General features: G+C 36.9%; 1 protein-coding gene across 3 annotated transcripts; it reads right to left on the bottom strand.

Moving 5' to 3' along the window:
- Nucleotides 1–2094: 2094 nt before the first annotated feature.
- CALB1 (calbindin 1) lies at nt 2095–27597 on the bottom strand. Of its 3 annotated transcripts, none has more exons than XM_058178589.1 (11): nt 27425–27597; nt 26729–26805; nt 16015–16089; nt 11987–12070; nt 11834–11890; nt 8932–9009; nt 7425–7480; nt 6372–6411; nt 6229–6282; nt 6024–6095; nt 2095–4283 (listed from the first exon to the last, which is right to left on the bottom strand). In XM_058178589.1, exons 1-11 carry the CDS (start codon nt 27504–27506, stop codon nt 4170–4172), a joined length of 789 nt encoding a protein of 262 aa, XP_058034572.1. In that variant the 5' UTR covers nt 27507–27597; the 3' UTR covers nt 2095–4169. The 3 variants fall into 3 exon arrangements, with proteins under 3 accessions (XP_058034572.1, XP_058034574.1, XP_058034575.1); XM_058178591.1 differs by lacking the exon at nt 27425–27597 and adding an exon at nt 27258–27315; XM_058178592.1 differs by lacking the exon at nt 27425–27597 and adding an exon at nt 26899–26922.
- Between the last annotated feature and the right edge of the window lie 33555 nt (nt 27598–61152).

Raw genomic sequence — 61152 nt, 5'->3', positions numbered from 1 at the left:
TAAAGGAATTGAAGAAGAGGCAGAAATTAAATCAGAATGCTTCTACATTTAGTATAGAAATTGAAACTTCTAACCATATTTTGATCTTATGTTGACAATATTGGAAGGAGCAGCGTCCACCAGAGGGAACCATAACACAATATTCTAGTTATAGAAACCTGACAATATTTGACAGTTTGTATCACATACTCCTTCATTTGAAAATACCAGCAGATATCACTGATGCAATGAATGAAATTCACATGCCAACTTGAGTTGATACTGTTCCAATTTTTTGATGCTGGCAATTATTGGAATGCATCCTTGAACTGAAATTTTTTTTGCAACTGTTGGCAGAAGCATTTAATACGATCACCTTTTGGAAGTTACAGGAATGACAGTCCCTTCATTCCAACTTGGCATTTAGGACATTGGGGATAAACTGGATGGCCCCGAAATCTGATATGTTTGTTGGCGTCTGCTTAATGCACAACTGCTAAATTCTAATTTTGTCACAGACTTCTAAGAACAATGCAGTTAGGTGGGATAAAATTCAGTTCTCAATAATTAACACCACATTGTATACAGTAAATCAAATAATCCGTAAAAGAAATCTGAAACTATTATACACTATACTGAATTTGGACCACATTCTTAAGGTCAGTTGGAGGTGGCATTTTCACATTCTCTTTAATTTTATTCGGATTGCTATAGTTCAGGGGTCTGCAAACTTGGCTGTTTTAAGACTTGTGGACTTCAACTCCCAGAGTTCCTCAGCCAGCAAAGCTGTGAGGTAAAGTCCACAAGTCTTAAAAGAGCCAAGTTTGCAGATCCCTGCTATAGTTTATTAATTTGTGCTAATCCACTTGATTGGGAGGGGGTGTAATTTAATAAACCTGTACTGCATAAAGCCAGAAATACATTAATTCTGTAATCCAAATAAAATATGTGAAAATCCATCCTCAGAGTAGACATGTTTTGTCTAGCTTGGCACTGTCTAAATAAGGGAGAAACATACGGCCTTTCTTGTGTTGTCATATGGCAGTTTCCGTCACTTGTAATCACCATGGCCAGAAATGGAGATAAACATGTTTAAAGACCACCAATGTATCCCCTTTATTATAAAAAGGTCTCCAGGATTCAGTCAGGAATCTCTCAGCCCTATCTGCTAGATCTTGAAAAATTGCCTGAAAATGATTTCTATCACTAAGCTGTAGTGTTTTCCTTGGATGACGTCGACATAAAGGAAAACTAATGGTGCTAGGATCATTCTTGAGAACATAATTTATTTTGTTTTATGAATATGATAATGTGTTCCTTTGACACTGAAGAAAAGCAGTGAAGTTGAAAAAGTCTAGAGAGATGATGATATCAAAGCTCATGGTATACAATGTATCACTGTTACCTTTACATTTTCAACTCCACTTTGAGATAATCACATTCATAGAATAAAGATTTCTTTCATGTAAAGAGTCGGGAGGGAACATCCAGCAAGATATAACATGCACTCTTGTGCTTTAATTTATTATAAAATATACTAATATGAATTGGTAATTAATATGAATTGGCCTAATTTCTGAAGATTCACAGCAGCTGCTCTTATTAAATGCCAGTGGGCTTTGTAGCTACACAGTATTAACAAAAATTAGGGCATGTATATTTAGATGCTTAATTATAGGTTCATCTTGAGTAATATTTGAGTCACTCAAGATTGATATTTTGATCAATAGGAATATTGATCCTGAGTGAATAAATATCTACCATGGTAAATAAAAGGTATATCCTGTAAGACTAGCTTTTTCAAAAGCCATAATTATATATCAAGTGACTTACTGATGTATGATATAATTTCCAGTTAGCTAAATGATTTCACTGTAACTTTATCTCTTTACAGTATTCCTAAATGCTAATAGTTAAAACAGTCCCATAACCATATGAAGCTGCCTACTGCTGAAATAGTATGCACGTCCTTTGAACATGCAACAGCCCATACAAGTTACCATTGTTTAAATGGTTAATGCTTGAAGTAGAATTAAGACACGAGCCTTCTGACCCAATTAAGCAGTAACCTTGATGCAGTAACTTTTCTGATGAAGAAACACTCATAATGGTAGTACAAATTAAAAAATATATATACAAGCACTTGCTAATTGGATCTCATTTGTATCAGTGAAATGTACATTCTAGTCATATGGTAGGAAAAATTGCAACCTTATATTAAGTAACTCTTTGAAAATATAAAGGAATAGATTGATCAAGAAAGTATACAGTAATAAAATAGATGCATCACAAGTTAAATCAACATTAATACAGACTTGGGAATATTATCACGTTTGTTTGGAAGTGGAAGCAGTGAATAAATTTTAGACCAATGAAATAGTTTCCCCAAATCAATTAAAATAAATGAATGTATGAAGATTTGATAAACAATATTTTTAATGTTTTATATAATGCCATTTAAATTGATATGATTGAGAGTCAGCCTCTATAGCTTCCTTTTGCGGTAAACAGGTAGTACAGTGTATTTTTATTGGATTGTTTTATTGGATTGTTACAACTAAACGACAAAATTCTACCCAAAATAATTAAATGGAATTTGTGATGTAGGTATGAGTCAGACACATGGTTTTCTGTGCTCCTTCATTTCTAGGTTAGGTACAGTACATGGATGATAAAGCAATTTTATTTGCTTTGAATATGTCTCAACCACTTATAAAAATTAGGAGATAAATTGACTATTTCTTGTGGTAATTGGAGGATTTGCTAAAGTTGGAAAATTAGCTGGGTTGTCAATTGATCTGTGTGATTGTGTATCCTTTATTATTATCTGATAAAACAGAATATCAAACAAATTGTGTACTAGTATATTAGCATATTAAATTTAATTATAGATTACACAGAATGATGTAAAAACAGCAGTTTGCAAGAGTTATATTATGCAAAATATGGAAATAGTTTTAGAAAAATGGACTGACATTCTCTGACATAACAGCATTTACAAATGCTAACGATTGAAAGTAAAATATGAGGCAAATTTGTTTATTGATTTTTAACTGATAAGAAATATGCCATTTGTCCAGTAAAAATACAATGTTGTTCTTGCCAGGCAACAAGGAAACTTAAAAACTCAGGAAGTTCAGCACCTTCACATCCAGAGCCTCTGTTGACCTTGGTAGTGAATTTAAGGAAGCTGGAGAGCAAGACATTTATAACATATTGGAAGTTGACGTGATCATAGTAAACTAATGCACTGCTGATGTGTCTATGCCCAAATCCTTTCTCGACTGAAACTGGTTTGCTAATAATGAACTTCTTAAAACATTTCATAGTGTTTTCAGATATATTTAGATATGGGATATCTCCAGTGGTGGGATTCACGTTATTTAACAATCGGTTTCTGCCCTGATGATTTCTTCCAACAATCTGTTTGCCAAACTGCTCAGAAAGTTAACAGCCGGTTCTCCCGAAGTGGTGCGAACTGGCTGAATCCCACCACTGGATATCTCCTAGAACAGGGGTGTCAAACTAGCAGTCTATGGTCTGGATGTCACACACAGGCTATGCCCACCCCAGCTCCGCAAAGGAGAAAAAAGTCATGTGATTGCAATGAGTTTGATACCCATGAAAGAGGTGACTAGTCTTTTTGGACTGATTGACTTATAGTACACTTGACAAAAATCACTTTCTAGAAGATGATGCCACCACACGATTCTGGTGGATCCCAACAGCCTCCCTCTTACCCATGTACTACATTCCTTTAGAAGAAAAGGAAGGAAAAAGAAAAAGAAGAAATCCACCCTCATCCTAAACTGATTTTGAATGTGTGTTTCTTTCTGACATTGCCGAAAATCTATTTGCTTAATGGTGACCTAGCCGATACCAATCTCAGTTAAAATCTTCTCCCATGTCTCACAGAAACAAAGCTGTGTTTATTGGTAAATGCATTGACAGACTGGCCCAGGGTAAATTAAGACAACCTCTTTAGTTACAAAAGCTGTACATTACGAACATAGTAGAAACAAGCTGAAAAGAATGTGCCACATAACCTGGCTAATTATCTATATGCGATTTTAAATTTACAAAGTATAAAAGAAATAAAGCCTACTCTCTTATAATGCACAGTTAATTTTGTTTTTGTTTTTTTAAGATACAATATATTACTAGTTGGAGTGGAAATGAGAGATGGACTCTTAATTTTCACCAGCGCAGAGGATGAGAGCAAGTTCTGTTCTGTAAAGTTTTCCTCCATCAGACAAGGCCATAATGTTCTTCTTGTAGGTTGCAAGGTTATTGATATCTAGTTCCTGTTTTTAAAAAAAGAAAAGGTATTTTAAAGCCACTAGATACTATTCCTCTCAACACTACATCCTCCAGTAGTGTTGAATTGCATTTCTCACATTTACACTGATGTGGTAGGGAAGAGACGCAGTTGTTAATTCCAAGCCGTTTGAAAGGAGTTGGTTTAGAAATGTTTGCGAGTGTGAGAAGCATTATGTATTTCTGGGATGGTGTGTATGTGTTGTGCTAAAGTAAACTACTGTTTGTTTTCTTTATAGTTATAATGAATTCAACTATTGCAGATTATAACGCCTGCTTTAGTGCAATATGCAGATAGTCCTCAATTTACAAATGAAACAAAATATTAAAAAGTTATATTTATGTAATTAATTTACCAAACACATCTAAATTATACTAAAGTAACCAAAATATCTTTACTGTTCCCAAGGCATGTCACAACTTTTGAGCACTCCTAATGTTTGAAAGTTGAAAAAATTGACACACCCTATCAGTTTGTTTAGTGACTGTGTGAAGTTACAGCACTGAAAAAAGTGACATGACCATTTTCACACCATTGTAGCATTCCCATGGTCGTGATTTACATTTGGATGCTTGACAACTGAATCACATTTATGACGGTTGCAGTGTCCCGGAGTCATGTGATCCCCTTTTGCGACCTTCTGACAAGCAAAGTCAACGGGAAAGCCAAATTCACCTAACAACAGTATTACTAATTTAAGGCAAAACTCACTTAACAACATAAATTTTGGGCTCAATTGTGGTTGTAAGTTGAGGACTACCAGTATTACGCAGTCAACTGTAGGTTATAAAAAACAAGTCAATAGCTAAAAAGCCCTACTGCATAGCATAATAGTCCTTTGGCAGGTGAGGATTATTTATGTATTTGTTTACTTCTTATTTGTCTCTTAAGGGTCACAGTGGGCACAGCCAGTGATGTGGTGCCATTGCATGGAAGGGTTGAGTTTCTGGGCTGGGACAATCAAAACATTTGTGTTAAACCTAATAAGGCTTCATGCACACATTTTCAAATTTATTTTTGCAAAATGTGCAGGAAGTAATACATTTGGGGAGGGCAAAGAGCAAAAAAAAAAAAAAGCAAACCCACATTATTATACTACAGAATTTTGGTTTGGGAAGTCACACATAGCCTATTGACTATGGGATGCTACCCCTCACCTAAGCAACCTACTTGAACCCTGCCCCAGGAGTGACACTGTACCATACCAACAACTGTGTTTCCATTCTTTCGTCACTAAGTGCATGTTCCCAACCATATTACTATGAATTAACTATCAGGGGTGTTGCTAGATATGGACTTCTTGTTTGAAATTTATGATCCTCTAAGGGAATGTGGTTAATTGCTGCTCCCTGAGAGCTGCTTGAAAGAAAACAGTGGAAAGGGGTTTGAGAAAAGCAGCTATTTTTGTCTTCATTAAGATAGAGCATTGTGTGGTCCTTTTTAAATTTATTGTTAATAGGTATTCAGTTCAAAGAAGGAAGACACCTACTATACTTTCAGCCTGGGGATACATCTAAGAGAAGTGGTGGCTGTTTTACTAAAGCAGTGATGCGAATAGATTAATGTAGGAGTAAACTCTGCTGCCTGCTATTACATATATAATTTCATTCCTTTTGTATCCAGATTTCTAAATATAGAGCATTTCAGAAGAACTTCTTGAACTGGCTAGACTTGGGAAGAGAAAAAGGCCCATTAAGTACAACTTAAATGGAAATCTTAGAATTACCTTTTTATTCTTTTCACAGAGATCTTTTAGCAAAGCATCTAATTCCTGTTCATCTATGTAGCCATTCCCATCCTAAAAAGGAAAAAAAAAACACTTGAGTTTTTCTATTATTACTTCCGGCTGCTTTCATTGACTTGTTGCAGCTTAGAAAATACATTGAAAATTTTGATTCACAGACTTTATTATTTTAAAAAATTCTACTTACTGAATCAAATGTATCGAAAACTTTATTAAATTCCTTTCCACACATCTTAATACCCTAATATTCAAAAGAAGGACAAATATTAGAAGAGAAACAAATCAAGATTTCAGTATATGAATATATAGAACACTTTTACACAGGCATACCTGAAATTTAAGGAGAAAGTTTTCCTGTACTGGCAATAACCTTGGGAGAAAACAGGAGGAATTTAGAACAATTCCATTGTAAATAAAGAAACAGTGAACAGAGAGGAAGCAAATCATTTCAATTTTGGAATGCTTTGAGCTTGAAGCAACCCATATCCAGTTGTTAGAGTTATTTCAAGTTGAAAACGTTAATGTTTCATTGCAGGTGTTTTCCACTGGAAATTATTTCCAGCTCACACCACTTCTTCAGTGAACAGCTGGTTGAACCTCAAAACTTAGCATTTCAAATTGAAACTGTTTCTAGGTCAAAATACTTTGGCTTCAAAACACTTTGCATGCATACATTTCACTCCCTTTAAAGATTAACAGAAAGTCAAATGAGCTGAAACTTCCTGTATTTTGTAGACAAACTCTTTGAGAAGATAGTTTTTTAAAATGTGTATTTATTTAAAGCCGGGGTCTCCAACCTTGGTCCCTTTAAGACTTGTGGACTTCAACTCCCAGAGTCCCTCAGCCAGCAAAGCTTGAGAGTTGAAGTCCACAAGTCTTAAAGGACCAAGGTTGGAGACCCCTGATTTAAAGCATGGACTTAGGTAAGTGGGTGACCTTGGGCCAAACATTCTCTCCACCCAACTCAACTACCAGGGTTGTTGCAGGGATAATAGAAGGAGGAAAATGTGTTGGATATGTTCACTGCCTTAATTTATTTTTAATAATAATAAAGGCATATAGATAAACAAATTGTTGAGAGTAGAGGAGGATATTGCTAGGTGGGCCTAGAAGTGCTGTCGTTTCTTGGAAGCTTTCAATTCCTTCTTCTCAATGTCAAAAACTAGCGCATGTCCACATTTGGACAATTGCTTGCTTGGGTTGACCTTTTCCTCCCAAGGATGGGTGGAAGGTTCAGTTTAACCTTGGAGGAACCACTCCAGCACATCCTACAGCACTGGCTTTTCACTAAGTACCAGCATTCCTTTTGCCCACCCGCATTGTGTCATGTTCCACAACCAATCGATGAAATTTTCTACTTTTTTTTTTTCTAAATATTCTTACCGGGCCATTTCTGTCAGTTCCAACTTTCCGTCATTGTTTTCATCAAACATCTTGAGCTGAAAAGATTAAGTTATAGTCTATAATAAGTTTATTTTTTAAAAAAAATCAACCAGAAGGAGAAAAGTTTGACTGAAATCCCAATCCTCACATGTCTGGGAAATATGCTTAACTCGATGAAACCCAGTAGCCTCCCATGAAGTCATTGTCACCTCTTCAAATGTATGGGCTTTTATTGATGTGTATGTTATTACATCATATTCTTCAGCAGCTTTTATATGTGCTTTTACATTTTGTTTTAATCAGGTTGGCTTCCCAAATCCTGGCATTGAGTTCAGCAATTAGGATTCATTGCTGAAAGCTTAGGAGATCGCCAAGAAACTGTAGAAAGTTATGCAGGGAGAATTGCTACTTGTCATGTTCTCCTCTAAAAGCCATCAGATCCAAAATCATTCTTTACATAAAAGAACCACCTGACAATGCAATCTTTTAGACTGGTTTTCTAAGACGTTTTTAGTACTGATTAAGCATTCTAAGTCAGTTTAAGTGTAGGTTCACAAAGGAAAATTGGATCAAAATTAATATAAATGCTTTACAAATGTTAGACTTAAAATGGTGGAAACTAAATTTATTATCTATCCTGCCCCACCTCTCCAAATCTTCTTTCTAAGGCTGATTATGCCAAAAAATTTTCCCAAGGCAATGGCAGTTCACTACAACATTAATGTAGATGAAACTATTGTGTTTCCCCGAAAAAAAGACCCTGTCTTTTATTTTTTGAACCCCGAAATAAGCGCTTGGCCTCATTTTTGAGGAGGTCTTATTATTTTGGGGTAGGTGGAACAAGACGGAGCTCCTCTTGCAATCTTAACTGATTTCCAGCTCTTTCTCCCTAACCCTAACCAGAGGAAATGGCGGGGCCCGGATGTTTAATATTTAAAATATGTTTAAATATTTTCAGGGAGGGCTTATTTTTGAGGAGGGCTTATTTGGGGGGGGGGTATTTTAGTGCATGCGCTCAAAAGCCCGATTGGGCTTATTATCCGGAGAGGGCTTATTTTCGGGGAAACAGGGTATGTTATGTATATGCAGTACATAACATTTCTAAAACTTTCTTGAGTTTCAATTGATTATCTGCAAAAGATTTTGAGAGCAGACTTTTCTAACATGATGTCCTCAACTCCCAGATTTCTCCGCTGGGATGGTCATTGTAGACAATTCTATAAATGAAATCCATGCAACACAAATGCACAAGATGATAGCAGACTGTTCTTGTACACGCAAAATGGACCTGCGTTATAGATGAGCCTGCTGGATTTCTTCAGTTGTAATTTCAGACTTTTTTTAAATTGCCGATTGTTTATGAAGCCTATGGAGCCAACTAAATTGTAACTCAGAGGGTGACGTAACAGAGTCTAAATAGAGTTATGAGATATTATTTTAGGTTCTGTGTGGGTCCCTTAAAATGGGATAGGGCAATTAATTCCAATAAAGAAATAGCAGTTCTTACCATAATATCTGTGTATTCTGATAGTTTTGAATCATCAATCTGTTTGTTTGCTTTCTGCAGTAAATCTTTCAAAAAGTTCTGAAATGAAATTAATATATCAAAAAACAATATTTTGTCTGATCTACTTGCAGAATGAAATCTTTTTCTTCTAGTTAATTATGGATAAAGAAATAACGTTTTCCCTCACTTTTCTATTAAAATATAAAGGCTATAATCCTAATTCATACTGTACATGCTTGAGGGCAAAATCTGAGCATGCGCAAAAGGTAAAAAACACATTACTTCCTGGTTAAAACCAGGAAGTAATGACAACCAGGCAGGTGGGCAGAGCTTTGCTCTGCCATTGCTACTGGATCATCGAACCACCAGCCATGATTGCTACCGGATTGCCAGATCTGGTCAGAACCCGGAGCATTTCACCCCTGCTTGAGGGTAAGAATCTTTGACCTTAATAGATCTTCTTTTTAAATAATCATGGATTGCCCTATGAAATACCAAGGACAGAAGTATAGTGAGTAGCACTTGTACCAATTGGAAACTTAATCTCCTATATTCCAGGTGCCTAGTCCTCTCAATGGGGATGATCAATAAATTAGCCTGCATTATGCCATAATGTGAATTTAATTAATAGCGCTATATTACGGAACAATTGTCCAACCAGCTAGCAGGCATAAGGAAAGCTTTTATTCCAATTTATGTTATAAGTGTCACATAGCTGGGAGCTGCAACTCATTGCTCTCACCAACTGGTAGGCCTGTTGATTACTTCATGAATGTTAGTTGTTTCGTGATTTGGGGTACTTGAGGATGGTTGGAGGTAAGATTACAATAGCTTGCCTTGGTTTGTTTTTTTTTATAAAGACAGAACTCAAACATTAGGGAAAGGGGATACATGACCCATGTGACTAAATAGTACTGCTTTAGCACTTCTCCATCAACTAGTCTTCAACTTGAAGTTAGAATTTTGTTTCCTAAACACAGTGCTGCTTTGAGTTGTAAATGTCATCATTTGAATGAGTTTCATATGCTGCACAGAGCTTTATGTAAGAACAAGACTCCCTTTGGGTAGCTGTATGCTGGGCATGCCTGAGAAAAGCAGTAGGTGAGGTCAGAACTAATTTGGATAAGGTCATTTCTCATCAAACACTCCTGATTTTCTCTGATACTGGCTTCTTCCAAGCAACAGGCTATGGGAAAGGGATATCAAGCCCTTAAGAAAACCCTTGGCCCTTTCAAAAGTAATTTCAAATTAGATCACAGACTATGCGTGACCCTAAGGCTACAGGCTTGCCATTCCTGATCAGTCAGTTCTGGCAGTGCCTGTTCTTTTAAATGCAGGTTCCATAATTAGTTAGCTGTTCCAAAGTTGCTTTCCTGACCTTGCAAGAAAACTTTGTTTCCCAGATGGGCAGCCAGTTGCCCTACTTTTGTGACATGATAAAATTCTTTATTAAGCTAGAAGTTTTGAGAGCTGGGGAATTATGAATGCCCATCACAAAAAAAAACCCCACATATGTTTGTTCTAAATTTCTTTCTTGGTATTAATCTTGGTATTATTTTTGCTTTTAATAGGAATGGGCACAAGTGAGAAAATGGGTAGGAAATTCAGCTGGGGTATTCTAGGTTGCTCATATTCTAACTAAGCAGAAGCCCAGAATATTTTGGTTATTCTATCTGATAAAACTATAAAAATTCTTAAAATCAGATAGGGCATATAATCTGTAAGTGTTTCCTGAGATCGTCTCTGATAGTGTTTCAAAACATAATTGTCCACTTCTGCAAGCTGCTGTCAATGGCCTATTTATTTATTTATTCATCAAATTTATATGGCTGCCCATCTCACAAAAAAGTGAGTTGGAGTGGCATATAATAAAAGTATATATATAAAAAAATATCCAGGAAAAAAATGCAATTAAATTGAGGGCAGCAGATGTTAGCTACAATGGAACTTCCTCAGTACCTCACTCATCCCCTGGGATATCCTGGCCTGATAGTATAACCTGGTTTTGAGGGATTTCCATAAATCAGCTGGGATGGAGCTGGCTTCACTGGGTTTTGCCAAGTGCAGCTCCCTAGCAGATGGGATCCATAATATATACCATTTTTTGATCTGATGGGATCTGATGATGCTTGTGGGTCTATGCTCAGAAAAACGATTTTGCGGTAGGCCTTCTTAGTACAATAGTCATCCATTATTGAAGATGTTTATGCCAGTTGACACATTAAAAACGTATCTATATCTCTTGGCATTATCTGGCTTAGGACATTAAGAAGTTTTATGCTGCATGTAGTTATATCTGGTTTTATTTGTTAATTTTATATCTTTCTCTATCAGTATTTTAGTATACATTTGTTGTTTTAAATTTGGCTGAAGGGCAAAATACCTTTAGCAAAAATAAATCAATTCCTAGCCTGCACTGCTTCATGCTCTTGGAAGATGTAAATATATAGATGAATACCTTACCTTCACAGAGAAAGAAGTATTTTTTAAGAAATTTAAGCTAGGGCCTCTCTACCTGGTGTTTAGCTTTCTTTTTTCCCATACAGTGTTTATTCCTGCAATCCTGTCAGAACAATGATACAATCCAGAAACAATAGTCTGTAGGCATTCATGTATTGCAAAGCTGGTTTCAGAGAGGTTATACTAGCATACATTCAGCACTAAAGCAATTGATACTTGCATTCAGTAGGTTTTCCTCTTTGAAATTACAATTTTTAAATATTGTTGGTATCATATACTTAGGACAGAAATAGTACAGTAAAATAAACTCTTAGATTGGTACAGCTGTGTTGTACTGCCTGTACTTTTAAAGACTAGTTTTGTTTTCACAACTTCTTTCTGCAAATACCTTTGATGTAGAATGCCCCAAATATTTAAGAAATTATTATAGAGATTCCATTACCTTAAGCTCTTCAGCATCAATATATCCACTATGGTCACTATCATACTTTCGCCACGTCTGGAATTAAAAAAATAGCAAGTTGCATACACCCATATACAAAGTTTTACACCTTGCCAATGCAAATTTTCACAAGACTAAATTTATGTGGATTACCTGCATGAAATCTTCACTAGACTTCAGCTGCTGGCATCTAAAGAATAATAGGAAGTTTTCTTCTGTTGGCAGTATCTGAGCAAGCTGGAGAAAAAAATTAACTTTGATTTAGAATTATTCTTCTAAGTAGAATAAAGTATAAATTACTGCACTATGTTTCCAGAAGGCAATAGAAACATTTTCATACAACTGTTTAGTACTTCGTAAATACCAGGTACAATCGATGAATAATTTGTTCTGTATTCAATAAACTGAACTATCACATCACTAAACCGGAAGTATAAAATGATAGGAGTCCTAATGTGATTGATTTTGTTTTAGCTTGGTGCAATATGTGTATTTAGCTTTTACATTTTATAAGTGGCTAGCAGTGATATGTAAGCTAGCCAAGAGTCTTCAGCTCGTTGATCCAACCTGCACATTTCTATAAGACATTTAAATCAGTAATTTGCCTTACTAAATTTCTCCAATTTTCAAATGGCTGAATATCACATGCTAATGAAATCTTAATGTTGTAAAGATGTGTCATTATTAAGAGAAGCAAAATAACTTTCAATATGGATTTGGAGATGAGAAAAGGATCTTCCAACTACCCAGATAATTTTTGTTTTTAAAACTTGGGGTCTTTTCTACTAATATTTTCAAATTTCAATAAACTTCAGATAAAGAAGGAAGGAAGAATGATAGGTTCTACATTGTATTCTACAATTTCCTTTTAATTATACCGTTATACCATTAAGGTGAAGTACAGTTTCATGAAAAAACAGTGGGAGGAAAAAACAAGAAATTGACTTTTTAACAGTGGAAAAATGAGAAAAGGATGCATGAAATGAACAACATCTAGAAAAATCAGTAAGAGAAGTCTGAGAAGAAAGAAGTAGTGCATTCAAGATCTTTTCAGAGGTGTATTTGCTTTTGGCTTATTTTCTTGTAGTGCCACCCAAGGAATGTTCTACTTTCAAAATGATGTATCAATTATTTCAATTCAATATAGAAAACAAAATGAAATTTGAAGAGTCATGAATGTTTTGAGCTTTTCTCCATATTGGAGTTATTAAGCCACTGACCTCAGTGGACAAAATGGTAGCCCTACCTGGTAAAAAAATTATACTAACATAAGATATAACGAGAAGAAAGGTAAGCAACAGGATGAATGAACATTCTTCTAATAGAGCCGACGTGGCGCAGTGGTTAGAGTGCAGTACTGCAGGCTACTTCAGATGACTGCTAGCCACAGTTCAGCAATTCAAGTCTCACCGGCTCAAGGTTGACTCAGCCTTCCATCCATCTGAGGTGGGTAAAATCGGGACCCAGATTGTTGGGGGTAATATGCTGACTCTGTAAATCACTTAGAGAGGACTGCAAAAGCACTATGAAGCGGTATATAATTCTAAGTGCTATTGCTATTGAGCATCTTGGAATCTTAAAAGTCCTTGGTCATCTCCAGGACTCAGCAGGATATCACCAATCTTTTGATATTTTATGGTTTAGGTCAACTGCTAGGCTAGACCTGGTAGAAGACTCAGAGTCAGTGTGGCTAGAGAAATAGTGGATTGCAGACTATCACGAAGCTGTACAAAACAGTTGATTTATAGCAGTAAGAATGTGCAAATGACTCTTTTACACACTGTGGCTTCAATTCATTTCTTCCTCCTGCACTTCCCATGAATTAACAGATTCTTGACAAGATGCTTAGTGGCCTTGAAATCAAGCAGTTATAATCCCTGTCCTGAGAACTGCTGGCTTCAGGTCTAGATCAAATCATCCAGTGACGCTATTTTAATATTGTGAATATTTTCTGTAACAAATGTCTTTTTTGAGAGTGACTGGAAAACGCCTCCCATAGTGAATCTGGATTTTTTTTCCAGAAGTTTATTTCCAGAAATGTCAAGGAATATTTGGTCAGTCCTTGGTCACTATTGTATGGCAGGGCCCAGAAACTTATTTTTTAATTCAGATGTTTTTAGACTCCAATTCCCATCAGTCTAATTACTATGCCAACAGTTTCTGTGGTGCAACAGCTGCTCAAGGACTGTAGATCCCTTACTTTGTCATGCAGCAATGACCAAAAGGTGAAACTGCACCATGTGAAACAGATCCCCAAGAAGGGGATTATATGAACTTTGTAAGATGGTCTGTTTCGAACCATCTTGTGGTCTTGAGGATATCATAAGTCATGATCATTGCTGCAACCTGGATACATATCTAGCAAAAAATGGCTTTGCATCTTTCCATGGTTTATCAGAAAATAATTCTAATCCTCTTAAATATTCTCCTCTGGATTTCTTTAAAGGACACACTTTTCTATTTTTGCTTGAACAAACCAAATCCCAAACCAAGCAGTTATCCTCGATTGGGGAGCACAGATTTAAATTTAGGCTGATCAAGATATGATAAAAGCTTCAGTTGCCCTAATATTCTGAATGTATCTATCCTCTTTTAGTTTATGATGAAATATTAGTAATGTCCTTGCTAAGAGGCATGAATGGCAAGTAGAGATAGCACAACTAAGAGTTCACAGTTTGCTCAGAGGTATTGACTGAATATATATCAGGGCAAATTCAGTCTACCGCCACCCCACTACTATTTTATAAATCATCTCAAGATGACATGCAAAAAACAAATGAGTTCACTTCAGAATGAGAACATCCACATAAGAGGAAAATAGATGATATAAATGGTTCCCCTTCCATTCCTCAGACTAGAGAATTATAATCTGACTGGGCCACAAGACAAAAGATGGCTGAATAATCTTGTACCTTAGTATTAGTAACCACTGTAAAATATGTATTACAGTATATGCATGTCACATATAACCCCCTTACTCCGTGAACTGCCCTGGGTACCAATTTGTTTCCATGTCCAATTCGAGGTGTTGGTTATTGCCTATATAGCCCTACATGGCACAAGACCAGGTTACCTCCCGAACCAGCTTTGCCCAATCTCAGCAGCCAGTCTCACTTGATCAGGCAGGGAAGATATGCTACAGACCGCATCAGTCAAAGAATTTTGACTGGTGGGGTCTAGGAAGAGAGACTTCTTTGCTGCTGCCCCCTGCTTTGTAAAACATCTTGTTCCCAGAGGTGAGGAAAATCCCCCAATCTCTTGGCCTTCCACAACCATGGCACTGGCTAATCCTTTGAGAGCTCCTTCCTGCCTGTAATAATCCAACATTAAGTGGCCATTTTAGGATTCCCCCATTTTGATGTTTAATTGTATTTATTCTATACTTTTGAAAAATTTAACCTAATTTAAATTTTAATTTCTAATGTTAATTTTTATACATTATTTATTGGTTATATTATATTGTATAGTACCACCGTCTTTGAGGGAGATGGGTGGTTTAGAAATATGAAATATAAATAAGCATCGTATTTTGTGTTTCTGCACAGCTATGACCAGGCCTGAGGAGAGGAGGGTTCAGCCAATACATTTTTCGGGGCCCATGGAGCTCAAAGGAGGCCCATGAAAGGGAATTTTAAATTTTTTTTTACAAAACCAAATTTTTAAAAAGAAAAACAATTTTGGATATATACTACATACTCTGTACTTTGTGTGTATAACAAAACTGCCTTGCAGCCTTGTTTGACATAATCTTTATTAATCTGAAACTCAGTGAACAGTTTTTTATGTAATTTATTTAATTTTAATTTCATTACTTATTTATTTAAGTTTGCAAGTTTAGTTTCATTTTGTTTATGAATATATTTTATATTTCATTTCAGTTTATGAATGGTTATGAAATGTCATCTCAAAAATCTGGTGCTCAAAAACTCAAGGAAAAAAAGAAACGTGGTGAGATTAATAAAAAGGGGCAACAAACGCTTTTTGCAATGTGAAACATCTTTATTTTCACCATGTGGATTTAATTTGTGTGGAAATGGTCTTCAGGTCTCTGCCGTGCATGCGTGGGGTGGGGCACATGGGGGGGGCATATTAGTCTTGTTCCAGCACTTAATAATCCTCTCAGCGGCCCTGGCTATGACTGCACAGCATATAAATTAATGCAGAATAAGAAGCAATCTTACCTCTACAATTCCTATTTTTCCATCAGAACTCTTTGAAAAATGGTCCACAAAAGTTTTCATTTCTGGGGTTAAGCCCTGTAAATATAAAGCATGTTGATTATTATTTTTTTTAGGCAAAGACAAAAAAGGAAGCAAGATCACCATCCCGGAAAGTTTGCCCAAATTCCAAAGCAATGAATTATTGCACCGCAGAATAGACGGAGGCTGACCTCTAGATAGAGGCCGACCTCGTTAAAAAATAAAAGGTGCAACCTAATTCATTAAGATATTAACATTAACATTAAGAGGCACCTTGTTTAAAAAAAAAGAATTAAGTTCATGGATGGCTGAAAAATGAATTTATAAAGTGAAAATTTTCTGTTCAATTTTGATTAAATTTCAGATTAAGATCTAAATATTTAAAGAAATCTATGACATAATAATAATAATAATAATAATAATAATAATAATAATAATAATAAAATAAAATACAAAAGAAACAATACATACAATACTAAAAAACAACCCTTAAAAAAAACAAAGTGAGAATTCTTGTTCTATCTACCTATAATGAATATTAGTCACTACTCTGTATTCTTGCCATTTTCACATTTCCAGGGTGTTCCCTTTACAGGGTCTATTTTTGCCTCCTGATAAAGTATATGAAAAGATTTACTCTTTACATCAAGTGTTCAAGAAAAGGTGATGATCTACTCCTTCAGTCATATGTACTCAACCAGGAGTATGCAGAAGTTGGGTGATAATATCTATTCCGATGTACTTCTAAATGCACACAGTAATCCAGGGAGAGTGGGTTCTTGCCAAATAACTCTCATTTTTTACATAAACTAATCATGCATATTTCTAAAGACTGGCACAAGAAAACCATGAAACCATCAGCACAGCAGAACATAATCAGAAGTGATTGCCCAGTTTCTTGGGAAAACATTTATTTCCTTTCTGTTCAGAATGGGGTCAGTGGGAAGGTTTAATCTGCACTCAGTTTGGCTGGTACACTGTAAAAGCTCATTTTCTGCCTGGGGGTGAATCTGTATTAAACTATGCTACATTAAGCTAGTTAGTGTTCCCTATGATTTTTAGTGGGTTTGCTCTAGGCGTAAACTATGTTTGGATCTGACATGTAATTACGGTATACATTATTACCAGTGAGCGCCATATGTTGCATGTGAATGCTGACAATTCTCAGACAAAGAGAATTCAGTTACACAGTACTGGAATACTGGGATATATGAATGCAGATAACCAGATGTTGTTGCATGATGGCATTAAGAGTATCACTTTACAATGAAATCTGTTCCAAATAAAGCTGCCTTTTGCAATTGACTGATGGTAATTTGTCAATGCTGATAATGTTCAAGTGGTGCTCCAGAAGTTTTGGGAGTGCATCTAAGGTGCCTACTGCTATTGGTACTATCTTTGCTTTCTTTTCCATAGCTGTTCTATTTCTATTCCATAGCCATTGCCATGTTTTGTTATCTGCTTTGCCTGCTAGGGTTGGTTTTTTTTTTAATGTTCAGGCCACCCAATACTTTGCTTTGTCATATCTCTCTTTGATTCTTCATTTGGTTTTTCTTGTAGGACAGTTTGGTTTCTCTGTTATTCATTAAGCCTTCATGGTGTACCAGCTTCAGTTTATCTTATTCACTGTCCTTCAGATATTCTTCTTTAACTTTCACTTGCAACATTCATGCCTTCCTATGCTTGTTGGTAAATAGAGTCTGTTAAGATTGATGCTTGGATTATAGACATGATTCATTATCATTATCTTTCTGGACTTCCTATCCAGAAGCTTTTAGTTTTGCTTGAGGCCAACCCCTTATTCCGGATCTGTATCTAATGACTGAAACTGCACAGGTGTTAATTGCCTTGATAATATTGTTTGGGCTTCATGATTTTTTTCACTCAAAAGATGCCTTCACTTATAACATTATTATTATCATACTTGATCTCACAATCAGATGTTTATTCTAGATTTGTCCATCTATGGACCTGGGACAGACCAATGAAGTTTAATGGTATTGTCACAGGATGTAAGCTCTTTCAAACAGCTACCTTTTGCAATTGACTGATGAGGCTTTTGTCAGTACCATGGTGTCAAGTGGTGCTCCAGTTTTTTGGGTATCATACCCAACAAGGCACCTATTATGATTGGTACAATCTTTGCTGTCTTTTACCATAGTTAGTTTACTCCTAGCTGCATATCTTTTATTTTGTGGTTTTCTCTAGTTTATTCTCTTCTATTCTGCTGTGTTCAGATTCTTCAATGTCCTATATCCAGACTTTTTTTGTTTTGTTTTTCTCATCAACAATTGTTAAATCTGTTATTATTATTTTATGCTGTTTGGTGTATGTTACTGTATTATGTCACTGTTTTTATTGTGCTTCTTATTTGTAAACTATTTATAGTCCTATGCAGAAACACACAAGGCAGAAAAATAAATAAAAATAATACAATTATTAAGTTTTCAATCAAAAATCCATATTCATTACAACTAAAGCATCATGGTTTCAATGTGAAATGCAGAATAATGACACAGAATTCTCATAGACCCTGAAGAGAAACTCTTGGAAGGTATAAAAATAGTATAATCACCTATAATTATTTATCAATGCAATGGTGAGCACTTGGAGTTATCAGTGACTTGGCTTTTTTGTAAACCTTGTATTGGAAAGTCAAACAAAAAGAAGGAGAGGTGAAGGGAGATTTTTCCATTCTCCCTATAGTTAAAGGAAATCTGAAATGGGACAAAGGCATCCAGAATTTAAGGCAATTAACTGTGGCATGAATGAAATTGACTCTGCAACTAAATCTGGCTGTGCAACTAGCTAATGATTAAATGTTAGTACCAAGCTACATCCATGCTGTGATAATTTTACTGGGCATTAGATATAAACTTCATCAGGAAGCAAATTCTCAATAAGCCACCTTCCTTAAACTAACAATAGTTAACTACATTATGATAGTGAACAACAACAAAAATTCCAGCTAAAATATTCATCCTACAAGTTGTAGTCCTAAATCATCACTATAATGTCTCAGTATGAAGAGAGCTGTTGCAGATAAACTTTGCCCAGAAACCAGTAAAAAATAATTCTCAGCAATACTCAGAAAAATATGAGTGCCAACAACAATCTTTCAAGGCAGCCCAAGCTCTGAGGGTCTTGGCCACCCGGGGAACGGGAGAAGTCTAAGGGGTCAAGGCGTGCGATCGCTTTCAAACATCGAGCACGCGCCCCCAAAGATCGATACAACCCCTCACTTCCGCCATATCTGCCCCTCCCACTTACCGTGCAAATGGAACCACCCTCACAAGTAGGAACGCAATCCTCCCCCATAACCTTCGAACCTATTGGACAAACGGCGTGAGCGCACGCAGGAACTGCCCCCCCTGACGGGTTACTCCCAACACCAGCCCTTACCCTCCCTCCCCTTAAAAATTCCCTATCTAAAAATCCCCAGAGGCTCTTTCTAGACGATGGAAAGGGTGCGCAACTTGGGCGTTCTCCTGGATGGGCGGTTATCTTTTGAAGACCACCTGACAACCGTATCCAGGAGAGCTTTTTATCAGGTTAGCCTGATTCGCCAGTTGCGCCCCTTCCTTGACCGGGATGCCCTATGCACGGTCACTTATGCTCTTGTTACCTCTTGCTTGGATTACTGCAATGCTCTCTACATGGGGCTCCCCTTGAAGAGCACCCGGAGGCTCCAGTTGGTTCAGAATGCAGCTGCGCGGGTGATAGAGGGAGCCACTCGTGGCTCCCATTTGACACCACTCCTGCGCAGGCTGCACTGGCTACCTGTGGTCTTCCGGGTGCACTTCAAGGTGCTGGTTACTACCTTTAAAGAGCTCCATGGCTTAGGACCGGGTTACTTACGGGACCGCCTACTGCTACCGATTGCCTCTCACCGATCTGTGTGCTCTCACAGAGAGGGACTCCTCAGGGTGCTGTCTGCCAAACAATGACGGCTGGCGGCCCCCAGGGGTAGGGCCTTCTCTGTGGGGGCTCCCACCTTCTGGAATGAACTTCCCCCAGGACTTCACCAACCTCCGGACCTTCGAACCTTTTGCCGCGAGCTGAAGACATATTTATTCATCCGCGCAGGACTGGAATAGGATTTTAGATTTTATCTGGTTTTAATTTTAGTGGGTTTTATTGTTTTAAAGATATTTTAATTTGGGCCAAATTGAATAAGTTTTTTAAATATTATTTTATTCTGTATTTATTTTGTTGTTCTGTTTTTATCTGGCTGTAAACTGCCCTGAGTCCATCGGGAGAAGGGCGGTATAAAAATTTGATTAAATAAATAAATAAATAAACTTCAATAACTTTTAAAAATATCAAGTCACACATCAATTTATTTCTGTTTTATTTTTCTTTCAAGGAAGCATTTTCAAACATCTACATTAGGCACATGGATTCCTAATGATTCCAATTGCTCACCATTCAGTAGATATGCAAGTGGGTGAGAGTGTGCATTTTTGAAATTGTGTATACTGTGTGCAGATCTGTTTCTTGGCCACAAAGGGGCAGAAACATATTTCAGCCTATATAGTAAGATTGTATCCTTATGCTAAAAGAAATTCATTTATCCATATTTTTTAAAAAAACACAGTGCAAGTAAACATTTCAATAGACGAGGAACCAAGATGGCGAAGTGAAAGCATCTAGCGATCAGACTGCATGGTAATTTTCTATTTTTATCTTATATTATCAGACTAATCCACTTTCTTAATTACTGGTTCTGATGCAAAACCGCATTTGACTAATCTCCAAACAACTAGCTGAGAAGAACTGTGTACACGTTACCGCCAAAAGATTAACTCATGGGAAGGAGGAAGAAATGACAAAGAATGAATTCTGTCATACAGATATTGCTCAAATCATCTAAGCAACAAAACAGATGACATAATGGAATTTAAAAAGAAGGCGTCTGAAAACCAAAATGTAAGTAATGACAGCACCTACATCAGCTTTATCACTAAACTCCTGGACATGCTTCAAACAGATATGAATTGGGGCTTAACAAGATACAAGATGATAGTGCAGAGGTCTTCTAACACTGAGGAAACAAATTTTCTAGGCACTTTAGATATAACAGTCTCCTGAGGCAGCTGCATGCTCAACTGCAGCATCTCCTATTAAAAAAAACTTCCAGGAAGAAATTTCTAAAAATGAGACCATAGAATTTGCATCTAAGCAAAGCTCAATGATTGCACGGACTGCATGACTACTAATTTTTGACTATTTAACAGAAACAAAATTGAACTTAGACTTGGTGAAAGAATCCCTTAATGCATTTACTCAATCCTTCCAATAAATTGACTCACCTTGTTGAAGCAGGAAACCATGATCCAAAAATGCTCAAGCTACTACAGCACGAACTGATGGAGAAAAAGGAACAAACTCCAAATAAATCTGCCCTCCAAACTTTGAGACACAAGAGGGCTGAAAATCAAGATCAAAGCAACCATGTGTTGCAAACTAATCAGATTTACTTACAAATCAGCTTTAATAGACTCAGGAGTAGACAGTGATGTTCAAGAAAGCATTACTCCCTAAGTCAGCTGCTTCTGTCATTACTGTGCAATTGACTTAGATTGGCTGAAATGGCTGCCTAGCAAGATGAACTGTACACAGATTTTATTGACATTCAAGCAGTCTATAATCCCAATATGCTTTTCAAAATTAAGTCCATGCTCACCACTTTCTTTATATTTCCACTGTGTATTTTTTGAGGCACATATCTCCCCACTCATTGTGCGATTACTTCAAGATACTACCATACTTTAATTTTCAGAACTCAGGAATGGATGCTGCTGCCCCAGTTGCAAAGATAACAAACCAGGCCTCTTCTTGGGAAAAGCTTATTTAGATAAGCTTGAGGCAGACAGAGAAGGACAAATTGCAGCTGAATTGCTAGAAGCAGAAATTTGGAACATGGCCAGTTTACAAACAGGAGGACTTAGTAAAGAAGTTAGAGGACCTTACACAAACTTAATCCACAGTGGACAAAACAACTGCCCCATTGATTTGGTTTCTGTGCCCCATGCAGAAGGTTCAAAAGTGCTATTAATATGAACTTATCTCCAACGTTCATCAAAGACAGGCAATCAGAATAACAACTAGAATAGAATAACAAACTAGACTAGACTAGACTAGACTAGACTAGACTAGACTAGAATAGAATAGAATAGAATAGAATAGAATAGAATAGAATAGAATTTTTTATTGGCCAAGTATGATTGGACACATAAGGAATTTGTCTTGGTGCATATCCTCTCAGTGTACATAAAAGAAAAGATACATTCATCAAGAATTCTAAGGTACAACACTTAATGTTTGTCTCCAAACAACTAGCTTGTGTCATTGAAAAACCCAACATACCAGCAGGAGCTGCAACCTTAGCCCCACAAACTGAGTTTGCAGATCAGAACTTACAAGATTCCATCTCAGCCTCATTTAATGACACCTGGATATCTGATATATCCTGCTCCAGTGCTGCAGTTGACAGTGCAGGAGTTGTGGGATACACAACCCCCCTCTCAGTGTTTCTCAGAAAATGCCTACAGCAATAACTTTGCCCAGCCCAACTGAATGACATTCAACCAATATTTACTTCCCTGGCTTTTATTTCCTGGAATATTACAGAATGGAAATCCAGAAAAAATATGCCATCTTTTCTGGCATATATCTCTAGTTATGACATAATTTTTTTTCCAGGAAACATTGTATGTGGCTAAACTGCAAGTCGAAGGGCTTAAGACAATTATACATTGGAAGCTATGCCTAGCATAGGACATGGAAGGCTTCTAACATCTGCCTCATTACAAACTCTGGTGGCGCAACAGGCTAATGCGGCCTATTATTAACAGCAACTGCTTGCAATATTGCAGGTTCAAGTCCCACCAGGCCCAAGGTTGACTCAGCCTTCCATCCTTTATAAGGTAGGTAAAATGAGGACCCAGATTGTTGGGGGGCAATAAGTTGACTTTGTATATAATATACAAATGGATGAGACGATTGCTTAACACAATGTAAGCTGCCCTGAGTCTTCGGAGAAGGGCGGGATATAAATGCAAAAAAACAACAACCCTCAAATAACTAGTTTACAACTATCAAACTGGTATGTGTTGGCAGCTTTCCTGCAATTCAGGAAGAGGCAGCTCCTTGTGATTAATGAGTATATTCCACCCCTGCAAATGAAATAAGGGATAAAATATATAGCTATGTGGGAGATTTAAGGGTTGCATTCCCAGTTGCATACTTAAAACTAGTGGTGACTTTAACACAAGAACTGGAACAAACAATAAATCACTCTTTGCTAAACTCCATTGCCAGCCATTGTTTCCCATAATAACATCTATTTTACTCCACCAATCTAAGGATGTACTGTACACAATGACTGTAGAGGATTTTGTCTTGTTTCAAATTTTTACAAAGCCATCTGGTAGTATTAAATGGGACCACCAGTGATGATTATCCAGTTAAGTTTACCCACAGATCCAGTAGCAGTACTTCCCTATTAGACTATGCTGGGATCTCCCAAAGCTGAATTTCCTATCTATCTAACTTCGTTACTTTGCATTTGAATTTTTTGGTAGGTTGTTTTTACGCTTTTAACACACTGCAACTGTGGCCCATGACCTTTGTCCTATTCATGATAAATGGACACCGCAGCATGCAGCAATAATCACCAACTTTGAGGAGAGCCAACCAAATCTCTTTACTCAGCCATAGTTGGATAGCAAGATAATTCTAATTGTTCTGGCTAGTTTCAATAGCCTTACAAATTATTTCAATCGTTGTTAACTGCCCCCCCTAACCTATTACAGTTAGGCATGATCCAAGAACACGTCATGTGAAGCTTGCAATTCTCTAAATTGTCACCTAAAATTATTTTGAAACAAACAAAATTGAAATTTTGTTCAATTTCTGACCTAATGAATTTTTTTAAAAAAACAGTATTGTTAATCTTTCAAAAAACGGGGGGAATGCAATGTGGGCATTTGGTAACTCTTGATTGTGGTTGCCAGCGCAAAAAATGCTGCCATCTTTTGGGGAATGGTAATTTTATCCTTTTCTAATAGCACTAATAGATCTTCACTGAATACCATTTTGTTGCCCTGCATGGTCAAACAGAGAATTCCCTGACCGACTTGGTGTAATCTCTCTTCCCCACTGAGCCTGTCACATGTTCAGAGATCAGAAATATAATCAAACAGTTTCAACTAGGTATAAAGCCTCAGGTTCAAAATGTATTATGTATGATAATAAAAAATGATTTGGAATGGTAGATCCCAGTGCTAGCTTCACTTTTCACAGCAGTAGGTCATTTGGCCATGATACCAAAGAATTGGGGCTTGACTATTATAATACCAAGAAGGGCAAAAGGGATGATCCAGCTAACTACCGCCCAATCAGCTTGCTAAAACAGATTAGCAAAATGTATGCCAAATATCTGCAGGAGGCAGAACTAATTGACGGGCTTGAATCTAAGGATATCCTTAGGGATGAACAGGCTGGGTTTAGAACAGGACAATCAACATTAGAGTCGGTGTTGCAATACCTAGTACAACTCAGGACAATTCTTTTATGCTGCATTTATCAATTTCAGATCAGTTTTTGACACAATAATAGAATTAAATTAAATTAATTGGTATAGACTAATTAACTGGCAAAAATTAATTAATTTAATTGGCATAAATTAAAAAAATACCACAAATGACAAATGTCTACTCCTGCTGCTCATCAAAATGCATGAGAAAACTGATAAGACTGATGGTTAGGTGCAGTAATCCAGGACACGTCACAAAAGAAATACCTGTAAGGAAGGGAGTTAGACTGGACTGTGTATTGGTTCCAGATTTATTCAACTATTATGTAAACTCATTAATTCTTCACCTAAGTAGCCCTACCTTCCATCCCCCTAAATTAGTCCAAAGACATATCAGTTTACTTCTGCATGCCAATGAGGCAATAATCCTGTTATTAACCTTCATTGGCCTTAAAAGAGCTCTGAGATCACTTATGCATCACTGCACTGAGGAAGAACTAATAATAAATTATGCTAAGACCAAGATCCTTACTTTCTCTAAACACCCAAAATAGAGAAGCTGGAATTTAGGTGGGCAGTCCATTGAGCAGGCTAAGATTTTTAGATATCTAGGAATAGTTTTTCAAGCCTCACCTGGCTTGAAAATGAGCACCTGGATTATGCTTCCCACAATGCACAGAGATCTGTATCAATTACATAAAATTATTTTTCCAGAGGATCACAGTTTATTCCTGCTGCGATTAAGTTTTTTTGAAGCTAAACCCAAGAATAATTGCTATATGGGGCTCAGTTAAGACCATAGAACAGTTTGATCACCGTAGGAAAGATTCAAACAAAATTTCTAAAAAGTATCTTCCAGGTTACCTCCTATGTTCCAAATGCAGTACTTGGATAGGAAGCAGAAGTCAAAAAATTCAAAACTAATCTCTAGATAAATATCTTTACCTACTGATTGAAAATGCTTCACCATTCTAGCATACTGGCTCATTTAATATTGACATATATTCCTGAGAAATGGCAATTCAAAAGAAACTGAGATAAACCTTCAAGTACTTCAACAACCCTCTAAAAAGAGCCAAATTATCAGCTGTGTGCAAGGAGTATAAACCCTTCGATTCCCCCCTATCGTGTTAGAGCTGAAGAAGCTTCTTGGATGAGAAGTGAAATGTCTTCAAAAGGAAAAACCAGAAAGTCCAGTTGCCTCCTGAAAAAGCACCTTTGGGTGAGCCTCTACAGTTCTCCACTGATGCCATCCTAAAGTTAGATCAAGCCAGATCAATACTAAGGTAAAGGATATTAGATATAGACGGTCAAACAGAAGTTGCTGCTTTTTCTCACAACATAATTGGAAATTCAAATATTAGTCTAAGCCAGTTTCATATCTATATCATATCACAGCACCCCAGTTTAGGAGAGTTTTATCCTTAGCTCCATTTAATGTTTTTCCCACAGCTATCCTGCACGAGAAGTATAGGAAAACCCCATATGAGACCCAGTACTACCCCTGTGATATGGGCGCTATAGAAACCACAGCCCATGTTCTTCTGTACTGCCAATTCTACAGGGACATACACAGGAAGTTGATCACACCTGTTTTATTCAAATTGCAAGGCACTCTGATAGCTTTTATCTGCATATAAATAATAACGCTTTCATCTGTTAAATAATAAAGATAAACTTATTTCTTTAAAAGTTGCAAAAATATGTATAAGGGTTACTCACAAATGGTTGCTAAATAGTTTTTTGTTGTTAGGGGATGGCATTTCTTTAGTCATTTCATTGATTGTTTTTTTATTGGCAATGACTGGAATAAATTCTGCCTTTCTTTTCAAATATGCTGTGTAATATCAACTCAGAGTTGGAATGATCTAGTTGAGGGATGATTCCCAAGATTTTGCTTTTTATCTATATTTTCCAGCCACAACTTTCCCATTTCTCTGGTTTTATCCATTTGCATTTAAGCTGATATATGCATGCATGGCCAAACATATACATAGCCATAGTCATCCATTACTGGAGCATGGTTACTGGAGTTAAGTATTATTACTATTATTTTTATTAAATGTATATGCCACCTAACTCCCAGCTACTCTGGGCATTTTCCTATTCTTATTATATTTACAAAAGAAGAAAATAAAAACGCCCATTTTAACCTACCAAGCCAGCTTTCTGTCGTGCCTGCTGCAGTTCTTGGATAAAACCCTGAAGTTCGTTTCCATCCATGTATCCATTGCCTGTAACACCAAGAGAGAGAACACAATGGTTATGGCTCTAAGCGGTTTCTCTCTTTCCTCCCTGCTGGTATATAACGATACTTGCAAACTAACCGAGCAACCCTATGCTTAGATCAAAAGTCCCACTGGATGCAACTAGACTTCGGGAAGTTCTTATAAGGGTTGCAGTCTTGGTTTCAGCCTCCCCGAGAAGAATCCCCTGTTTCCTTCTAGATTACACGACTGTGTTTTACGGGAGGCGCTTCGGACTTTTAGAGACTTTCAGCTGCCCGAACTTAGGAAGGGTAAATAACTAGAAGTCCCAACGCCATCAGAGCGACCGACCGACCGACCGCTCGGAAGCTAGTCCGCCCTCGTCCTTCCGAAAACGTCGGTTTTCTCAAACGTCCCCTCGTTTCGGATGTAAAGAGGTAAAAGTTGTAACTTGCGCCCGACAAAGTTTCCCTGCTTACAGTAGAGCAAGGAGGAGGAGGAGGAGGAGGACGCCGAGCCCCTCGCCTACTTTTGCAGTTGAGCGTTCTCAACCACCACCCTTCCCTCCCTCCCTCCCTCCCTCCCTCCCTCTTTAGTTCCGAGCCTGACGGGGTTAGGAGAATGGGACAATGCTGTCATCAATCACCGTCAGCGTCGTAATGGCGCCAGATCGCGAAAAACTGGCTTGCCGAGACCGTCGCTTCTTGCAGGTAAGCCTCCGCGGTCATGGCGCGAGTCTTGTGGGCAACCGGCGGGCGCAAGCGAAGCAGGAAGGTCAATGGCGCGGTTGCTGGGTGCCTCTGTCCGCGGTGCTGACCGGCTCTCTGCCCGGAGAAGTTCTCCTCGTTCTCAGCCGAGGACTCCCTATTTATCCACTTCTTTGCCTCCGAGCTCCGCCCTTGGAGCGCTCCCTCCCTTCTCCCCCGTCTCTCTCTCTCTCTCTCTCTCTCCCACTCCCTCCCCCACCTCTTTCTCTTTCCTTCCCCCCCCTTTCATTGAGCCTCTTCTCTTGCAAAGCTGGGGGACCTCCATAAAGCCAGCTCCCCACCCCACCGAATCCAAAAGGCTCAACCTTTTATATCTTTCAAGCTATAAAAAAAGTAATCAAGACCATCCAATTCCGGAGTCTTCCCACCTTCCTCCCTACAGAACCACATTTACCACCTTAAATAAATGAAAATCCAAAGGTCCATGTGGCCCAACATTTCTTCAACTTTATGCTCTCCATGTGAAGGATGTGACCTCCACATCTGTGGGCCACGTCCAGGTGTGTTTAAATGCACCCATTGACCATGCTTCTAGAATGACAGGAATAAAAGGCCTGTTAAAGTTTTCCACCCAGGCAGGGGACAGAGGAATTGAGTGGATAAAGGAATTCAGCAGGCAATTTATTTGAATATTTTCCAAGAGTAAAATAATTCTCCTAGCAAGTTGTCTTGATTGCAGAATTTCCCCCTAGAGGTGATAACATCATTATAACTGAAAAAGACTTTGAAAGAAGTTCCTTCAGGACATTATTCCTCAGTATTTAATTTTTAATATCACACATGCACAGCTTGACTGTGCATAAAGAACTCTACCTTCCACCCATGAATTTTTTTCCAAAATTTTCTGCTTCTTTGAAATACAATCTAAAGCAAGTTCTCTTTCTGTAAACCAAATGAAAACACAGGACAATGTGTTTGTCTGGCAATAAGAAAATATAAACCTTCGTTATTCCAGCTCTAGCGAGCCAAGAATTTAAAATAGAGTTTCCTACAGATAATTGGATAATAACTGTTGATATAGTTCTGTCTATGAGTTATGTCATTTATCTTATCCCCAATCAGGTGTTATCCAAATGAGTTGGATTTCAGCTGCCATTACCCTTGGCCAGCTCAGTGTCCTTACTGGCCTTGTTCATATCCTTCCAGCTTCCCCATTGATTTTGCTTGTTGCAAATGGTGATCACATAACTGCAGGATGCTGTGACCATCATAAATGCATGATGGTTGCCAAGCACCTGAATCAACATCTCATGAGTTTAGCGATGCTGTGACAGTCAGAAGAAATTGGAGGACAGATCACAAATCATTTTTTTTCAGTACAGTTCAGACTTCAAATGGACACTAAACAAATGGCTGGTAAATAAGGATTACTTATAACTCATTAAAAAATCCCTCTTTTTGACCTTGTCCTCCCAAATCATTATTTGTAAAACACTAATTCATTGTGAGAAAGCAGGAAGGAATAATTATTCCACAGTGTTGAATTCAGAAAAATGGCATGAAGATGTTTGTGCAGTCTCAGATAATTTATGAACCATAGGAATTTAAGGCTAATACATATGTATTCCACAACATTTGCCACATATGATTAAAAGAAGTAATTGGAAATCATTCTGAATCAAAAACTTCCAAAACCATCAAGTAAATCTGCTTGTTTTATATTTAACAATCATCCCAGCCGTGCAGAATGCTACTAAATATATATTTTCATATAACCCTTTTCCCAGGAGAATAGAAACTTTCCCAGGAGAATTTCTGATGCCTGATTAAGAAAAAGCAAAGGAAACTGAAGTCCAACAAGTGTTTAAATCCACAGACACCTTAAGAAACTTTGCAACATATTTTGCTGATTAAAAGGCATCTTGGTTCCCACAGAGGCACAGAAATGGCAAGGAATTAACTGTCAGTTGTGCCAGCAATGCCTAAGAGAGAAGTACTCTCAATGGATAATGAAATCATGTTTGTCAGAAAGCTTTCTGAGACCAATCAATGTGCCTGGAAAGACAGAAAGTTAGAAGGCTAAGAGATGGTACTGGATGATGAGGACCTTTCCTGTATGATGACCTTTTATATCTGTCAAGTACGTTCAACTTCTCAGCACATGGCAAACTTTCATCTTGTTGCAGCAATCTTAATAGAAATTCAAGGTTGAATCAGTTTCCATTGTCATCTTCCTTTTGTTGATATTGGTAGTAGCTACAGGCAGTGCATGGTGAACATAGGGCATGCATTGTCTTCCATTGGTCTCCCTGATCCTTTATTCAGGGAAAGCTGGATGAGTTCAGATCAATTATACTTAATTATACCTATACTGAAGAGTGAACCTTTTTCAGAATGAGGTATTTGTCATAGGTAATAACTAACTGTGGTAGTGTTTCCTACAGAATTCATGTATTTCAGTGTGTTTTTTTCCTTTCAGGGGTGAATACAATGCAATTTTACATTTTATGTACTTGATTGATCTGCAGTAGAACTATTAGTTTAATTGCCACATTAATCAGCCCAAATTATAGTCAATTAACCTGTGGAGTCCAATGTTTATTGGTAAATGCTAATAGATTTAGGCTTTTGTTTATTTTTTAAAAATATATTTTATTTCTATTGTGAAAGTACAGGGAGAAATGGAAAATAATATATTGAAACAGAATTGCAGAGAATATTAATAATCTCTGAATTAACTGTTTAAAATAGTTGTGTATTTTCAAAAATAGACATATTCATTTATGGAATGTCCTGTGTAATAAATTAAAACAGAAGTGTTGCAGCTATGAAAATCAAACTGTATATTAGTCTGACCAAACAAAGCATCTACATATGAGTTTGACTGCAGCTCATTTGTACCTTGAAAAGTTCTACTATGTGGGAAAGATACGAATTATACTTAATCCATCTGGGATGTTAGGGATAATGATGCAGCAAAGGTAAATATTTGCATTCATGCATATGAAAATGAATCTGTACTAGTTCTCTTATATTGTGGGAACCACAACTCTTGAACTCTTCCATGCAGGGCACACTCTCATTGCTGAGTAAAGAAATCAAGTTTATGTTCCTTATAGAGCCATATAAAGAGATGAACCAGGGCTTGATAAAAACTAATTTTGCTCATGGACATAAAGGAACCAGAGATTTACATTGGAGAAATAATTGTCTGAGTTCCAAATCTCCATTGAAATAACTTTTAATATCCTTAGAGGGAAACCATGATATTTGGAAGGCTGCAAATTCAACTTGTATGGTATTTTAGGAGTAAGCACATTAAGTAAATATGAACGATAAATCAAAACATATATGGGCAGACCCCAAAATGAGCATAATTTCAAAGATTCTGAGAACAAACTAAATCTTAATGCTTAAACACAATTGCTGCATACAGAGGGAGGAAAAGGATCAAAACGTAAGCTCCAGTATGGAACAGGATTAAGACATGGCTAAACCTTTTCCTATGTACTATTTCCCCAAAAGAAATTACATTAGTTATTAAAGATTTATGGGCAATAGAGGACAAACAGAAAGATAAAACAGTATCGTTGGTTATTATTTCCACACCGTTACTATTTTTATAGGAAAAATTGTATATTAGAAGTTGCATTGTGTTACTTTAATCTTCATTAGGAATCATAAATTTGGAACATGGATATAGCAATTATTCTTCATCATTGAATCTAGAATAAATAGCTGATAGGTGGTATATTTTTTTGTGTATGATCTACAATTGAGTAATGTACTTTTCAATGTTTCTTTATTCCTCTTTTCAGTAACAATCTTTCATTCATTTTCCTAGCTAGCAAGAGAGAGAGAGAGAGCAAAGTACCAAACGGTGAAATAATTATCTTCTACAAATAGCAAAAGCTCAGTGTTATCTGTTTCCATGGACTAAGCTAATCTATAGTCATGTTTCCATGGAGAATGGTTCCACTTTCATTATGACCATTGAGCATCCAGGCATCCAAACTATCCAGGGGAAATTTGCAAGCACTTGATAAAGGTGTTCCTCAAAAATCCTTCCAAAAATGTGATGGATTGAGAAGGAGGGTGAACACTTTAGAACAATGCCAGTGGGGAAAAATAATTTATAATGTTATATTTCATATTGTCTTCACATAGATTTCCTTCATGTTTGTGCCATCCATTAACCTACTTCCAATTCCAACTCATTTTTGGATTTCGCAGCTAATGTTCCACTTTGAGGGAAAGCTGGCTATAGAAAGTTTAATGCATATACATCAACAGTGTGTAATTCCATTAGTATCAACAGCACTTCCTATTACTATGATTTCTATTTCCCAGTGTCTCCAAAATAACTGGCAGTGATCCATAATGGTTTTTACTCCTCCAATCTCAAAATGTTAAGAACATAGTTCTTCATAGTCAGCAGTCTTTAGTCCTTCCAATTGATCAATACGACAAAATTTCAACAATAGTAACACAATCAACACCACACTTCAACCCTGTCCATGACACTATTTATCTTCAAATTAAAAAACAAAGAAGTATGCAAGCTGTCTTCCTACAAATCTTAATTATACCATTAATTATACCTCTTTATTTTGCAAAGGCAAAATAATAGAATATTATCAGAAAGAGTCAGTCAGTCAAAGTTCTAATGTAGAGATGCCCATGAATATCTCATCCTAATAATTCACAACTGATGCTTCTATGTTCATAGGAATGAACTTTCAGATTCTTTTGTTTTTAACAAAATACATCAATATTGAAAACTGCACATAGAGCCAAAAAAGACCTATTATTCAATACAGATTGGAAAACCCTGTTACGCTACTTTGTTTCTATAAATTAATTGTGCAACCAATTTATTATACTTTGGATTCAGTTGTGGGGCATTTTTTATTGTATCCACTCCGCCCTTCAAAAAAAATTTCCCCAGGCAAATAATAATAATAAAATTACAGTAGCAAAGATTAAAACATTAAAGACTGGATATCTGTAAAATCATAATTGATAAATCAATAGCAAATAAAACGAAACCACAATTCCATCATATTTTTCACAGTCTACTGGCTGTTTATAAATGCCCAGTGAAGCTGATAGAAAGGCAACATTGTGGCTATTATCTAATGTCTGCATAGGCTTACATTAGATAATTCTACAACTTGAGACAAGGAATCATCCAACAAAAATAAGAACTAATAAGATAAGGACAACAGGTAACAAGTATATCTTTGCACAACACATAATAAGCTTTAGAATTTCATTATTAATGGAAACTCAGTGCAAGGCTTGGCACCCTGAAATCCTTTAGACGTTCTAGATCACAGATCCTCCCCTCTTTGCCATTGCCCATGCTATTAGAAACTGGACTTTTTAAACATGAGGTAGAAAAATGCCCACTCTTAGCTTAGAGCATTCAGCAAGGTTTATATAAACTTAATAACCTTTCTTACAAAGAAACCTTTAAGGATTGAAAATCATTCCTTAAACATTTTATTAACAAACTGAATTTTCTTATTTTCTGATTTCTGTCATTTTGCCAGGTTTAGCAAATAACTAATTAAACTCAGAGCTTTAATATATCTATATAGATATAAAGATATATATGAAGATATAGATATTTCTAGGTAATCATACCTACCTTTCACAATGGAAAAAGCAATTAGAATTCATGTAAAAATTTATCTCTTTTGGCATCTAAAAACACGAGATCTGTCCCCCAGAGCAAGGATTATCAGAAAGCAGCCAATCTATTTTTAGAAAACAATTAACATACACCAAATTTTTGCAGAAATATTAATGGTTCAATTATGGGTTATCCTATATCCCTTTTTTCCATATACTAGTGGCAAATTTCCATGTGCAGTGAATCGTACCCTTAACCTCTGTAGGGCAACATATTATGCAACATTAAAATAGCAGAGTAACTTTATTTAAAATAAATATATATACTTGGTTCCAATTTCTTAGTATAGGGATAATATAAATATACATGCGGAGGTATAGAATTGATTATAGAAAATATTTCAGAAATTATTCAGGTATGGTTTTATCTCTTTAAATTGGGTAGTAAATTTCAAGGACATGAGGGAAAAGACCCTAATTTTCATCAAAGCTTGAATTTTTATTTGAATAGCTTTATTGATTTTATTCTAGGTTTTTTTTTAAAGGAAATTGAAGTTGAACATGTACATAAAACATCTGTAGAACTGAAGTTTGGTTTCAAAGCTACCTTTGGGAATAAATCTTCCAGAATAAACTCTCTGGAATAAATAAATTACTTGTGGTATAAGTTTTCCAAAAAATCTTGAAATAAGAAGTTTAGAAATGCAGAGAGAAATATCATCATCTGAGTTGGCAAAAAGGTTGGTTTTCTTGAAATAATTTCAACCCACACTAGTGCATGAATTGCCAGTATTTACATAGCAAGTGATTCATTTCACTGGAGAACTGTACTATACATTACAACTATTTACATTTTTCTGTTTTTCAGTTCCATGAACAATATTCTCTTAACGTCACTAAATGCAACGTACTAATCTTTCCAAATTAGCCTTGTTAAATGTGATGTCTTCCTGAAATGTTGAATTACAACTTTTATAATCCATGGTCAAAATTCATGGAAGTAGTAGCCATAGTAGATATTGGCTGATCATGATTGATCTCAAAAAGTTAAACAGGGCTAAGTTTGATCAGAGGTTGCATGGGCCATATGCTACACAAGAAATATCCTAAAAACTTTTTAGAAGACAATAACAATTCTCTTCGATAGTGTTTGCCATGAAAAACACATGCGTGTAAGAAATCAACAGGACATCATTAACTTTACTTTTTGGTCATACACGTTTGGGGGATATCAGACGAAGGGGAGCTACAATAAATTTTTGATAAAATGATTGCTTTTTGTATTTTGGGGGAGAAGGCATCTCATGTTTACAATAAAGTTTCTAATAAATGAACAGGAATCTATCCGGTGGTTGCCAGGCAACTGTAGCTTGGCTTTTTCTTCTGGGGATAGAGAGTAGGGCAGACCGGGCTTGAAGTATACCAGGAATATGTCTACCTGAGATAAAGCTGTTGACTGACCTGATACTTATTTTCATTTCTTTTCCAATATTAGCATGTACATCTATTCTTTCATTGAAAACGGGATATGAATGTGTATCTGAGAAAAACATCCTACAGCAGTAACAGATGTCAAGTCCAGCCGGTGTCAGAAGTCTGGATCTTCAATATACACAGTTCTGTTTTTACACAGATGCTTTTTCTTGTCCTACCTTGGATTAAAATGCTCTTTGTTTAAGATGTTGGATATGAAAGGATGGCTATTGTTGTATCTAGGATGAAAAGCCCTGCAACATCATTTGCTGGAGAGCACAGTGCCCTACAAGTGAACTTTCCAAAAGCAGCTAAATGGCCGTCTGTGAAGCCAGATAGGGACTCGATTAACCCAATTCCATGATTTTGCTGGTCTCTTGTTAGTTTTGCACTGCAGTTGCAACAATACATTTCCTTTTAAGACCACAGTAACAGTTCAGACAGAGATCCCTTCTGGGGAAATTGTATTATCTTTCGGTTACATCTTTGAGGTTATTCTGTTGTTAAAATAAAATGAAGAGTGTGTGGCATTACGGCTAGAATATATGAAGCACAGATTTTAGAGACCCAAACTACAAAATGTGGCAAGCAATCAGCCTTGCTGGATGACTAAGGGGCATACAGAATTCTTTAGCCTAATTTTATCTCAGGAATGTTGTAGAGGATATATAGCATAGAATAGAATTTTTTTATTGGCCAAGTGTGATTGGACACACAAGGAATTTGTCTTGGTACATATGGTCTCCGTGTACATAAAAGAAAAGATACCTTCATCAAGGTACAACACTTACAACACTTAATGATAGTCATAGGGTACAAATTTAACACTTAATGTCTGTCATATCATCCTATGATTTGAAAACAGAGAAAAAAATATCTTTCTCATAAACACTATTTAGTATTCTTAACTCATTTACCCATTTTTCACCCACAAAGTACCCCTTTGGCTTTCATGATATTACTGAACTCCATTTTCCAGCATTCCTTATCAGTGATTATGGCAATTGGAATGTCTGGGAAATATAGTTCAGTAATCTCTAGAGCAATGTTTCTCAAACTTTGCCACGTTAAGATGTGTGAACTTTAACTCCTAGAATTCCTCAGCAAGAAAACTGCTCTAGACAGACATATATTTCACCTGGCTTTACAAAGGCAGTCTCTGCAATAATTTTCCTTGTTAAACTCACGTACTAGAAAATTAACACATAGGTTAAGTTTCCATAAATTCAGGAATGGTTATATATAAGAAAGGGGAAAGAAGAAGGACTGTTGATCATTCTGCTTTAGTACAGTAGAGATCTGGCGAGCATAACTATAAAATGCTTTTATAGCCAAATGTGAGTCCCAACTTAGGTAAAAATCCATCAAAGTGCTCCATACAAGCTCTTCTTTTCAGAGAACTCTGCCCTGACAGTAATCTACTAAAGGCAGAAATAATAGATGCATTTGGAATCTGCATTTTTATTTCCTTCGTGGGTAACTTCAAGGCTCCTTTGATTCATGAATACAAGCCAACATTTCTATGTGGAATGCATAAAGAAAAATAAGCTATTCATTATTTCTGATTCAGATTTCCTTTTATTTGAGCAATGATTTTCTGTGTAAGCATATTTACAGGTAGTCCACAACTTATAACCACAATTGAGCCCAACATTAATGTCGCTAAGTGAGAAATTTGTTAAGTGAGTTTTGCCCCATTTTACGACTTTTCTTGCCACAGTTGTTAAGTGAGTCACTGCAGTTGTTAAATTAGTGACATGGTTGTCAAGTGAATTTGGCTTTCCCGCTGACTTTGCCAGTGGAACAGCTTGCCTATAGACGTCGTTCTATCAGTGGAGGTTTTTAAGAAGAAAATGGATAGCCATTTGTCCAGAATGGTATAGGGTCGCCTCTTTGAGCAGGGGGTTGGACTAGAAGACCTTCGATGTCCCTTCCAACTCTGTTATGCTGTATTCTAAAATGGCTGCCTGGGGTTATAAGCTAAGTAGGATAGGGCCTGGTTAATACTTGAATGGGAGATCATATGACATTCCAAGGTTTTTATCAAAAACTTAAAACAATCTCCAAGGGCAACAATGGAAAATTACTTCTATACTGTTTCCAAGAAAACTGGATTGCTGTGACCAAGGGTCTAACTGAACTGAAGGTATATTTGCTAATACACATTGTATCAGTACATAAATAATGATACCTGAATTTTAAAGCACCTTCTCTGAACGCAGAATCACAGGACAAAATTAGGAAGCGTATTCCCCAGGTGAAAATCTGCTAGAGTTTCAAAAATCTGAAACCTACCTACTGTAATAATTACTTTTTATATGTGGACATTTGAGTGTTCCTCATCTGGGGAGAGATCAGAAAGGTGATTTATGAGTCCCATAAATTAACAAACAAATAAAGACTTCTAGGGTGTATTGATTGTCTTAATGGTATTTTCCAGACAGCACAAACTTGAAGGGACACAGTTAATTCTACTGAACAGCTATATTAGATTAACGTGGTCAGTGTGAAAGGAAATGCAGATGTGCCAATCAGCTTCCTCACCCTTTTACAAACATTTTCTAAAATATTCTGTTATATAAGGGGTTCCTTCCCCTTTCATTGTAAAAACATCTAAATGAGCTGCAACTGCAGATGAGGGATGTCCAATGCTCCAAACAGAGATACACAACCTAAGATCAGTTTAAGAATAAAATATTTGTAACCAGGGGAGCATCTACCAAAAGCTAAAACCAAAGCTGCTCATGAATCAATAGGATTTGAGTGTCAGTCTGAGTAATACACAAATATCTAACCATGGGTGTTTTTCCATGAGGTATTGCAGGTTGGCTGTCTTTCTACTCCTTTCTGAAATTCTTTTTAACAGTTTATAGCAGCCACTCGTTAATCTGGGCCTCCCTTATATCAAATCTGCATATTTGAAGAAATTGTGATGCAGTTCCAGCTTCTAAAAAAATTAAGCTATGGTATCCAGCAGGGGTGAAATTTGTTACTACCGGTTCTGTGGGCGTGGTTAGGTGGTGGTGGTGGTAATGTGACTGGGTGGGCTTTGTTGTTGTTGTTTTTTAACTTTTAAAAGCATTTTTTCTACAACCTCTTCGGCCAAAGAGGTTGTAAAAAAATGTTTTTAAAAGCCTCTGATGATCAGGCAACTCAGCTGGGATTGCCAGAGGAGCCTTTTAAAAGCATTTTTATAGCCTCTTCGGCAAAGAGGTTGTAGAAAAAACACTTTTAAAGGGTTCTGACAATCCCAGCTGAATTGCCTGATCACCAGAACCTTTTAAAAGCATTCTTACAGCCTCTTTGGCCGAAGAGGTTGTAGAAAAAATGCTTTTAAAAGGTTCTGATGACCCCAGCTGAGGCACACGATCATTAGAGGTTTTTTTTTAACGTTTAAAAGCATTTTTTTGGCCGAAGAAAAAATGCTTTTAAAAATAATAAAAAAAACACCTCTGATGATTACACAACTTAGCTGGACATGGGTGGGGGAGAGGGGGCAGGGATTTTTGCTACTGGTTCTGTGAGCCACCCGCCGCCATCGCTACCCGATCGGGGATCCAGTCCGAACTGGGAGCATTTCACCCCTGGTATCCAGGCTTCTCAAACTGGTGGCTTATGGGCCAGATATGTCATTTGTAGGCCACGCCCACCCCGGCTCTGCAAAGGCAAAAAAGTTACGATATGTCATGATCTGCCCCATGACACGATCGGAATTGACCTATGCTAACCTTTGGAAACTGTTGTTTTTTTATGGCAATGGAACATATATAGCATAGTGAAACTACTAAACACGCTTACTAGAGCATAAATCTTATTGATCACGATGTAGACTACACAGAGAATTCTAGGTGCTGGACTGATTAAAACCAGACTTAAAAAATATGTATCGGATGTCTTCTCTAGTACTAATTATTGTCACTTCCCAGGAATAAAATTTATCAATAACGTAAGACTGTTGCCTACAGAGTAATAAAACAAAATTTATTACCTTTTTAAATATGTTTCCATTATAACAGTTGTAACCTATTGAATTTTATCCTTTTTTTTTTTTTGTACTCTTGCCAACCAGTACAATCCAGGAAAATCTCTACACTGTAAGAATATCCTTTATTACTGCATAATTATTGACTGAGAAGTCATCTATTCAAGCAGAATTATAGAGTATGGCGAGATGTTTTACAAGATATTCCCCACCCTCAGTAGAATAATGGAAAAAGTGGATTATCTCAGCCAAATACTTTTATTACAGGTCAACTTGTGTGACATAAAAACAGCATAATTACCTGACTAAAGTCTGAATAAAGCATAATATGGAAAAACCAATAACTTAGCAAACAGACTGCATGGGTGAATAGGTTCGTCTTATAACACTTGCTGAACTTACCTCTTACTCAGCACAATGTGGTAAGTGCTAGTATAATAAAAGTCTCTTGTTAGACAAAGTGCTAATTCTCAACAAAACTGGATTACTTGTAGAGATGGAAATTTATATGATTGCTTTAAAGCACCCTTTATAAAGTCCTCAGGCCTTTAAGCAGTCGTTTGGGCAAAGATTTACAGGGATAAGTTACTTTTTTTTATTTGAATGTTTAAAAATATATTTGGAAAACTCAGCTTAGAGGCATTGACGTAGTTACAGGTTCAGGGGCTGGCTAGTCAAGATGTTTCCCTAATCTTGATCTGAACTCTTGATTCTCATATTTCTCTAAATTGTCCTGGAACAGTAATTCTTAAGACCTGAAAGCCCTCTAAAATGGAATCATTGTCTCTAGAATAATAGCAATAGCAATAGCACTTAAACTTATATACCACTTCATAGTGCTTTACAATCCCCTCTAAACAGGTTACAGAGTTAGCATATTGCCCCCAACAATCTGGATCCTCATTTTACTGACCTCAGCAAGATGGAAGGCTAAGTTAACCTTGAGCCGGTCAGAACTGAACTCCTGGCAGTGAGCTGAATTAGCCTGCAATATTGCATTCTAAGCACTGTGCCACCACGGCTCCTAATGTCTTGCAAATGGTGGGTGAAATTTAATCATCTTTCTTCTCCCTATTCCTAACAATCAAGGAAAAAGCACCCATGATTTAACTTGAGAGCAAGAAACCAATTTTCATTTGAAGTGAAGAAAAGGAGAACATGATGAATTCCACTAAATCCAATCATCTTTTTTCTTTTTACTCAAAATCCAAAATACAGATAGTCCTCGACTTACAACAGTTCATTTAGTGACTGTTCAAAGTTACAACGGCACTGAAAAAAGTGACTTATGACCGTTTTTCACACTTACAACTGTTGCAGCATCCCCTTAGTCACATGATCAAAATTTGGCTCTCTGGCAACTGGTTCATATTTATGATGATTGGAGCAGTAGTGGGATTCAAATCCTGTCGCTAATGGTTTGCTCGTGGGCGCGTGGGTGCTCGTGAGCATGTGCGTGCGTCTGGGCGGGTGGATGGAGCCTCCCGCCACCACCGCTACCAGTTCACCTGATCCGGGGCGAACCGGTAGCAACCCACCATTGGATTTCAGTGTCCCAGGGTCACGTGATCAGTTTTTCTGACTTTCTGACAAGCAAAGTCAATGGAAAATCCAGATTCACTTAACAACCATGTTACCAACTGAACAACTGCAATGGTTCACTTAATTGTGGCAAGAAAGGTCATAAAATAGGGCAAAACTCACTTTAAAAATGTCTCACTTTAGGCTCAATTGTGGTTGTAAGTCAAGGACTACCTGTATAGTTCTGGAAAGGTACCAAGACTGAATATCCCCTTCTTGTTAGGCAGAAATGATTTGGTCACTTTCATATCTGCCTTGGTATCCTGCAGATTAGATTAATACCATCTGCTATATGATGTTGCTTTTGAAGGTTTTTCAGACACTTCAATCAGTTCAGAAAATAGTTGCTCCGTTAATAACTGGAACCATCCTTAAGGAAATGGAATTTTCTGGCCTCGTGTTCAGACTCCCCCCCTTCCCATAGTTGGTGTTTTAGAAGCTGGTATCTGAAAACTCATTGGCTGAATGCTGTGTTTTCAAAGAATGGAATAGAGGTTTTTAATTCTGTGCGAATGGCATCATGTATCATCCATCATTTGTTTCTTGTATTCTGATATGTTTCGTTTTAAATTTCATTTTTTGGTCATCTTGGAATATTAGAACAGAAAACATATAAATACTTTAAAGAAGGCTTCATCTTCCTGGATTTGAGATAGTCGCAAAAGCTGAGACTCCATTTCAAAGCATAAATCCCCTGCAAGGTTTGTTTTAAATCCCTCTGTGTCACCCTGGTCCAGGTACATGAAAGGTTGTGCTTTGACATGGATCAAGATCTTCAGCTCCCCCCTGACATTTCACTGGTGGTAACTAGGGAGATGCCTTCAGCCAATCTGCCAGGATATGATGGAAATTGTAATCTAATATTTCTGGAAAGCAGCAATTTGTTGCTCCCAGCTTTTGCTCCTTTTTATCAATTGTGCACTGCCTTAGAATTATGTTATTGCAGAATTCTATTTTATATGTATTTTCAACTGTATGGTTTTTTATAAAAATTGTATTGCTATCAACACAGAGAGAAAAATATTCAATTTCTCTCTGTATGAGTTACTTATTAAAGACCAAGTTTCATAATTTCCTACTCTTGTCTCCCAATCCTATAGATAGCTTTGTTTTTAAAAGAGAGAGCTAACTATTTCATTCCACGGGGCGTGGAGGGGGGGGAGAAGGACTCATGTCAGAGCTCTCTTCCATCCACCATCTACTGCTACCACAAACTGCTGATGGAAAAAACCCAGGGAACTGATATTCTCTGCTACTGCCGTTATGTGATCATCAGTACCAACAGTCTTTGCAAGCAAAGAATCTGAGTTTGCTGCAAATGATGCAAACTCTTCAATACTAGACATTATTACTTCTGTTATACTGTAGGTACTACTTTGCTTGCTCCAAAGAAATTTTCTGTTCGCTGAGCATAACATATTTGCATTACAAATAAAGTGAAAACTTGATTCAATAATACTTCAGATGATCATCTAATAAACAATCAAACGATCATCTGAAGCAATATGTATGAAGCATATTTACATAAATAGATTTAGATTTACATAAATTTTGCATCCTTCATAATGATTCATGTCAGGTACCTCAATTTATATCTTAGAGTTGAAGTTCACACATCTTAAAGTTGCCAGATGTGAAAAACACTGTTATAAACATAACATTATGACTCCAAAATAGGAGAAAAGGAGAGAAAGATTTGGCTTGTTCTCTAAAATGTCTTTTTCTTTGTAAAATATTTTCCGGCCATTGTCATTTTGGACGATGTATTCACATTTTGTGTGAAATTAAGATTTACCTTTTGCAATCTAACCTCTAATTCTACCCCACAGAATCACACAACTAAAAGATACCCTATCGTACTGTTTGATCTCTTCCCAAATTTTACAGCATTATTAATGACACATTTCTTTGTTTTTTGATCCGTTGAAGATGCTAATTTTTGCATAAAATATTAATAGGATACTATGGATCAGCTGCCACAGAAAGATGTTTGATCCAGGCTGGGTTTGCCCATTCTGTTAAATTATTATGTTGCTATTTAGTTTTAAATTATGCGACTCAAGATATTGGGGCTTGTAAAACATAGTTAATAGCTTAGCATATTCTACAAACTAATCAACTGATTACTTTAGTAACTTGCGGATAAGAAAAACATGACTTGATATAAAGTATTTATTTATTTAATCAAATTTAGATGACTACCCACCTAAGCCACAAAGATCCTGCAGGAGAAGGGCAGTATGGACAACTGTGGGATCTGGCAGGCTGAGAACTGTGAATCATAAACACAAAGCTTTTGCAGTGTCCCAATATAACAGATATAGTGCCCTTGCTGACCTTAATAGGGACACTAAAGTTACAGGTCAAGGTAGTTGTGATACTGATAACTCAAACAAGCAGGGGATCATGGTCCAAGATGAAGAACTTACTTTGGAAAGGGGAAAGTGTGAATCAGGTATTACACATCGGTCACACAAGAAGAGCACAGTATCCAAAAAGAGAAGCCACCTTCTGATTGGTGATTCAATTGTAAGGGATGTAAATTTAGGAAAGGATATGGAGGTTTTGAAAGACATCAGGTGTCTTCCAGGTGCTACAGCCAGCAGAGACAAGAGGCGTATTCTTAAGATAGTCAAGAATGCCAGCAAGAGTTGTGATGTTGATGCTATTATACATCTTGGCACAAATTATCTGTCCCAAAAGGATGCACTTTCTGTGCAGAATGGTTTCCAGAGCTTGGCGTATGAACTTAGTAGTATAGGTTGTAGGCTTATCTTTTCAGAGGTTTTACCAGTATATAAGGATCAAAAAGGTAAAGGCAAGCGTATAATGGAGTTTAATGTGTGGCTAAAGGAGTGGTGTAAAAGGGAAGGCTTTGGTTTTATTAGTCATGATGTCTGCAACTGGTCCAATGAAAAACTATACAAAAGAGATGGATTGCATCCATCAAAGAAAGGGTCTGAGTTACTTAGCAATAAATTCATAGATTTTCTGGAGAAACATTTAAACTGAACAGTGGGGACAGAGAATTAATTGATACAGAACATTTCTGTCCCCAGCAATCCAAAATTAATAGGGTTATCAGTGCATGCAACATAGATGTCTGTGTGGATAAGATTATCAGCCCTCTTATCAAGCAAAACCAGCATTTAATAGTGAGTGGCATACCATGTGCACTAATCAAACAGGTGACAAGAAAGCAGGGGCAGTCATGCACAACACAGGTTGTGTAGACAGTAAACACAAGGTCAATCAAAATGGACTCAAATGTCCATACACCAATGCACAGAGTATGAGGAATAAACAGGGTGAATTAGAAATTCAAGTAAATGAGGGCAGATATGATATTGTTGCCCTTATGGAAACTTGGTGGGATGAAACTGACAAATGGAACATACAGCTAGAGGGATATAAATTATTTAAAAGAAATAGACCAAATAAAAGAGGAGGTGGAGTTGCACTATATATAAGAAATAACTGCATCTCTACAGAAATAGAGCACAGCAATGACGAAAATTATCTTGAATGCATTAGGGTCAATATTAAAGGGAGGGAAAATGATATTGCCATAGGCATATACTATAGGCCACCCAACCAAACAGAGTAAGTAGATGAACTTTTTGCTAGTCAGCTAACTAAGGTATATAGGAAGCACATTACAGTAGTAATGGGGGATTTTAACTACCCTGACATCAACTGGGAGACAATCTCTGCACCAAGTGGAAAATCCAACAGGTTCCTAACAAACTTAGCAGACAACTTTGTTTCCCAAAAAGTAGAGAAGGGAACAAGGGGATCAGTCATATTGGACTTAATTCTCACTAACAGAGATGAAATGATATAAGGTGTTGAAACTACAGGAACCTTGGGGGCAAGTGATCACACAATACTGGAATTCAACATTATGCAAACACAAGTAGTAGAACAAAGTCAAACTAGAGTCTTGGACTTTAAGAGAGCTAATTTCAATAAACTTAGAGAGAGCTTGAGAAGGATTCAATGGATGAGAATCCTCAAGGGGAAAATTTTGAAAAGTGAGATTATAAAAGCCCAGGCTAGCACAATACCAATGAAGAAGAAAAATAATAAATCTCAAAAGAAACCAGCATGAATGCATAAAGAACTATCTGACAAATTGAAAGACAAAAAGGACAAATATAAAAAGTGGAAAGAGGGACAAATAACTAAGACAGAATATCAGCAAATAGCCCGAGCCTGTAAAGATGAAGAGAGGAAAGCAAAGGCTCACAATGAACAAAGGCTAGCGACAAAAGTAAAAAAATAACAAAAAAAGCTTCTTCCAACATTAAAAACAAGAAAAAAGTCAAGGAAACAATTGGCCCATTGCTGGGAGAAAGTGGCAAGAAGGTGACAAGCAACAGGGAGAAAACAGATCTACTTAACTCATATTTTGCATCTGTCTTTACACAAAAGGAAAAAACAATCCAACCTATCAAAAACAGCACTACAAAAAACAGATTAGAAACACAAGTTAAAATAGGGAAGAAAATGGTAAGTGAACACCTGTCTACCCTAGACGAGTTCAAATCACCAGGACCGGATGGATTACACCCCAAGGTTCTGAAGGAACTGGCAGACGGATCTCAGAACCACTGAACTATATCTTTCAAAGATCCTGGAGCACAGGGAGCTGCCAGAGGACTGGAAAAGAGCTGATGTAGTTCCCATCTTCAAAAAGGAAAACCAGATCCAGGAAACTACAGACCTATCAGCCTGACCTCAATACTGGGGAAGATTCTGGAAAAGATAATCAAGCAACGAATCACCGAACACCTAGAAGCAAACAAAGTAATAACCAAAAGCCAACATGGGTTTGTCAAAAACAGATCATGCCAGACTAATCTTATCGCATTCTTTGACAAAATGACAAAATTAGTAGACCAGAGGAATGCTGTTGATATAATTTACTTGGACTTCAGTAAAGCATTTGATAAAGTAGACCATAACCTACTACTAGATAAAGTAGAAAAATGTGGGTTAGACAGCACCACCACCAGATGGATTCATAACTGGCTGACCAACCACACTCAACGTGTAGTCCTCAATGGAACTACATCCACATGGAGGGAAGTATGCAGTGGAGTACCCCAAGGCTCTGTTTTAGGCCCAGTACTCTTCAACATCTTCATCAATGACTTGGACGAGGGGATAGATGGGGAACTCATCAAATTTGCAGATGACACCAAGCTGGCAGGAATAGCCAACACTCCAGAAGATAGGCTCAAGATACAGAAAGATCTTGACAGACTTGAACATTGGGCACTATCTAACAGAATGAAATTCAACAGTGAAAAAAGTAAGGTTCTACATTTAGGCCAAAAAAACAAAATGCACAGGTACCTTGCTCAATAGTAGTAACTGTGAGAGGGATCTTGGAGTCCTAGTGGACAACCATTTAGATATGAGCCATTAGTGTGCAGCAGCTGCTAAAAAAGCCAACACAGTTCTGGGCTGCATAAACAGAGGGATAGAATCAAGATCACGTGAAGTGTTAATACCACTTTATAATAATAATAATAATATTTTAATTTATAGACCGCCCTTCTCCCGAAGGACTCAGGGCGGTGAACAGCCAGTTAAAATACAGGAAAACAAACAATATTAAAAACAACCCTTAAAAAACTCATTCAATTGGCCAAGACTAAAACACAATTACCCCCTATAAATTATTAAACATTTAAAACCCCAATTAGTCAGATTAAAATGCCTTGGTAAGGCCACACTTGGAATATTGCATTCAGTTTTGGTCGCCACGATGTAAAAAGGATGTTGAGAGTCTAGAAAGAGTGCAGAGAAGAGTAACAAAGATGATTAGGGGACTGGAGGCTAAAACATATGAAGAACGGTTGCAGGAACGCGGTATGCCTAGTTTAATGAAAAGAAGGACTAGGGGAGACATAATAGCAATGTTCCAATATCTCAGGGGTTGCCACAAAGAAGAGGGAGTCAAACTATTCTCCAAAGCACCTGAGGGTAAAACAAGAAGCAATGGGTGGAAACTAATTAAGGAGAGAATCAACCTAGAACTAAGGAGAAATTTCCTGACAGTTAGAACAATTAATCAATGGAACGACTTGCCTGCAGAAGTTGTAAATGCTCCAACACTGGAAATTTTTAAGAAAATGTTGGATAGCCATTTGTCTGAAATGGTGTAGGGTTTCCTGCCTGGACAGGGGGTTGGACTAGAAGACCTCCAAGGTCCCTTCCAACTCTGATATTATTATTATTATTATTATTATTATTATTATTATTATTATTATTATTATTATTATTATTATTATTATTATTATTATTATTATTATAATATAGTACTTATGGGTGGCATACCACAAAACCAAAATTTACACATATTATATTACCAATTAAATTATTTTTAAAATTATTATTATTAAATTTATATTGCCACCTATTTGCCCATGGCGAGTATAAAAACCATATTTAAAAAACATAATAATTTTTTTTAACATTAAAAAATCAAATAAATTAATGTAATAAAATCACTCCCACTCCCCTCCTCCTGCCCCAGCAACAGCCGATCACACAAATCATTTAATCGGCTCCATCCCACTCTGAGTTCTCCAAGACCTCTTACAGAACCTCTTACAGAACCAACTTCAGCACCTTCCAGAAGAGAATTAGAGTGGGGGCAGTTCTAATCTCTGGGGGGGGTGATGTTCCAGAGAGAGGAAGCCACCATGGAGAAGGCCCTTCTTCTGGGTCCCACTAGGTGTATCTCCCTCGGGGATAGGACCCACAACATTCCCTGCCTTCCCGCTCTGATGGGTCAGGTAGATGTGACCGGCAAGAGACGGTCCCTCAAATAACCAGATCCCCACCCATGAAGGGCTTTAAAGGTGACAACTACCACTCGGAAGCAAATCGGCTACCAAGAGGATGAGGTGGACAAAATTAGAACGTTAAGCATGATGCAACCACTGTACAGCTCCTTGCTATCAGGCAATCCCCAGGCCTGATTAAAAAAAAAACACCATGTTTTGAGAGCTTTCTAGAAGATCAAAAGGGTTGGAATAACCTCATCTCAGGGGGGATAAAGTTCTAAAGGACAGGTGCTGCAGCAAAAAATACTTGTCTCCTGGGTCTTGTCAGACCAAATTCTTTAGTGGTTGGGACCTGCAACCTGACTATCTTCCAAGGCCTGATAGTTAAGCAGATGTAATTGGGAATGCCACACAGTGCTTTAAACTAGCACCTTGAATTAGACATAGAAGCAAATGATAATCTATGCAGGTCCTGGAACAGAAATGTAACATGTGTCCTCCAAGAGGCACAGATAATTGCCTAGGCCACTGCATTTTGTACTATCTGGAACTTCTGAATACTCTTCAAGGGTAGCCCCACGTAGAATGCATTGTAGTAGTCCCTTGGCAAGATGATCTGGGTTTGAGTAACTGTGAGTAAAGCCTCATAATCCAGGAATGGGTTCACAAAGTTATGCAAAGGCCCTCGTGGCCATGACTGCTACTCCTCAAGCAGGAACTGTGGTTCCAGGAAGACCCCCAAGTTATGCACTAGGTCTGTTTGGGGCAATGCCACTCCAACCAGTACCAAAGATGGTAAAGCTTCAGATTTGGGATACCCTAAAGACCAAAGTCTCTCAGTCTTGCCAGGGTTCAAGAGAAGCATGTTGTTCCCCATCCAGACCCTCACAGCCTCAAGGCACCAGGATATGATATCAACAGCAAATAATGAATCTAATATTAACCTGATTTTGATTCCATTTACCATTACTAAGGCAAATATATAGGACTTGGATGCAAATAATTGACATTTATCATATAAAAAGATTTGCTTTTCTGGTAGTATCATGCAGTGGTTGTTTAAACGATTACATTATACCAGGAAAAAGACAATGTTATTCCAAAGAACTTATTTCTTCATAGATATAGCTGTACAATGGCACTATAAAGATTACAACATATTCATTTTGTTTTCCAATCTGAACTGGCTAATCTTTTTCATACTTTGCTTGTGCTGACATCCAAAGTTTAGTGTGTTTCCTGCAGCAGATAAATGAAGCCCCCCTCCCCAATATGTATATGAAATAGGGGAGGAAACGAATGGCAGAAATGAACTTTTTGCAAGCAAATATCAAGATGCATCCAGTGCAGTAATGGAAATAAATGCTGAGTACAAATATTATTGGCACAGAAAATTTCAACTTGTTAAAACAAAAGAATCTAGGGGTTTTTTTCAACAGTGGCTAGTTATTATCTGTATCCTGCTGCAGTATCTTAAGACTCAATATTCAGGAGTCATAAAGAAAGTTATCTTTATTGTTCATTATATCAGGGTAAATATAGTGCAGCATTTAAAGTCCTCACATTCACCATTGCTCAGAATTAATTGTCCTGCACTTATTGATACAGTATTTTGAGTTATGGATGGGAATATTTCAGACATGGCTCCATCCAGTGGTGGGATTCAAATAATTTAACAACCGGTTCTCTGCCCTACTGATTTCTTCCAACAAACAGTTCACCAAACTGCTCAGAAAGTTAACAACCGGTTCTCCCGAAGTGGTGCGAACTGGCTGAATCCCACCACTGGCTCCATCTAAATACATACATACTTCCTTGCTTCAATTTACCAAAAAGCTGATGCCAGGTATGGGACAATATCTCATAATCAGTCTTAAAACATCATGTGCAAATCTCACCCTATTTCATAAAGCTTGAAGAACATTAATTGAATCAAAATCTAAATCCTAAATTTATTCAAAGAAGGGGAGGGGATTAGACAGAAAGAGGACAACATTCAAAATTATAGAAAAAGTTTCTAAGAAAATAGAATAACATGTGTTGTTTTATTTGCAATCGCAGGAATTCAGACAAATTCCTTGTCTCACAACCATAATTGAGCCTCAGATTTCTGTTGCTAAGCAAAACAGTTATTAAGTGAATCTTGCCCCATTTCTTGCAACAGTTGTTAAGTGAATCACTGCAATTCTTATGTTAGTAACATGGTTGTTAAGTCTGGCCTCTCAATTAACTTTCTTTGTCAGAAGGTTGCAAAAAGTGATCACATGATCCTGGGAACTGCAACTGTCATAAATGAGTCAGTTGCCAAGCATCTGAATTTTGATCACCTGACAAGGGAGATGCTGCAATGGTCGTAAATATGAAAAATGATCCTAAGCCACTTTTTTCAGTGCTGTTATAATTTTGAATGGTCACTAAATTAACGGTTGCAAGTCAAGGACAACCTGTAATACGATCACAGTTCTGGAAGGTTTCTCAGCTACTCTTTCAGAGACATAAAAGAATCATTATAATGTAGCCCCAGCTACATAATCTCTCTCTATATATTTAGATAATCACCCTGCCTCTATTTGAAAATGTATACAAAAGGATAATCCATAAATCAGGGGTCCCCAATCCCCAGGTCGTGGCCCACTACTGGGCTGTGGCCCATTTGGAAATACTGCATGTGCCAGAGGTGGGTTCCAGCAGGTTCTGACCAGTTCTGGAGAACCGGTAGCGGAAATTTTGAGTAGTTCAGAGAACCGGTAAATACCACCTCTGACTGGCCCCGCCCCCATCTATGCTCTGCCTCCTGAGTCCCAGCTGATTGGGAGGAAATGGGGATTTTGCAGTAACCTTCTGCTGCCATGCCCACCAAGCCATGCCCACAGAACCGGTAGTAAAAAAAATTGAATCCCACCACTGATGTGCCCCCCACTTGCATAAATGGAGTTGTGCATGCTCTTGCACATGCTGCTGGTGACCCCAAACCATCCCCTCTCCCCGCTGCTGGTCCACCATGCCAGAAAGGGGATCGCTGCTATAATTAACAAATAGTTCTGTTCCTCTCTTAAACAACTACAAGAACTCTTCTCCAACAAATCTACCTCCTTTGCTGTTTATGCTCTAGCAGCTGATATTCACAAGTTATGGACTTGGATTTATATATTAAGTTTTAATTAAATGAAGACATACTCGAATGACTCTATGATTTATTTATTTATTGTAGTTTTAATCCATCCAATAAACAGGTATCTGGGTGGATTACAACTTAAATTAATTAGAAGATACTAACATCAATAAAATAAACAGTAATTAGTAAAAATATTAGAAAATGTACAAAACTGCCATCCCAGTAGCTGTTATAAAGCAAGGTACTGGTTACCACCTTTAAAGCACTTCATGGCATGGGACCTGGCTATTTATGGGACAGCCTACTGCGACCGACGGCCTACCAGCGACCAGTGTGCTCCCACAGAGTGGGCCTCCTCGGGGTGCCGTTGGCTAGACAATGTCGGCTGGCGACCCCCCAGGGGGAGGGCCTTCTCTGTGGGGGCCCCAACCCTCTGGAACAAATTACCACTTGGTATTCGCCAACTCCCTGATCTCCAGACTTTCCGACGTGAGCTGAAAACATGGCTGTTTTATCGTGCAGGACTGGCCTGATAGTTTTAATTGGGAATTTTAAATGGGTTTTAAGGAATCAGCCTAAATTTAAATATTTCACTTTAAATCATTTTAGTGTTTGTAAAAATTGTTTTAATATGGCTGTAAACCGCCCTGAGTCCTTCGGGAGAAGGGCAATATAGAAATATAAACAAACAAATAAATAAATAAATAAGTGGTAATACTAAGAATGAGAAATAAACACAAATGATCTGCTGTTTTATATCATTTCCCAAACAAAGAACTCCTAACTAGACTTTTCTTAGAGTTTATCGCACTGCAGTGTTGTCCCATCAGTAGAACAGCAGACAACAATTTCTGCAGAACAGAAACAGATGGTGTGTGACCCTCTTTTAATCCCCCTGCCACTACGAAACCCCAGATCTCAGGATACATTTTTCTGCTCCACTTCCAAAGTACATTATTATTATTATTCTGCTTCGTCGCACAGTCAGCCAGATGTTTAGAGTATATTTGACATTTTTATCCACCTATCCAATCCTTCCTAAGGACCTGGGAAAAGTCGATGTGGTTTGATGGTGTTAAAGAAACCATCACTGGATGAAAGTTGTTCCAGGTAAAGCTGCGTTTCGCAATTAACTGATGGGGATTTTATCAATGCCAATGGTGTTCAAGTGGTGCTCCAGATATTTTGCGATTGTACCCAATAGGTGCCTATTACCATTGGTACTATCTTTGTTTTCTTTTGCCACAATCGTTCTACTTCAATTTACAAGTCTTTGTATTTTGTGGTCTTTGTATCTTCAGTTCTTTCTCATCTATTCTGTTGTCTCTAGGTTCTGCAACATCCACTAGCCAGATTATTTTGTCTTTCTTATCATCAATTGTTAAGTCTGACAACTGCTTGTCTACTTGAATTCCAAAGTCCAGGGCACTTTAGCTTCTTCATTTTCTGTAACCTACCACTACATGCTTGCAGGCAAATGGTATTTCTTGTATTTGCTGCCTGCTTCTGTCTTCTCGGTTCTGGCTCTGAATGCATTTGTTCTTAAGGCTTAGTTTTGTGCAGCCAAAATTAGTCCCTCTGTTTATTTATCAATTTTTCTGCTCTTAACAATTGCCAAGTCTTGTTCTTATCTGCTTTCTTGCTATTTTTTTTGAAATATACTGGCCATGTACAGTAATACTTTGCCTGACCATGTTTCACTTCCATTCTTTATTTGGTCCTTTTTGTCTCTTTGGTATTATGATTGTTGTTGTTGCTACCAGATATTTAGACTATATATGGCAATTCTATCCACCTATCAAGCTATTATTATTATATACAGCAATGTGAAATCCCAATTGCCAGTTCTTTAGTTGGTTGTTGTCTTTCATGTGCATCAGGTTCCTCCCAAGACCCTAGATTGTCACAATATGTTGGTGTAGTATATGTGTGAATCCAAGCAGTTTTATAATTATTATTCTTTATTGTACAATTTTCTTGGTTATGTATAAAATTTCTATATTCGTAATAATAGTATATCGTCCGGGTACAATCTCTACAGTCTCTGTTGAATACAGATGGTGAATCTTATACACACAATAGTTGACTATTATTCTCAATACTTATTCAACATCATCTTCACTTATCCTTGTGTTATTTGATTAGGCTCTCTGATTGATTTTATCTATAATCCATTAATAATAATATCAAACATTATAAACATCAAGTAAACATCACATTTGTAACCATTAACCTCTGAATAATCTTAGGGTTTACTTATCTTAATTATTCAATATTCATTATTCAATTACACAAATTACTTCATCTTTGTTTACCTATCCAGATTTCTAACTTTTGCTACTATTTCCTGCTCATTAATAGAATATTTCCCAGATTAAAAAAGGAATGTTTTCCCATTTCTAATTTCTATCTTTATACTAATTCTTAATGGTATAGCTCCTATGTTAAACAGTATTCTGCATTTATCCCTCATCTCTTGCCCGTTTTTGTATCTCAATTGTTGTTGACTTCTTAGCCCATCTCCCATACTTCTCCCATGGGATCTTGAATCTTCTGAGCTCGTTCGTGTTTGATCTGTTTCTTCTGTCTCTACCACTTCTTCATTCTTTTGAACCTTCAATACACCTTTCAATTATCTTTTCCTCACTTTCAGGGGGTCTTTCTGTGTATCCCCACCTAAACTTTGATCTCTTAAAGTGTAATTCACCATTTCTATTTCAACTTTGACTGTCTCTTCTTTTTTATCTTTTTGTATCATTTGTCATTTTTCTTCCCCTGTCCTTTCCTCAGTTCTTTCTATTTTATTTTCTGTTTCCTGAATTTCATGTTTGTTGTTCAATATCTTTTGGTCATAATTTTCTGGTCTCACAACTACATCATGTATCAATTCTTTTATCTCTCTATGATTCCTTATCATCATTTCCTGTGTACCTTGGAGCATCAATAAAATTCCTTTTAGTAAAACATTTATTTCCCCTTGCAGTCCCATTTGTCTTATTTTAATAAATTTAGAATTTTACTCAGTAATCTGTCCAAATCCCAATGTCCCAGTTATGTCCCAAGATAGCCAATATTAGAGCAGTTCACACAGTCACTCCATTAATTAGTCCCTTAACAGTCTCCACTTTGTTTCAAACCAAGCAGTTTTGTAATCAACAAATGGAGATTTTATTAATGCTCACATTTTATGAGTGCTGTCCAAGACTTTTTGATATGATACCCAGTGTCCTAACAATCACTTTCTTTGCAAATAAATATCGTTCTTTTGAAACTTGACAGATTTTTTTAAAAAAAATACAATTTTTCTTTCTCTGAGATTTTCACTTTTTTATAATTAATAATTAATACTTTAACAAAGTTGGAAGGGACATTGAGGTCTTCTAATCCAACCCCCTGCTTAGACAGGAAACCCAACACCACTTCAGACAAATGGTTATCTAATCTCTTCTTAAAAACTTCCAGTATTGGAGCATTTACAACTTCTGGAGGCAATTGTTCTGTCAGGAAATTTCTCCTTTGTTCTAAGTTGCTTTTCTCCTTGATTAGTTTTTACCCATTGCTTCTTGTTCTACCCTCAGGTGCTTTGGAGAATAGTTTGACTCCCTCTTCTTTGTGGCAACGCCTGAGATATCAGAACACTGCTATCATGTCACCCCTAACCCTTCTTTTCATAAGACTAGACCTATCCAGTTCCAGCAACCATTCTTTATATGTTTTAGCCTCCAGTCCCCTAATCATCTTTGTTGCTCTTCTCTGCACTCTTTCTAGAGTCTCAGCATCTTTTTTACATCATGGCGACCAAAACTGGATGCAGTATTCTAAGTGTGGCCTTACCAAGGCATTATAAAGTGGTATTACTAAGACTTCAGGTGATCTTGATTCTATCCCTCTGTTTATGCAGCCTAGAACTGTGTTGGCTTTTTTGGCAGATGCAGAACACTGCTGGCTCCTATTTAAGTGATTGTCCACCAGGACTCCAAAACCCTCTCACAGTCACCACTATTGAGCAAGGTAAACTTTTCCTTATGTGTATGCATATTTAAATCCACGATGCTGTATTTTATCACTTTCCATAAAATAGAATAAAAAGTGGGAAGGCACAAAACCAAGAAGATTCTTCTGATCAGACTGAAAACCTTGCAAACTGTTGCTAAAATGCTTCACTTTCGGCAGGATTTTCTTAAACTGATTTATAATCAAGCCAACATAAGAGAGGATGAGTTTAAATGGTAAGTATGTTTATGCATTTAATAGTCTTCTCCCAAATATTTCCATGTAGTTCTTGATACAATGACATCAATAGCCCCTGGGTTACAATTTATAAATATGTGTAGGGTTTTACCTCTGCAATCATAAAAATAGAAATCATGCAGGAGTAAAAAAAAAAATCATGATCATTTATAACTTATACATTGAAAAAAATCATAAACTGTAAGCTAGGTCATGGGTTTTTAAACTGTGTTCAAAAAAACCCTAGTGTTTCACAAGAGCTTGATATGTTCCATTGGAAAATATTATCATTAAATAAATTTTTAAAAATTCACTTGAAGACAGCCTCTTGATCAAGGTTCTGAGATTTTTATTTTTAATTTTAACTAATAAATTATTTTATCTGAAAAAGTTTAAAAACCCCTGGGCAAGATTATAAAGCCACTGAACACTGAAGGGAAGATCAAACACGTCATTTTTCTTAACCTTGAGACAACACAATATTAAGCTTGGTAGGCCACAAATTGTGGAAGGGTGCAGTGGAAATGCTGTACTTCAGACAGCTGGTTTTTAATTTTAATTTATTGTAGTTTTGCAGACATCCATGCACAGACAGATGCAGGTTATTAAACTAGCACAGCATATTTTATAAATAATTCCCCAAAAGATTATAGCCTTTCATTTCTTTAATGCAGTATAATCACCATTTCTCCTTACCAGCTAAATATAGTCCACCGACTGTACATGGGAGATACTCAGTACAATGCCAATAAACTTCATTCTTATTCAGATATATTTATTTTGTTTTATCATAAAAGATAAAATATAAAACAGAAAAAGAAACAAAGAAAAAACATAGACCCAGCACTAACAATAAAAAAGAAAGAAGATTGGTGTACAAAAAAGGAGAAAATATCAAATAAAATAAAATAATTTAACATTAAACATATAGAATCCACCCCGGCTGGATGCTGAAAAAAACAAAAAAACAATAAATTATCCTCCCCTTTTACAAATATATATATTTGCATATATATATATATATATATATATATATATATATATATATATATATATATATATATATATATATATATATATATTTGTTTTCTGAGGTTTTCACGGGTGTTTGTATATAGGTCTTTGGTTATTCGGGTTTTCTCGGTAAAATTGGAAGTGTCTTGGCAACGTTTAATGAAGTCTCATTCGTCATCTTCAGGCTTCAGCTTCGTGCTTCTGGGAGCAATGTGTGATTGCAGCTGTTTCTTCCTTTTTAACTGCTAGTGGGGGTTTAAACTGATTGGGTGGGAGCTTGGCTGTGCTCTGATTGGAGTGGGGTTTTTTTGTGCTCTGATTGGCTGGGGTGTGTCCTGTTTGGGTGGGGGCTTGGTTGTGCTCAGATTAGTCTGAGTTGCAGGGGGATTTGAGCTGGTGAGCTGCATTGCTGTTGTTTGGCTTCGTGTTTGTGGTCGTGCTACATCTTCATAGTGGGTGTCTGTCTGCTGTATGTATGGATTGGAGGGGTTTGAATTTGTTTGCAATCACACATTGCTCCCAGAACACGAAGCTGAAGCCTGAAGATGACGAATGAGACTTCGTCGAAACGTCGCCAAGACACTTCCAATTTTACGTGGGAGAAAACCCAAATAACCAAAGACCTACATACAAACACCCGCGAAAACCTCAGAAAACAAATATTTATATAATATTTACAAATATTTATAACAAATATATATATAAGGTAAAGGTAAAGGTTCCCCTCGCACATATGTACTAGTTGCTCCCAACTCTAGGGAGCGTTGCTCATCTCCGTTTCAAAGCTGAAGAGCCAGCACTGTCCGAAGATGTCTCTGTGGTTATGTGACCGGCATGACTCAATGCCAAAGGCACAAGGAACGCTGTTACCTTTCCACTAAAGGTATTTTTATACCTTATAAAGCTATTTTTCTACTTGCATTTTTTAAGTGCTTTCAAACTGCTAGGTTAACAGAAGCTGGGACAAGTAACGGGAGCTCACCCAATTAAACAGCACTAGGGATTCGAACTGCTGAACTGCCGACCTTTCAATTGACAAGCTCAGCATCTTAGCCACTGAGCCACCATGTATATACATATACATACACATACACATACACATACATTTTTTTTTACTGTTTACTGTTTACTATTACTGTATATCTAGAACAGTCAACAGGTTAAACTAAAGATTACACTGATCTTCAAATCCCTCTATTAACCATCTGTTATTGTATTTAACACGTAGAAAGTCCACAAACAGCTTCCAGTCTCTTATAAAACTGTCTAGTCTATTATGTCTGATTAAAGCAGTTAATTTCACCATCTCTCCTAATTCAGTCAATTTTAAAATCCATTCTTCAACAATTCACGTCTCTTTTCTTTTCCAGTGCTTGGCAAGTACAATCCTTGCAGCAGTCAGCATGTGAAGGAATTGCACCCCAAACTATTTTTCAATTGGAAAATAATACCTAAAAGATTCAGGTTTTAGTAATATTTCTATCTTAATTATTTTCTGTGTTATCATTATTATCTTTTTCCAGAATGTTTTCACATATTTTCAAGACCCCCACATATGATAAAATGAACCTGGATTTTGGTTACATTTCCAGCACTTATTAGAAGTCCCTTTATACCTTTTCACTAGTCTGTCTGTACCAGTGATACATCATTTTATAGAAATTTTCTTTCAAGCTATAATTCAATGTACATTTTAGTCTATTAATCCATACATTCTCCCATTTATCTAGCATTATGTTATATCCAAATGTTTTTGCTGATTTTATCATACAATTTTTGACATATTCGTCTTCCAGATTCATTTTGGGTAACATTTTATATAATTTAGCAATCAAGCGGTCATCTCCAGATCATAAATTGACATCCAGTTCAGATGTAGTTCCTGTGAAAATAAAACTTTTTTTTCAAGTTTAAATCTTTCAAAAATGCTATAATAATTAAACCAGTCACAAACAGATCCTTCACTTACTGATTGTTCTCTTGTCTTTATCTTGAATCTCTCTTTTTCAACTATTAATAAGCCCAATATGTCATTTCAATACCATCTTTGTTCTATACAGTACTTCATGAGATGATAGCCACAGTGGCACTTTATCAGCTAATCTTCTTCTGTACTTCCACCATACGTGGCCAATTAATTTCCTAATAGTGTGTGTCTTAAAACCAGGGTTAACTTTTACTTTGTCATGCCACAAATAGGCATGCCACCCAAATCTCAAACCAGAACCTTCAAGGTCTAACAATCTTGGATTGTTTGAAGTTATCCAATCTTCTAACCAAATCAGACAACAAGCATCATAATATAATCTAAAATCCAGCAAACTTCAGTCTTGATATTTGCCTGAGACCAAAAGAACAAATGATGGGCCACCAATGCCACAAATGATGGGTGGTAACTATTCCTCTGAATTAGTAAGTCTCAAATTCTACAGGCTAATTTATGAAGGGATTACCAATCTCCAACTGAAAGTTTCCAGGACAAATTCACTTTTCTGCAAGAGTATGTTTATTCATGGTGCAAACTTTTTTTCTGAACTGAATGCTGCACGTATCTTTTTAAGGTGTGCTGGAGACCACTTTCCCCCAAAATGGTAGGTGAGGTTGGGACAAAACCTTTAAAATGATTGATTTCATTTATACTGGATTAAATATAGCAAAGATGCTTGCTTTCCTACTGTGCAAGTACTATTTTCCTGCTAAATAAAATTACAATTTGATAACAACTCTTAAAAGCTTTTGAGACCCATACTTGGAGGCTTCTGTGGGGGTCTATGCAAGCATAGAACTGAGGTTATCAATCTTCTCATTATGTGAAGCCAGGGGATGGGTGGGTGGGTGGAGTTGGGGGTTGGGCAGCCAAGATTATCTCCAGAATCAGTTTCAGCTATATTGGCCTGGAGCAGCAGAGAAGTATAAATAAATAAAATACATGTGTTCTGTGTTTCTATCTCTCTTTCCATATCTGTGTAAAATTATTCCTGTTTAATCAAACTGAGACCATCTGCAGCATTCTGTGCTATTTTATATTAAAAGCAAAAAGAAATGGATCTAGCTAGCCAGATCAGATACAGTTCACTTCACCTACTGTGGTCTATTTTTAACTCTTGATTAACAAGTTAGTAGCACTGTAGGCAATATACCGGCAGGCTGGTTAACACCAATTGCTCTTCGCTGCCTACAAATTAACCAAGCGTGAAATCTAAATATGCATTCCTGTTACGATTAGGGTTATCCCCATCAAGCAAAATTTCAACCTATTGCCCTCGTAGCAATGTTTTGTAAGTGCATCTGTTTCACTGTAAATCATTGTGGTATAAGATGTTATCACACTTCATATTAAATGTACAAAATTTATGCCTGATTATTTCATTACAGACAGCCAGTTGGATGTAGTGTTTAAAGCACCAAGATAGAAACTGGGAGACTGTGAATTCTAGTCCTGCCTTAGGTACAAAGCTAGCTGGATGACTTTGGGTCAGCCACTCTCTCTCAGCCCCAGGAAACAGGCAATGACAAACCACTCCTGAAAATTTTGCCAAGAAAACTGCAGGAACTTGTCCAGACAGACTCCAAAAAATGGACACGGTTGAACAGTAGGAACAAAAAAAAGAACCCTCTCATTATAATTCTGAACTCTTAAAGCAAAAACTTAATTGTCATAAAGAGCACTGGTGACTAGCCATACAGCTACACCTTGTCTCTTTCTTTTGTAAGGCAAAATTAATTCTGTCCTGTCAATACAGGGAGAATTAATTTTATTCTGAAGGCAAATCATAATTCTACTAGCAAGGCTGAATATTGCTTTAGATCTGCAGCTGAATAATCAAATGAATGTTGAATTGAAGATTGTAATAGGGTAGCTAATACAGCCCATGGATGCCCTCTGGATCATGCCTTCTCTTCCTTAGATCATGCCTTCTCTTCCTCTGCACAAGACCTGGGTTATTGATTCATGGTAAGAATCTCATCATTTCTGGCTATGGGTCAAATTTAGCTTATGAGCCTAGTTTTACCCCAGTTGTGACATTCTTATAAATTCTAATGAATGGAATTCAGCTTGTCCTTTGAGGATGGGCTGGAGAGAACGATAAAAAGTAGGCAACACAAACATTTCACCTTATGTGTGCCATTCTCATGTAAGTGTGAAAGGGTGGAGTTTGCAATGTGATGTCACAATGTACATTTTGTCATTTTGAGTCCATTGTGATCAAGAATGTATGCATATGGTAACACTGGCCCAATCACATTTCTGACCTGATTCAGTCTTTGTAGACCAACTATTAGCATGTTTGGGGCACCTTTAATCTTTCTGAGCCAACCCATAATAGTTCTTATCAGTGGTGAGATTCAAATAATTTAACAACCAGTTCTCTGCCCTAATGATTTCTTCCAACAACCAGTTCACCAAACTGCTCAGAAAGTTAACAACCAGTTCTCCCGAAGTGGTGCGAACTGACTGAATCCCACCACTGGTTCTTATGAGTGAAACATGAGAATAAATATGTAGCTTCAAGGTGTTTTTTCTATTTCACTTATATTTACATTTAATTAAAATTAAATAAAGTTAATTTATGCACTTTCCAGAGTTAAAGCAAACTGAATTTAGTTGAAATGCTTTTTAATATATATAATGTGAGTATGGATGAAACATAATACACCAATACCTGATAGCAAGTAGTACTTAGATATATTAGATAGATTTTAAACTGTCTTTATCAGTTTTCATTTAAAAGTATTTTGCTGCTCTAACTAGCAGGGAACGGCAGTCTTGTTTATTTTTTATGACCCAATAAACTCTTTCCTAAACTTTATAGGTTTTATCCTATGCCAATGGGTAACTTGAGACTTTAGACTGCTTTTATCCTTATGACGTACAATGGAAAAATATCCCATCATTTGCAGATAAGGATCTTGAAGGATCAGTTTACATGTGACACCGTTTCAAAATCACTCTGGATAAACTTTTCTCCTTCACAGGATCTTAAAAAGAGTTATAATACAATATATCTTACAAAAGAAACTTAGACATTCCTCAGAATATATTTAAGGATCTTGTCCTGATAATAAACAAAAGATAAAACTACTTCTCTAAATTAAATGAGTTAATTGTAGTATATTTCAGATAGATAGCTTGAATGTATTAGATTTCTACTTTGTTTGACTTTTTTGGCCTTGGAATAAGTGGAAGGTTTGGTGAAAACCAGATTTTGGATACCACACTTTCCAAAGGATGGGCAACTTGCAAGCCATTACACAAATATGGCCTCTAGTTCCATTTTGCATTTGGCAGCCTTTGTATTTGGTAGCTAAAACATATCTCACCACTACCCTAATTCGTATTTCTGTTAACCCTAATTTATGGGGAAAGCCATTGTGGCCTAGTTCTGCATCACACCAAGCCAAGAGCCATAGTTTACAAACTCACAATGGTTGATTAAAAATGTAATATACAAAAATCCAACAATCATACTATGGCAATATTTATGGACTCATCCAATGTTTTTATTCCCAACATGGTAATCCATGCATCCTGGCACTGCCCCACCCCCAAAAGCCACTAATTGGGAGTAAAGAAGAGGAAAGTGCAAGTTTCTTAATATTTTTTAACCAAATTTACCCTCTTGGTATATTGGGAAGCAGCCCTTTTGTATTATTTTATTTTGCCAAATAGTAGAATCTCTAACCATACCATGGGAGTAACCGATTTTATTGCTATAGTCCTGGTGAAGTAGTGTCTACCATAAAGCCGCCTAAGAGTAGATGATAACTAAAGCACATCATTGAGCTGGCTTAAGCAAACGTATGCATCTGTGCATGCTATGTGTGTCTGTGCTT

Source organism: Ahaetulla prasina, chromosome 3 (assembly GCF_028640845.1).
Source record: "Ahaetulla prasina isolate Xishuangbanna chromosome 3, ASM2864084v1, whole genome shotgun sequence".
Classification (NCBI taxonomy): Eukaryota; Metazoa; Chordata; class Lepidosauria; order Squamata; family Colubridae; genus Ahaetulla; species Ahaetulla prasina.
This window is presented reverse-complemented; position numbering and strand designations above follow the sequence as displayed.

What these genes read in the sequence shown, in the direction of transcription:
- CALB1 (XM_058178589.1), bottom strand. Translation starts at nt 27,506, where the DNA reads ATGACCGCGGAGGCTTACCTGCAAGAAGCGACGGTCTCGGCAAGCCAG. An exon ending in GAACTGACAGAAATGGCCCG is followed by an intron (nt 6,412 to 7,424) that starts GTAAGAATATTT and finishes TTTTCTCCCAAG; the next exon opens with GTTATTGCCAGTACAGGAAA. An exon ending in ACTTTCTCCTTAAATTTCAG is followed by an intron (nt 6,283 to 6,371) that starts GTATGCCTGTGT and finishes TTTGAATATTAG; the next exon opens with GGTATTAAGATGTGTGGAAA.